Source organism: Triticum aestivum, chromosome 5B, assembly GCF_018294505.1.
Source record: "Triticum aestivum cultivar Chinese Spring chromosome 5B, IWGSC CS RefSeq v2.1, whole genome shotgun sequence".
Classification (NCBI taxonomy): Eukaryota; Viridiplantae; Streptophyta; class Magnoliopsida; order Poales; family Poaceae; genus Triticum; species Triticum aestivum.
In genome coordinates, this window is record NC_057807.1 from 551,584,335 (window position 1) to 551,656,423 (window position 72,089).

Here is a 72,089-nt window from a genome sequence, read left to right on the forward strand (position 1 = left end):
TGCTTTATTTTAATTTTGAAGGAGTTTCATATATTCTACGGTACTACATACATGCATATGAATGTACAATTTCAAATAAATTTGAAATTAGAACCAAAAAGAATTCAAGAGGAATATACAATATATATTCAATATCATCGGATGACCATATACAATTTTGAACAAGTTTCCATACATGATTTAATGCATATAAAGTTCTACGTCCTCGTAATAGTGTTCTCCTTTAGGATGGAGGACTTCCCTGCTGAACCATCCAGCTAGTTCCTCTTGAAGTGGTCGGAAGCGAGCTTCTGGACTAAGCATCCACCGGAGGTTATTCCTCTGAGCATTGGTATCACACGGAACCCGCTCAGAGGTGTATCTCCGGATCATCTCACAGACATAGTATCCACATAGATTGGTCTCCGGTGGCTGAATATCCCCAGCATTCTTAGCCTTTAACATTTTGAATTCTAGCTCTTTTTTGAATTCACCGACCTTTGTATCTACGAACCGTCTCCAAACCCTACGAGGCAAAGAAAATTAAATGAACAAGAGAGTTATTAATTAGTTACTTGATATTAGAAAATGAACGAAATAGGCCGATCGATATAGAGCGCAAATGAATAAAAATTATTCGTGTATTTCAAAAAATTGATTTTATTAGACACAAAAAAATTCATCAAAACAAAAAAATATTAATGAATTCCAAAACATATTCTTTCTTCTTTCTTTCTTCTTTCTTTTTTTCTTCTTCCTTTTTTTTCTTCTTTCTTTTTTTCTTCTGTTGTTTTCTTCCTTTTTCTTTTTTTCTTCCTTTTTCCTTTTTTCTTCCTTTTTCTTGTTTTTCTTCTGTTTTTCTTTTGTTTTCTTCTTCCTTCTTTCTTCTTCTTCCTTTTTCCTTTTTCTTTCTTCTTCTTCTTCCTTTTTCTTCTTCCTTCTTCTTCTTCTGCCGGCGCGCGGAGGACGGCAGGCAGGGCCAGCGGGCGGCGGGCGGCAGGGCGGCGGGCGGCGGGCGGCAGGGCGGCGGGCGGCGGGCGGCGGGCGGCGGGCGGCGGGCGGCGGGCGGCGGGCAAGGGCGCAAGGCACGGGCGGCGGGCAAGGGCAGGGCACGGGCGGAGGCGGCGCTCACTGGGGACGGGGGCGGCGGCGCGCAGGGCTTCGGCGTCGGCGTCGGCGTCGGGGCAGGGCTTCGGCGTCGGCGTCGGGGCAGCGCTTCGGCGTCGAGAGAGAGGAGAATGGGAAGTGGCAAAACTGCTAAGTGCAGTATTTATAGACGCACCTTTAGTCGCGGTTGGAGAGGCGGACCGCGACTAAAGGTACCCTTTAGTCGCGGTCCGCCTCCCCAACCGGGACTAAAGGGTTTTGGCGCCGCTTCCGTTCCCGCGCAGAAAGACCCTTTAGTCGCAGTTGGGGACAACAACCGTGACTAAAGGGTACCCTTTAGTCGCGGTCCGCCTCCCCAACCGGGACTAAAGGTCTGTGCTAGAACTGGCGCGGTGCGGTGGGATGTTTAGTCCCACCTCGCTAGCCGAGAGGCTTCGACAGTGGTTTATAAGCGCGGCTGCGCTCACCACTTCGAGCTCCTCTCAAATGCAGGCTTACGGGCCTATTCTGTCACTATGTGCCTGTGGGCCTACTCGGCCTTCTGCGGGCCTGAATCCTGGCCCTTTAATGGGTTTCTAGTCGTATTCAGGCCGTGGTGGCCCAGTAGGTGGCATATTTTCTTTTTTTCTTCCTTTTTTCCTTTTTCCTTTTTTCTTCTGTTTTTTCTTCTGTTTTTTCTTATGTTTTTCTTCTGTTTGTTTTTTTCTTATGTTTTTCCTTTTTCTTCTGTTTTTTTCTTCTGTTTTTTTCTTCCTTTTTCCTTCTTTCTTCTTCTTCCTTTTTCTTTTTAAAATCAGAAAAATAAAACTAATTCATTTTAAAATCTTAAAAATACAATTATATATCAAAAAAATCAGAAAAATAAAACTAATTCATTTTAAAATCTTTAAAATCTTCTTACAATTTGGCAAATGTACACTTTCAGTCTCATGTAAGCAGTGCGTGCATGCATTGTATCCCTTATTTGACAGTCCCGAAAGGTTACTAAGAGCAGGCCAATCGTTGATGGTTACGAAAAGCAACGCTCGTAGGTCAAATTCCTCTTGTTTGTGCTCATCCCACACATGGACACCACCCCACAGCTGTAAAAGTTCATCAACTAATGGCCTTAGGTACACATCGATGTCGTTGCCGGGTTGCTTCGGACCTTGGATGAGCACTGGCATCATAATGAACTTCCGCTTCATGCACAACCAAGGAGGAAGGTTGTAGATGCATAGAGTCACGGGCCAGGTGCTATGGCTGGAGCTCTGCTCGCCAAAAGGATTCATGCCATCCGTACTTAGAGCAAATCTTATGTTCCTTGCGTCAGCTGCAAAATCTTTGAACCATCTGTCGATCTTTCTCCATTGCGTTCCATCTGCGGTGTGTCTCAACTCCCCGTCCGACTTACGGTCCTCTTTGTGCCATCGCAACAACTTGGCATGCTCTTTGTTCCTGAACAGACGTTTCAACCGTGGTATTATAGGAGCATACCACATCACCTTGGCGGGAACCCTCTTCCTGGGTTTCTGGCCCTCAACATCGTCACCAGGGTCATCGCCTCTGATCTTATAACGCAATGCAGTGCATACCGGGCATTCATTCAAATTCTCGTATTCACCGCGGTAGAGGATGCAGTCGTTGATGCATGCATGTATCTTCAGAACCTCTAAACCTAGAGGGCAGACAACCTTCTTTGCTTCGTACGTACTGGCGGGCAACTCGTTATCCTTTGGAAACATATTCTTCAACATTTTCAGCAAGTTTTCAAATGCCGAGTCAGCTACACCTGCCTCTGCCTTCCATTTCAGCAAATCCAGTGTGCAGCCCAGCTTTTTCAGACCATCATCGCATCCGGGGTACAGCGCCTTTCTGTGATCCTCTAACATGCGATCCAAATTCTCCCTCTCCTTTTCAGTTTCGCAGCGTCTCCGTGCATCAGCAATGGTCCGACCAAGATCATCAACGGGATCATCACGTGCCTCTTCTTCACCTTCCCCTTCACCTTCAGCATCCTCCATGAAAGTATCACCGAAATGACCAAGATAGCTTTCATCGATGAAATCATCCCCTTCTTCATCTTCTTCCATTATAACCCCTCTTTCTCCATGCTTGGTCCAACAATTATAGCTTGGCATGAAACCGTGCCGAAGCAGATGCATGTGAACATCTCTTGAGGAAGAGTAACCCTTCTGATTCTTACAGATAACACATGGACAGATAACAAAACCCCCCTGCTTGTTCGCATTAGCCACTACGAGGAAATCTTTCAAACCCGTAGTGAACTCGCCGGAGAGTCGGTTACCGTACATCCATTGCCGATTCATCTGCATTATTATAATATAAAATATATAATTAACCATCATGCATTTGTTAAACTAACTAGCTACAAACAATATAAATTAAACAATGAACTGCACACATGCATATTTTATCAATGACACACATGCATGAAAGGTTCAAGTTGCTAACCGCGATCGAGGAGGAAAAAATAAATGAGGAACCTCAAGTGTGGCTCCAACACTTCATATCATGTTTGTTTCACCCTCTTAGGGCATTTCATCAAACACCTTGTGTGCATAAGAGGAACCAAAAGCAAACCTACACCCCCTTGTGAAGCTTGTGAAGAGAAGTGGCACCAAATGGCTAAGTGAGCGTGCTGAACTGGTATATATAGGAGAGGAGCTTTAGTCGCGGTTGGCCTGGCCAACCGCGACTAAAGGCCTTTGCGCACCTTTAGTCGCGGTTGGTCTGGCCAACCGCGACTAAAGCCCCTCACGTGCACCAGCTGGCCACCGAGCGCCCTGGGCCCAGGCCTTTGGTCGCGGTTCGTCTGCCGAACCGCGACTAAAGACTTCATTAGTCGCGATTCCTACAGTTTCGCGACTAATGGGGCTGGACGGAAGCCTCTTTTTCTACCAGTGATACTTTGTTTTGATGACCATACATAAATGTACATTGGTGCATCTCAAGATATTCATGAAATTGCAGATTTTGGGACTATGACATATAAATTGCTGCCTAAATTGCTGATCCATGTATTGTTCCCAAGGTGATAAGTTTATTTCCGTTCTCAAAGTCCCCATTTTTATTTAGTGCATTGATACGAGAATCAGTCATGGAGATGTTGGAGAGCCTCGAATGCAACTTTGCGCTGTACATAAAAAATGGCTACAACTTGGTTTTGTGACCAGCTGAAGGGAAGCCAGCAGGCGGGATGACACTCTTGTGCTCGTGGCGTTGGTGTTATGGCTTTTACACTCTAAACTTTTTTTTTGCGGCAATTTACACTCGGAACCTTTGGCATCACAATTCCTATATTGTGAGGGCTTGCCTGCCCACTGGATGCTCATTGCTCGTGGTTAGTTCTTCTGAGTACTATGACTCAACCGAAAGTACTCGGGAGAATGAGCTTAGCTACAATTTCACTATTCTGGTTTAAGGCATTGTGAAGTTGAATGTGGGTTCCTATTTATTAGTGTGTTTTCTCGTAAGGTGCATTGTTATTGTAGAACTAGATAATTGCATGTGCGTTGCAAGGGATATAAATATTCTAATATGTTAACACATGATTTACCTGCCATCTTATTATTAATGTGATTGCGTAAAAAATCAGATTTTATTGACAAACCAAAGTGACGTAATGTTATTTCGTAAGCCAGTAAGTGATGGGGTGATTGACGCGATTTCAGGAAAAATGGTGAAAAAACCATATATGGGAGGAAAAATCAAAACGGGGAAAGGGAGAAAGGAATTACCTACAAGAGGTTGGACGAACGAAGAGCGGGCAATAGAATCTTATGTCTTTTTAAGTGGGAGAGATTCTCGTGGTCTAAATATTCTTTACTAGTATTTTCCTGATGAATAGTTGCTTGTGCACCCTTTTGGATATTTCCTAACAAATGTGAATTGTGCGTAATTTAGTTGGTCATGTTCCTTATGGTGGAGCCTCCCATCCGAATTCAAGTTCTAGACTTGACATGGATGCTCTCATTTTTCTGGATTCATTCCGTGAGTTAACGGCCTTGTTATTTCAGTGGTAAGCAACTTATATAGCGATAATGTGGTGACTTCGTCGTTCAAGAGCTTGTATTGCACAAATATTTCATCAGGCGGCAACTCTATAGCAAGAAGCAAACATGTAAGATAGAAATGGGCAAAGAAATAAACTGAAATTAACCTCTTGAATATCAAGATATCAATATGAAACAAAGCTGATCAATGCGTCTACCGCAACAATGGTTTAGGAAAATGTACAAGGCATGCTTCTTTATTGATCTTTCTTGGTCTTAGTGTCACCTCATTTTCCTCCTAATGGAAGCATTCCATTCTTGCAAGGTCTTCCTAATCTCAGATAGGAGTACTGCCTTTATGAGAAGATAATTTTTTGCAATAAAGAATGAGCAAGAATGGTGGAAACCGATGTTCCATTGACCTTATCCATGTAACTTAATCCTATCATTGATTGAACTGCGTGCATTATTACCCGTAGTAATGCATGTACATTTAACTAATCTATTGAAAAAGAGGAATGTTGTTGAGTACTACATATCACTTGTGTATGTACTACCTCCGTCCTGGTTTATTACTCCCCTTTGTATTCCGTGGCAGAGTTGGACCTTAAATTTACTAACAAAATGTCAATGCATGTCATAAAAAATATAATTAGAAAATATGTTCAAATACAAATCCAACGATATAATTTTTGGTGACATGCATTAAACATTTTTGGTGATCAAATAAAAATCAATAGTCAAAATTTGGCACATAATACAAAAGGGACTTATAAACCAGGACGAAGGTCGTAGTAGATAAAAAATTATCTTTATCATCAAACATGCATATCAGATTGACTTTGAACACTTATTCCATCACCGCAATGTCACTGCACGATCAGTGTCACTAGGACACACGAACATGACCTAAACAAAAGTGATTACAAACTTAGGGGTAACTGATAATTTTTGCATGACTATGCAGTTACCGGATAAGAAGAATCCTCAACAATCCAATTGGGGTATACCAACAGTAGGTTGGTATAGTAGTGCTTCCTCTTTAGTTATAAGGCATATCAGCGCATACATGCAACCAAGAGCTCATACATGGTTGTCATTATGAATCTCCAACGAAACAATCTACACCGGTTTGTCTCTTTCAGCTCAAACCTGAAAACCCATTACCTCCCAATCCCATGACACGTTGGGTTTATGGTCTCCTTATAACTAACTATTCATGTAGATAGTTAGTTGCCTTCTTTGCTTTGAGTATATGTGCCCCGTCTCCCTCTTGTTTGGAAAAAGAGAAACCTTGTTGAGTTTGTGCATAAAACTTGTGTATGTTCTAGTAGATAAAAAAATCTCTTCATCTTCAAACCATGCACATGGATTGGAATAAGAACACCATCAGAATGAATTTGCCAGAGAGACTTACTCGATCCATGTGACGTCATCGCAACCTCAACATCCTTGCAGGACACACCAAAAAGATCACAAGACGAGAGTATACATCGGACAAAGAACTTAGTTCCCCGTTATCTCCCCGCCTAGTTGTGAACTAGAGATGGAGGGAAACCGCGACCTTGTTGGAGAAAGGGGGAACCTAACCGACTCCTTTGTGTGAGGAGCGTTGTGCAATGTTTCTCCCTTTGTGTCTACGGAGAAGATATTTTTTTAGTTTTTCATGTGTTGAAACATCATAGGGCTTTTTGTTGAGCTATTGTCTATGTCATTGTGTTTCAATGTCATGTTTAAAGAGTGAGTATCTTCATAAGGTAAACTAAATATTGCACTTGTTGCACGGAAATCATCATCATTCCCATCTATCAAGAAAAGACTAGATTTTTGAAAATTTACATTGGGCATATGTGCTACATACAAGATGAACATGTCTTCAGTAGTAACATGTGGTGTTTGGCATGATGGGGACAGACGATTGTTCTTATCCAGCTATTACAGTCGTAATATGTTGTGTCTGGCAGTATACATAGGTGAAAAAATTAAATGCTTTTTTGTGATATTTTATGTTTGTATGGCTCTTTTGACGGTAGAGGTGACTTGGTTAGAGTGGCTACTTCAGGACATGTACATGTACATGTATATATACGAGACTCTGGCCACATGAGAATACAAGTTGCATATTTCCTAACAATGTGGATGGTTCATGCAATTGATAGAAATCCTATTTCCTTCATAAATATGGGAGAAGATTGTTTGTTGATAATGGAAATTAATGTTTGATGCATGATTTATAGAAGATACTTCATACTCTTGATCGACTCCGCTATCGAGATGAGGATGCGTACATCTATTGTGCTTAATTGAGCTGCCGCAAATATGCCTTGTCTGCTAGCTATCTCCTAGCTCCGGAGTTTTGCTAATTTATCTAATGATTGCTCTTCAATAGTGCTTACCTTTGTGCTTGTGTTTTCCATAGGTCATAAATGGTGGTTGCAACTTAGGTCAATATCTTTAGACACTTGTGTCTTGTTATTTTACAACCCTCCAAAGTAAAATTCAAAACATTCGAATTGGTCATACAACGCCATCAAAAAAATTGAGGACATTTAAGGGATGTCGATAAACGAGGTACTCCTAAACGAACCCTTCTAGTCTACCCGAACAATCTATGTTGAACATAGTATTTTTTTCGGAAATCTCAAGACTAACCCCAACTTTTGCAAGCATGTGGTCATGCCCATGTTAGGCATCCATGCTAATTTGAACGATTTCTGACACCATACGCATGTTGCAACACGTCTGACCATGTATTTGCCTTTTTTTCACCGGAAAAACTCTAGAAAATGCAAAACATGTCAATTCAAACAACTTGGTATGGTGCCTTGAGTTAATCATACAAGCTAGTGGAAAAAAAATTGTGGCCATTTGATAGATTTTCAAACAATGTGCTTTTTTTAGGACATCCTTCAAATGACCCCAACTTTTGCAAGCAGGTGGCCATGCCCATGATAGGCATCCATGCTAGATTTGAACCACTTCAGGCACCATATGCATGTTGCGATACATCTAGCCATTTACTGGCATTTTTTAACCGAGAAAACTTTAGAAAATGCAAAACTTGTCGAAAATCCAAACAACTTGGCATGGTTTTTTGATTTTTTTTTCATACAAGTCCATGAGAATATTTGGAGACATTTCGAAGGATGTCAAAAAACAACGTGCTCTTAGACAGAGCCTTCTATCCACTCGGACATCGTTCGTTGAATATGGTATATTTTCTTGCCATTCTTGAAACAAAGCCATTTTTAGCACGCAAGTGGACATGCCCGTGATAGGGATTCATGACTGGTTTGCACGGTTTTCGACACCATATGCAAGTTACGAATATTTGTATCTAATGAACAAAATTAAAACACAAAGATTTTTTGAAACTTGGAACATATTTTTAAAAGCGTGATTTTTTAAAAGAAAAAAACAAAAAAGGAAAAATGAAAAAGAAACAAAAACATACAGAAAAAAGAAAATAAGAAATGGTGGGAAAAGATCGGTTTGCTACAGTAAACCGGTCGCTGAGGGACAACGCGCCGGCCCAGTCGGGCAGCCTCCTTTTTTTCCTTTTCCTTTTCTTCATGTTTAATAGTATATTTTTAAAATCTACATAAAATTTCAAAATGTTGCATTTTCAAGTATTTCGCCCAAATTTAAGAATTGTTCCAGTTTAAATTTTTCTTCGGATATGTTAAAATTGTTTGCTTATACAAAATATTCAGAAAAAATACTCACAAAATAAAATAAATGCTCAGATATTTCAAAAAATGTTCTCATTTTCCAACTTTATTCAGAAATTAAAAAAATATTAATGTTTAAAATTTGTTCGCAAATACCAAGAATGTTTGGTGGAGTTTGAAAATGTTTGGGAATTTCAAAAATATCATTGTTTTCAAAGTTTGTACACAAATTTTAAAAATGCATAATTGAATTTTTTTCGTAAATTTCATATAAACTCGGGGAATTAAAAAAAACCCGTTTTAGAAAAAAAATCACAAATTAAAAAATTATGCATGTTTTTCAAGTTTTCCATAAATTCAGAAAACGAGGAATTTTAAAGAATGTTCACATTTTCAAGAAAATTTTGGTTATATTGGAAAATGATCTAGCTTCCAAATTTTATTCCTGTTATTGAAAAATCTTGGAACTTTCCAATTATGTTCAGGTTTTTCAAAAAAGGTATAGAAATTCCAAACTTTATTCAGATTTTTTTCAAAAACCTGGTCATGTTTCCAAAATGTTTGTAAATAATTCAAAATTCTATACGGTGCAGGAAGGGATTCTGCGACATTGAATGTGCCGTTGTTGTTAATGCATTAACTCTTTGCGCCTAGAATTGTCATTAGCAGCCGTTGACTCTAGTGGCTAGCAAACTCGGTTATGACATGCAGGTCTCCAGTTCGATTCGTGCCAAGCGAAAAGTCCATCTTACCCTTTATACATTTTGTAGGGGTTGTACTGAAGCGGAACTCACTTTTACACGAGCATGTATGGCTAGCAAGAAATCAGATTGGTCAAACCTGATTGAACAAAGTAACTACTACTACGACCCGGATAACGACGAGAACTCAGACTCGGCAACGGTCGTGGCCATACATCGCCGGCGCGTCTTCACAGCCTCGCCTCGCCTCCGAGCCGCCGTTGGTCTTCAACCCATCTGCTCACCGCCGGTGTAGTCAACGGCCGCGCCCTGCGCCGACCGACCTTGAGCCGCTATTGCAAGCCGCCGCGGCAGTAACAATCAGGTGCTATTTTTCTAAAACTCTTTTTTAGTATAATTAAATATCGTCAAAAGATTTTTTCGAGGTATGTTATTGTATACACAGGTCAATTACCTCGTGATTAAAGTATGATTCAGTCCCCGCACGCTGTCATCGGAGGTCGTGTTTATATCCACACTATATCAAATGGCTTAACAGATGTGCGCAAGTCGCCGCCTCAGCGGTCCGATCTACATCAACTCACCGAGACCGCGTCTGTAGCCGGTTCATTCGACCATACCCGCGCCGGCTCAACCGTCCGCGCCCACAGCTGACCCGTCTGTCCGCGCGGCTTACAATGCCGCGGCCGACTCACACGTCCGTTCTGTTTTCTAAATGTCGTGGTTAAACTCCGACATATTGAACATATAAAGGATGAGCCCCTGCGCCTAACTAGCGGCCGTGGCCACGTCTCATTTTTGCTTTTTGCGCGTGAATTACTGTAGCAGCACGGAGATGGGCGCTCGGGACTCTCTCCCCTCCTCTCGCCTCCGACATTGCCTCCTCCCCTCTCCTCTCTCTCCCGTCTCCTCCCTCTCAACCCTAGCTGCCACCACCCACCCTCTACTGCTCCACCACGCACCCTCCTCCCCTCTGGATCAGGTGCAGGCAAGCCGGTGGCGCAGGCGGCGGCGCTCCACTCGAGGGCAAAGGGAGGCAACGGCGGCGGTGGCCGCCGTGGACACCCGCGACTATGGTGAGCCCCTGCGCCACCGCCCTCTCTCCTCTTCTCCCCTACTCCCTCACCCATCTCTCTCCCCCGCAGACGAACCCCGCCGCCAGGAGGCCGCCATGAAGGCCCGTCCCGAGCTCGCCTCGCCGCTCCTCCGGTGACCCTCGTTGCCCCTGGATCCGGGCGGATCCGACGATTCCCCGACATGCAGGCGGGCCAGCACGCGGCGCTAGGCGGAGGAGCCCTCCCATGGCGGTGTCAATGTACGTGTGTGTGGATAAATTTCGACAGGATATGCAACCAATCTGATTGTGGATATGTCGTATATGGAAATGATGCTGTAAATCTGCTTATAATAATTTTGTGATGCTCAAGTTTGTTCAGATAGGCTCATTTTTTTCAGTAAAAAGTTGCTTCCCCCATTTCATTGCAGAAATTTTGGGTTGCACAATAATAACCTTCAAAATAGTAATTTCTACTATAGTCTTCTCATGATGATTTCAGATTAATTATTAATAGCTGCTGTTTGGTCATTTCATAGAATGCTTCTGGTATTAATCATATTGTCACTCGGATTGATTCATTCATTTTTAGGCAATACTCAGCTGTTCATGGCAAGATACTTTTAGGAATAAATTCAGTCGTACTGCGCACTTTTTGTATTTCATGTCTATTGAGTAACACTATGACAATAAGCTAATCTGGCACGGAAGGAGCATTTTTTACTTTTGTTTTCGTTGCCCAGTTAATGTTTATGGATAAATCTTACCAAATTATTTTCTGAGATTGCCAAACGTAACAGAACCCCAATAATATGCATGTCTTTTCGCTGTGACATAATGTTCTGATTAGCCTGTAGTTACCTGTTGCATTCCCTTCTGTGATAGATATCCCATATTTGCAGTGGTACAACTCAAGGCATTATATAATCATGTGTTATTCTAGAATATAACCAAGGTGAACTTTTTCGGTTTTAGACCAAAGATCAACTTCATCTCTTCTAGAGAAACAAGCTATTTTGTTCATATATATATATATATATATATATATATATATATATATATATATATATATATGTTAGTGATCTGCATAAATGGATGTCTCTTTTTTTTTAAGTATTTTCATATTTTGATTCCTACCAATTTGATGTATCAACAAGTACTCTCAGCACAAATCAGTATACGCACCACATAAATAGGTTTTAAAAACTTTCAGACTGAATGAAGAATAAATGTGGAGCAACTCACCATGTTAACTCTGTAGGGTGGTGGGTTTGCCATAGGATATGCACTGGCCAGTGTGCGCATGCCGGTGTACGCGCACATGATGTACCTCAAGATCTCAGTTCTCACTATGACCATAGGTATGCTCAATGGTTTGGCCTGAACTTTAAATTAGTCATGTGCTGCATTTGTGGTCATGCAGGTGCAGCTAACAACAGAAATCCAATTGATGACTGTTGATTATGCTATTGCTTATGGGGCCTTTCTTAAGAGTTGAGAAGGTAGTTAAATTCCTTTTTTTACTGAACCTATGATAATTGGCTCTAGACATCACACAGACTGGTTCTGAAGTGCTATGTACAAAAGGCTAGAATAGTTGTATCCCAATCTGCTTGAGCTGTAACAATACCTAAACAAAAGAACTAGAAGTATGGTTGTACAAACAATTGTCCTATTTATTCTGTTATGTTCCGCCATGGTACAAGTGGTGAGCAAAATCTGAAGTTAAAGGAGGCATTGACGGCTGTTGTTACCATGTTCATTTTTGGTTTCAATGATTTCGATGATGAATTCACACGTCTCAATGTCTTCCTCTGGCTTAGCATGCAATTCCAATGTTAGATACTTATTTGTACAGAAGATAAGCATATAATCCTCTGTAGTGAATAGGCAGAGCAACAGCAAAGGCCTGCTGGTGTGAATTTCTCAGAATGGGAATTGCTACAGTGGCGGCGACGACACATCAGCAGCGGCGGTGCAGCAGTATGGTACCCTGCCTCCACCTTGCCACCAGCCTCCTCTACCTCGCGATGGCGGCGTCTCCGACCTCCAACTCTGGTAACCACATCCTCCTCTGCGACCCATGTGATATTTTTCTTGCTACGACCCACATTGTCTGCTACTTTTTACTCTTCAGTTATGTTCTGCGCTTTTGTGGCTACCTGACCACCAATTGTTAAATTAGTAATACTTGGAAACTGGTTCTTACAATGATATTTACTAGAGTAGATGAACAAGTTGTACCAGCATTGCCATTCTGTGTACACCGCATGAGTTTTGTTAGTTACATATTTTTTATGCTAACGTTAGGAAGTCCAATGATGACAATATTCCCCTTAACACGACCATCTTGACAGATATCTGAATAGAACAATATTTTTATCGGCACGGAAAAGAAAAGATTGATTTCTGCAGTCAGCTAGCTTCTTTCTGTGAAGTTCCTTACCCATGCTTCATACGGCTCACTATTTGCTTTCCGTTTTTGGATAGACCATCAACCAAGCTCAAATAAACAAAAACATGTGCAATGTGTTGATGAAACTGATATTCACCTTGTTGCTGTAGGCATTCAAGACCTGGCAGGGCTGGGTCAACCGGCCCTTCGTGTTCAAGACCCGGCTCTGATGAGCCTTGACAGCCCTGCTACCTGCTTGGCATATTCATCCTGAGCTGTGTCCGGAACCAGACCAGCAGGGGCACCCTGAGCGAGCACTCGAGGCATGCTGTCAAGTTGGACGAGTGCAACCAGGCCAGCTGCCGTGTGTACAAGAGGACCCCCCCCCCCCCCCCCCCCTACACACACATATTTTTCATTCCTTGATAGATGGTTACATTCTTGTATGTTGGTTAAAGACAATGTTTTTCTTCTCGAATTATGAAACCTCAAACAATACTAAGACATAACCGTTTTGTTCGTTTTGCAATCAAAGCTTCCATCGAATAATGTTTTAGAATTGTGCTCCGTCTTATTCATAAAGTGTGGCTATTTTGTAGATTCATACAAGATACGGCTTTGTGTGCATTGAAATAGCAACAAGTTGGCCTCTCGGTCTCATTTCTGTATACATTTGATTCATACACGCAGCCAGCGTGTCCATGTGATCTGGATGAATTTCTCTATCCTGTTTTATGTTGTGATGTCTTTGATTTTTGTCTCTTCCAGATTTACATATAGATGCCTCGATGAATAATTTTGTGTTCTTTTCTATTGACGGCCTTTAGGTTTTTTTATAATGATTCTAAAACGAGGTCACTCCTACTAATCTTGCTCTCCAGGCCTGGTGGCAGGATGCTTGGTCAAGAATGCAGGGTGAGCAAAAGAAAACTAGGAACACTTTTATCTCTCTGGTCATCTAGAGCATATGGAGGGAGCAAGATAGCGGGCTTTGATAGTGCCTTCACACCGCCCTAGAGGGGGTGCCACTAAGGGCTTTCTCATGGAACGCGGTGCAATGTGGTTTTATGCACGCCTATGAGCAGGCTACCCTGCACATAAACTGGATGCTTCCAAGGGTTCTCAGGCCTATTACTTCCCCCTGAGATGCTTCCAAGGGTTCTATTATGCTCCATTGTATTTATTTATTTTTTCCTTTTTTGATTGCTTTTCCTTCTCTGTTTCTTTTTTTATATGCAAGGCCATAAATTTTTACCATGCATCCTTGCTCACACAAAAAATTACTTCAAAATACACATGCTTCTAAAAATGCACATCCTTTTCAAGACTATGTATATCTTATTATCAAAGGTTATAAGGCAGAAGTAATACATTGTACTTTTTTCAAAGCACGCATGGAATTAGCGGGCTCCTTCAGGTATTTCAAGAGAAAAACAGAATATGTTTAACTAATTTTCTATATTGCTTATTTATGCATTTGTGACCATAGCTTTCCACTTTAGCTCATAAACTGGATGGCAAAATAGAGTTTGACCATTTCATATTTATGTTGTCTTATTAGGAAAATAAAGTTTGTTTTATAGCTGATGCTTCATATGTTTTATCGACCGGTGAATGCTCAACTTTAGCTCATAAACTTGCTGCCAAAGAATTAATCTCTCGCAAGTTCGAGTTCTCAGAAAGGTTAAAGGGTGCCAAAAAGAACTTGCTGCCATGATGCGCGGTTCAAACATAGGTATCCTGCCTTACGGTTAATTTTATTATGGTCACTTGGGGGCTTCATTCTCATCGGGCATAGCTATCAGTACCCTCTTGATAGGCGCAATGCCAAAATTTATATGGTCACTTGGGGGCTTCCTGTTCAAACATAGGTCGTATTCGAACCAAAGAGAACATAGCTGTCGATACCCTTTTGATTAGCAAACTGCTGAACCTACTTGGGGGCTTCTTGATCGTATCTGAATCATAGCTCAACCCCTTTGGGAATCGACGTGGATCGTATTCAAATCAGCGTCGTTAAACAACTTTTAAGGTCATTTGGGGGCTTCCTGTTCAAATATCGGTCGTATTCGAACCAAAGAGAACATAGCTGTCGATACCCACTTTGATCGGCAACGCCAACGCCACTGGAGGCTATCTGATCGTATTCGAATCTTAGCTTAACCCCTTTGGAACGGTTTACTGATCGTATTCAAATCAAAAGCCTCAAAAATTTTATCTGTTTTTATACAATCGCAAGTATTTGAGTTGTCACAAATATCATATGTGCCGGCTCTTACAGACTTGAGTTGTCAACTTCACTGTCCGGGTCACATAAGCCGGCAGTATCATTCAAAGGATCATAGGGATCTTGTGATCTACTTGTGTGTAGGATAAGACTATATTTGGGTGGTTACCCGCCCTGGCTTTTGACGTTAAGTCGCCAGGGTATATGTTGTTTAAACTCTTTGCAGGATTTGCAGAAATATGACATATAAATGATTAAGTTTAAAGCTCATTACCAAAGTTGATGCTTCAAAATGATTATTCGTTCTGGATCTTTCTGAAAGGCTATAAGCCGCCGGGTTATCAAAATTTCGACTTACAATGGAGGTGTATTAAATCGCCATCGGCCAAGAGCCGCCGGGTATTTAAACTCTAGATTTACTTATCAACAGATGAGGTATTTAAAGTCGCTTTAGCGCAATAGCTATTATTTTATTAATGGATATGATTTATTCTACAATCGGAGGAATAGTCCCGAGTCGCTGCAGGCTTACGACCCGGCACTTGGGGGCTACATTATTCAAATTGAGGTTACATCAAATATGCAAGTCTCATGTTGCTGCAAGCATGCACCATGACACTTGGGGGCTAATGTAAAGTCATTTTTTGCTCAACTTATTGAAGATCCGACTCATCACATTCTAAATGAGTTGGCCCTTGGGGGCTACCAATTTCTCCTGTCAAAAATTCAAGGTACACAAGCATTAATCCATTATATTGAACGACCCACTATTCAGTTGGTGGAGTACAAAGCTCTTAACCTTGTGGACGTGGGTTCAAGCCCCATGGTGGAGACTATATTATATGATGTTATTATCAATTATATACAAAGTCTCAGCTCAGTATTATCTTACTAAGCCGGCCCTTGGGGGCTACACATTGTTGTTCAAATTTACATGGATATATCTACAAAGTCCATGCTCATTATTGCATAATGACCTAGCCCTTGGGGGCTACACTGGTTAAAATTTTCATGAGCATAAAGCAATTAGAAGTCCCAGGTTGCTGCAAGCATGACAACCCGGCACTTGGGGGCTACATATGTGGAATATTCAGTTTTATGACTAATGATTGAGATGAATAACCCTGATTTCTTCAAGGTTGCAACACTTATATTGAAGCAAGTCTTAAGCTATCACTATGTTCTCCTCTGAAGACTTGGGGGCTACAGGTATTATGCATATAAAGAGGGAACATCTTCAAAATTCTCAGCTTTGAGTAAATCAGGAAGATCAATTACATGACCCGGTGTCAACAACAATTATGACTCGACATCATCAGTCTTTTATAACCTGGAGATTTTGGAAATTATAACTCGGCAAGATCTACATCTTTAAGCCGGTTGAAAATCAGATGAGTATTTCAAGACCTATATTTTTTAAGCCGGCGCTTTGGAAGCCGACTCAAATGGACTATTTGTTTACAATATTTCTTATACAAGCAAATTGATTGTGAAGCTGGTCTATTGACCCGGATTTTCTAGAAGAAGGAAATGACAAGGACTTAAGGATGTTCAGGTGTCGGTTTACAAGAATTCTTAACCCGGAGCACAACTTGTCAAATTTGTTCTTGTGTTTATTTTGCAGCATAAGTTTACCATGGATAAATCCAAGCTAAACTTGGGGGCTAATGTCGGGGATATACCCCGCGGTGTAACCCGGCCGGAAGTATAACCCGGCCGAACTTGGCGACTCACTAATGACCCGCCTTGACTGGACGATACACTAAGTAACCCGCCCGATCCTGGCGACTTATGGATGACCTGGCAAGCGGGTCAGATGAGCGACAAGACCCGGGGGCCCAGGAGGCTCAAGGCCCAGAAGGCCGGCTTACGTTATGGTAGGCCGACTTAAGAGGAAAGGCGTGAGAAATATCTCCCTTACAAGGAATCAAGACCCGGACTTGTATCCGGCTTGTAGTAGAAGATAGGCTAGTCCTAATCCTATTTGGACTCCACATGTAACCCGCCCCTCTAACTTATATAAGGAGGGGCAGGGCTCCCCAAAGAGGGGAAGCAAGAAACAATCTCTAGGGCTAGACACAACTAGAGGAGTACCGGTTTACGGCGACTCCCTCATGATGATAATGAGATCTAGCCTCAAACAGCATGTAGGGTTTTTACCAGATGATGTTTCCCGGGGCCCGAAGCTGTCTAAACCCTTGTCTTGTGTTGCGTCTTTCGATTCCGCTCAACACCTCTCAAGCTACCACATAGATGCGTTGGCCTCGTGACTAAGTCCTCACACTAAGGACATCTGACGTGTTAATTCCACGACATGACTTGCACGCCAAACACATACCACTACCCCAAATTGACTCCTGACGGCCAAATTCCGTCAAGAATGAGCTAGTATCGTCAGGAATCCCCAGTCAGCAATAGCTTGTCAGGAATGACCTGCATTCTTGAGGGTACCTATCATGAAAGATTTCCAAAACTCTGGCACATTGATAGGATAATCAACTAACTCTCCTTTTTGAAAGGGGCTAATGAGAACAAAGGTTGCCTTCTTCAACAGGATCAAATTCATAGTGGGGAACGAACATAGTAGTAGGTTTTGGGAAGATACCTAGCTGGGAGAGACACCACTAGCCTTACAGTATCCTTCCTTATACAACATTGCACAACAGAAAGAGGTTTTTGTTAGTATAGTGTTGGGTTTTGTTCCTCTTAACATTCAGTTCAGGCGATCACTAGTGGGAGAATGATAGGATGGATGGTTGCATCTTGTGCGTAGGTTAATGGAGGTTAACCTTTCTGATGCACTGGATACTTAACACTCGAAGTTGTCCGTGTCAGGTGTTTTCTCGGTTAAGTCAATGTACAGTGACTTCATAAACACCGGGCCTATCTCGAGGTCAATCCACATACCCAAAATCAAGGTGCCGTTGAAAATCAAGGTGTTTATGTGTTTTGTACATAAGGGGTTATTTTGACAAAGGACAGCTTAACAAAGTGTAATTGGGAAGGTAGTAAACGATGTTTCTTTTGTGACCAGGACGAAACAATAGAATATCCTTTTATCCAATGGCCACTTGCTAAGTTACTGTGGCGGGCCATCCACGCGTCCTTTACCGTAGGTCCGTCTTTCACGGTTTTACATTTATTTGGGACTTGGTTAAGTGGGACAGAGTCTAAGACCACGACCCCTGTTCGAGATTGTGTGTGTGTGCATTATTTTTGGCCATATGAAATTGTAAGAATGGGTGCCTTTAACAGACGAATCATAATAAATTTTTTGCAGGTTCTCTTCAGGGCATTTGCTTGGATCTGTATGTGGTCGTTACTCAGCCATGCAAAGCACAGGCAGCTTATGGATATTGGGTGCAACCGATGGGAGATGATTGCATGAGATACTTACAACCGGTTTGGATGGCGATCCAATAATAGGATAGGTATCTAGTCATCTTACCCTATTTTCGCCGGTTGTGGCAACTTTTTTTATGAGATTCGCACTATTGTTTGAGACCTTGTTCGGAACCTGGATTTTTTTAATAATATGTGTGTGTGCATCAAGAGATGCAGAGGCCGTGGGTATTCCTCCTTTAAAAAAGTATGTCATGAAAGATATTCCTGACGACTTATCCTGATGCCCCCCCTCGGCCGCCCAAACTATATTTCCTGATGGTATGGCTGTCGGGAATTACCGTCAAGAAATAAAACCGGCAGGAACATCCCTTGTTCCTCATAAGTAATGCCTGTCATGAGCGTACCTTCGGGAATTAGCTTAACATATCGGTGATAACTCGCTTCACCGGGAATGACAGAACAAAGTCGTCACGAATCAACTAAGAGAAGCTAAAAATATCATTCAAAATCAGTAGAAAAACAAATATTCAAATTCAGAGTCACATGTGTCAGATCCTCTCGTATCATGCACAAAACAAAGGTCACCCAACCAATTTTATATCACATCCAACTCATAGTTCAGGATATACAAATTATATTGAGATCTCAATGTTGAGAAGATCTAGATCCATATCCAATCATGATTCATATAAGCTCAACTTAACAGGAGTTGTCACCAAGTCCAAAGGAAACATACTAGTTGATTACTAAAAGGTAAATTCTAGCTCATGACAAACATGGTATTCACCACTAAGAAAGTGAAGAGATCTTATCTTAGTGCCAAGCGTAAGTCTTATCTTGGTCGGTTTTGTTTTATGTCTTTTTGTCACACTTGTGGGTTTGGTTGCGTGCATCCTAATTATGCAGAGGCCAGGTGTACTCATAATGATTTGTATCGCTTGATGCTACATCTTGAGATAATAAAATCGCCCTTTATCGAGAAGTGCCAAGCATAGGCTACAATCAAAAAATAACCAAGTCGGGAATGACTCGTTTTTCCCTTCGTTGCCCCATCCACGTCAGGAACCTGCTTCATTCCTTAAGGAGGCTTCGTCACCTTCACGAATGTCTTCTGCCGTCTGGAAAAAGTCAGTTTGGGGTACATACATGACATGGCTGCCGATAAGAACACGCAGATCTATCACTCCTAATGCAAAGGGTGCCATGACAAACCTATAGTTGTGCCACTCCCCTGGTGCACCACTACCACTAAGAACCTAGGGCTTTGGCAGTCACAGCACTCTGGGCTCCTGTTGCCTTCCAATCCCATGACACACTGCCAACTTAGGGATTATGGTCCATTTAAAAATAACTATTCATTTCTTGCAAAAGAAAAAACTAACTATTCATGTAAAAAATTTACGGGCTTGTTCGATTTGAGTATGTATGACTTCTATCCATGTTGCGAGCTGCCTTAGACCCTAGTTTGCTTTTATACATGAAGCACGACAGGCACATAGTGTGTCCTTGCACACATATTAACATGTTCGGCTTTAATACCAAAGCTTAAGTAATGTAGTAGAGGCACTGTAAATGCCATTAATGCATAGGGCGTCTCCATTGCATTTGCGGTTTCTCCCCATCTTGGGGTGTATGTATATTCGGATCGTTAGTGTAATTTTCTTTGCCAATCATGTTTTTTTCTTTTCTATTCTTGAGAAACATTGTTGAGTTGTACATACTACTTCTGTATTTCTTGGTCTGACTAAATTTTATCTCTTCATCTTCAAACCATTCATAGCAGATGGAATATGAAACCAAACATGATCAGGTCAGGGTGCCCCAACGTTCATGTGGTTCCATGTGTGTTATGAACTGTATTTCACATGAGGCTGGTAAAATCTAGTTAAAAATAGATAATGCGAACTAGTTTCTATAAAATGGTTGCCTTTTGTTTCTAGGAGCTTATCAGTTATCATAACATGGAGTTCAGCCTTTACAAACTCAAATGGCACATTGACATCAAATCACCGTCACAAACTTAGCAGTTGTCCGTGCCATCTCGGATGAGAAACTAGGCATTGACATGCATCTTCATTTCTTCCATACAGTAGGAGGATACACCTCTTTTGGTTGGTGTTCACGATGATGACCTAGCTAATCTGGCCACCTAACCGTTGATGGATGCATTCGAGCATATCCATGAACAGTGACCAATCACCCCTTAAATGTCCACAACCAGGTGCCTCGTTAGCAAATTCTTAAATCCATACAACCACATGCAAAGTGAATTTAACTAACGTAAAATACATCTTGATCCCACACATACTGCCCGGCTACTTCATCAAGATTGCCACCAGACTATCAAAGCTATGGAGGAAGTTCATCGTTGCCCTTGCCGTCTTGGTTGCAGAAGTAGTGGTTGAAGACGCAAAATAGATCGAGCCGGATACGCTCATTGCCAGAGTTGTGCGACCCGTCATTGGCTTCCTCCTTCTCCTCTTTGGGGGCAGTCCGGCCATGGCATGGACCACCCGGTTTTGCTCCCTTGCCAGGGCACACATCATTTTTCTCCTTTGTTGCTTCTCGATGATGCGGGCACAGAGAGCTTCCTCGTCCAAGGTGGTGTGTGACTTCACCTCCGCGGCCTCGGCCTTCAGGGGTGTTATTGCGTTCTAAGCCCTCTGCCTCGCACGGCGGGCACACCTCACGTCTGCACCGGACAGGCCGTGAGGCATGCCAGCGTTGACCTCCGACTCGGAGCTCGGCACCGTGGGGATGAGGCGCCACCAAAAGGTTTGCGGCCAGTGGTCACCGCGTCCGGCAAGATCGCGTTCACATGTCTCGAGCCATCAGCCCTGTCGGATCCAAGTGCCATTTGCACGGACGCAATGGATTCCCACCTCCTAGTACAAATCTGTGTCCCGTCGCCTTCCAATCCCATGATATGTCGGGTTTTGGTCCATCTACAAGAATATAAGTTACTATTCCCGTGGACAATTAGCCACCTTGTTCGGTTTGAGTATGTATGCCTTCAATCCATGTTGCGAGCCAGATAGATCCTAGTCTACTTTTATATATGCGGCCCCAGTATGTAAACGTAACCTATAGTGAGGGCAATAGAAGCTTCATTGATGCATGGGGCACGTCTATTAATTGCATCTGGTGATTCCTGCCAGTCTTTAGGTGTATGTATTTTCGGGTCTTCAATGCGGTTTTCTACACCAGTGATGTTTTAGTTTTCAACTTTTTCATTTTCAACTTTACATTCTTCTACAAACAAGATCAACCGTCTGAAGATGGTGCGCCTACAAAAACGATTATACTTGATCTACACGTTGTGAATCTGAATACAACAAAACAATGTGGCAATCCTTGGTTTGCAAACATTTAACGAGCTAAAAAAACATCAAGCCCGACGACTCCAACAAAGCTGAATCTAGCTTCTGTGGTAAAAACAGCAAAAATGTAAATGAAATCACCAACCGTAGACACGATTGATAGTGTTAGCAAGACTAGAACTGAACTTCGAGAGATGTGATTTGATAGTGATCCTACTACAGCAGCAGCTGGATAAGATGAATACTCACCATTCCAGTTGAGTTTACCAAGTGTAGCTAAAACTTGACCAGGTAAAATTGAAGAAGATTTAATTTGATAGTGATCCTATTCACTTACCTCGTCATTCCAACTAGTCCATGGATCCATCATCTTCCTAAGATTCCTAAGGTTTGTTCATTTGCTGGTATACAATTGCTTCATCTTCATTCCAGAACAGATATACATCATTCCTCCCTCCTGCTGATTCTACATTTTCTTCTCTCTTAAACCTTTTCTACCTCGTAACTTGTTCTATGATATGTACAGCCAGCCTCTCCCAAGAAGATGGCACAAGGTAAACTACATACTTTACAATACAAGCTTACAACAGCGTGGCCTGTTTAAGTCGGTCACGAAGCAGAGTCTGGTGAAAGAGGATCTACCGGTGTCCGTGGAATGACAAACTGGTCGACAACCCGAACAACGCTGGTCGGATCCGACCATCCGGACGCGGCTCGCCATTTGCTCGGGAACCTCCTGCTGTGGCTCATCTGCAATGGCTCCTTGGGCTCCATATCCCAGTCTGGATCCAGCATCCACTCCTTCGGCACCTGGTAATTGACAACACAGGTGAGACACGCCACAGGAAAAGCCAAGCTTGGAGAGCTAAATGCAAACCATATCAGACATTATAATTCGGTAGGAGTCGACACGATTGATAGTGAATGCAACCAGAATCATGCAGAATGATCGTGCTGTTAAGTCAAACTAGCAGAGACATTACCTTGTCCACTGCCAGGGTGAAGACCTCAAGATCTCCACTCTTTTTTATGTGGAACCGCGTGAACGCCTTGTAATTTGCTATGCGCAGGGAGGAGAAGGCCTCGTCAAAGTGGATATGGAACCAGTTTATGCACACGTATAAGTAGCTCCCAAACACCAGCGACACAACGGGCGTCGACAAGACCCAAAAGTAGAGGAAGACAGACACATAGTAGATGATGGCGCCTCCCCGAGGGAGAGACTCTATTCCTTTTCTGCAGATTGTGCTTCTAGTTACTGCCATAACCTGAAAGAGAAAAATGACAGTCAATAATGGTACAGCCCATCAGAAGAGGTGGTGTTTGTATGGTTCAAAGGATAGACCTCTGGGATGTCGAAGGCAGACATAAGGTACTTGATACACGCAGGATAAAGTCCGAAAGTCCACTGTTCCAGACGAGCACGAAGCCCCGTGGGATCAGGGAAATGTTCACTTTCCGCCTGACGGTACCATTCATAGAGGGTGTGGTAGCCTGTAAATGGGGAATCCAACATATTTTTACATGGGGGCATAGACGAGAGAAGTAGAAAAAGGAACACTCATGCAACAAATCTGTAAAACATGGAGAACAGCATCGAAAGTACATATTGTCTTGGAACAACGGTGTCAACAGACAATGCATCTGTCACTAACTAGTACATTATTCTTAACAAACACATGAGAGGTGATGCAAAACAACAAGCAAGTACTATCCTGTCATTCTTCTCCAAATCGCTATAAAGGAATCTGACTGCTACGAAAAGAAGTGGTGAAACTTGCAACCTTCTTAAACAAAAAGGGAATCTACGGTTATGATTCATAACTTTTAAGGATTCAAGATGACAACATAACATGGTAATCGAGCAATGATACACACAGAGGGAAATACGAAACACAAACCTGATGTCGCTAGTAGATGGTTGCGGATGCATATCTCAATACCCAGTTCCATAAGCAGCATCAGTAGTACTGCCGAAGTTATATGAGCAGCAGCATGAAGAAAGCCAAGCAAGGCACGTCTTCTACGTGATAGTTTTGTGGGTACAAAGAAAAATGATACCGTCAACAGAGTAAGAACACCAGCTAGGGATACATAAGAATGCTCGAGAATCTCAAAAATAGCATTCCACGTTGCATTGAAGAAACTATTCACACGGCCATCCCAAGAGTCTTCATGCAAGATACGAAACGAGTCACACTGAAGAAAAACATCATACTTACATCAGGCCACAAAAGATAGATATTAAGAAACATAAGAACTAACATATAACAAGTAAAACTAAATAATTGTGTCCCTCGCGTCTTTGGTTTTTTATGGTCCATGCATATTCATCATCTGGGGGAGCATAATTTACTTGTGCATAGAGCTACAGACAATTGTCATAAATGTACAAAACCCTACGGGAAAATACAGTTTCATTAAGTCTAAGAACATGTTAAGGTACCCAAGGAGTTAGGCTTAAAAACTAAAATGATCTGATCATATCAGTAAAACCATGATTTTATTAAATCTTAGAAAATCAACACTGAAAATTGATAGCCGTACAATGGGTAACAGCATCAGCGTTGCTTATAAATCCAAAAATATTTCAGGTCATGTTCAATATCAATGCTAAGTAAGACAGCATGATCATTGATGAACTCGTATACCAACAAGGAAGCTTCAATGTTATGCCAGTTATTCCATCGATGGACAATCATTTTGATGCAGTTCCTAACTTAACATTTGTGGACAAGAAAACCAGTAATCACTATTGAAGCTTTAAGGCCTCACCTCGACCAAATAATGGAACGATAATTTCCTAACTATACAGTTAAGAACTACAGTATAATCTAGTTTCTCACCTGTGGAAACATTGAGAAGACCAACACGAAATACACAAAACCACCAATGACATCAAATTGCCAATTTTTCCTTCGGAATTTTAAAATATTACCAAGTGCAATCTAGATGGACAAACAAAAGCAGCAGTCAGTTGGCAACAAGGCTGGCTATTCCAAGAACAACCCTGTTACATAATGAATCAAAGAAAGATAAACAAATGTAAGAGTCAACCTTACCTTGCTAGAATCTTCATAAGAAGGATATACAGCCTTTGTTTCATACTTGTTCCCATAGCATTCCTTGAAGTTCTCGAAGACATGTGTTGGATGCAAAAAGGCTCCACCACAACCATTTACAAGCAAGTGTTGCACATGTACTGGTTCTTTGGACTCAGTGCAAGAATGACGCATATAATGGTGCAGGTCGCCAGCCATCCGCAATTTACATCTTCCCTTGAGGTACTCACGTATTAAATATGTTACGTTTTTTCCAGTTTTATCACCCCAGTACCAGTCGAGAAGCCAATTTGGCTCATGGGTTATAAGAATTACAGAATCATGTTCTCCAACCTGCATAAATTCGACTAATACTAGTCACCACAAAAATGAACATGCAGCAATCTTAATGCACAATAACAAATATCTGCATTGCTTTCTGCTTAGATAACAAGATCTACTAGCAGTGATCCCAATTCTCATCTACTGGTTTATTATTACTGAATCATAAAATTAACAAAAGATAACCATATCCCCGGCAGGAAAAAAAAATGTCCTGATAGACTGCAGATAGCTAGCCGAGCCTAGGAGGATTCGCTTAGGTAGCTGGAACGTAGGGTCTCTGACAGGGAAGCTTCAGGAGCTAGTTGATGCAGCAGTGAGCACAGGTGTTGATATCCTTTGCGTCCAAGAAACCAAATGGAGAGGACAGAAGGCGAAGGAGGTGGAGGATACCGGCTTCAAGCTGTGGTACACGGGGACGGCTGCAAACAGAAATAGCGTAGGCATCTTGATCAACAAGAGCCTCAAGTATGGAGTGGTAGACGTCAGGAGACGTGGGGACCGGATTATCCTGGTCAAGCTGGTAGTTGAGGACTTGGTTCTCAATGTTATCAGCGCGTATGCCCCGCAAGTAGGCCACAATGAGAACACCAAGAGGGAGTTCTGCGAAGGCTTGGAAGACATGGTTAGGAGTGTACCGATTGGTGAGAAGCTCTTCATAGGAGGAGACCTCAATGGCCACGTGGGTACATCTAACACAGGTTTTGAAGGGGCGCATGGGGGCTTTGGCTATGGCATCAGGAATCAAGAAGGAGAAGATGTCTTAAGCTTTGCTCTAGCCTACAACATGATTGTAGCTAACACCCTCTTTAGAAAGAGAGAATCACATCTGGTGACTTTTAGTAGTGGCCAACACTCTAGCCAGATTGATTTCATCCTCTCGAGAAGAGAAGATAGGCGTGCGTGCCTAGACTGTAAGGTGATACCTGGGGAGAGTGTTGTACCCCAACATAAGCTGGTGGTTGTTGACTTCCGCTTTCGGATTCGTGTCCAGCGGGATAAGCGTGCCAAGGTCGCTAGAACGAAGTGGTGGAAGCTCAAGGGGGAGGTAGCTCAGGTGTTCAAGGAGAGGGTAATTAAGGAAGGCCCTTGGGAGGAAGGAGGGGATGCGGACAATGTGTGGATGAAGATGGCGACTTGCATTCGTAAGGTGGCCTCAGAGGAGCTTGGAGTGTCCAGGGGAAGGAGAAGCGAAGATAAGGATACCTGGTGGTGGAATGATGATGTCCAGAAGGCGATTAAAGAGAAGAAAGATTGCTTCAGACGCCTATACCTGGATAGGAGTGCAGACAACATAGAGAAGTACAAGATGGCGAAGAAGGCCGCAAAGCGAGCTGTTGGTGAAGCAAGGGGTCGGGCATATGAGGACCTCTACCAACGGTTAGGCACGAAGGAAGGTGAAAGGGACATCTATAAGATGGCTAAGATCCGGGAGAGGAAGACGAGGGATATTGGCCAAGTCAAATGCATCAAGGACGGAGCAGGCCAACTCTTGGTGAAGGACAAAGAGATTAAGCATAGATGGCGAGAGTACTTCGACAAGCTGTTCAATAAGGAGAATGAGAGTTCTACCATTGAACTGATTGAACTGGACGACTCCTTTGATGAGACCAGCATGCATTTTGTGCGGCGCATCCAGGAGTCTGAGGTGAAGGAGGCTTTAAAAAGGATGAAAGGAGGCAAAGCGATGGGCCCTGATTGTATCCCCATTGAGGTGTGGAAAGGCCTCGGGGACATAGCGATAGTATGGCTAACCAAGCTTTTCAACCTCATTTTTCGGGCAAACAAGATGCCAGAAGAATGGAGACGGAGTATATTAGTACCAATCTTCAAGAACAAGGGGGGTGTTCAAAGTTGTACTAATTACCGTGGAATTAAGCTGATGAGCCATACAATGAAGCTATGGGAGAGAGTCATTGAGCACCGCTTAAGAAGAATGACAAGCGTGACCAAAAATCAGTTTGGTTTCATGCCTGAGAGGTCGACCATGGAAGCCATTTTCTTGGTATGACAACTTATGGAGAGATATAGGGAGCAAAAGAAGGACTTGCATATGGTGTTCATTGACTTGGAGAAGGCCTATGATAAGATACCTCGGAATGTCATGTGGTGGGCCTTGGAGAAACACAAAGTCCCAGCAAAGTACATTACCCTCATCAAGGACATGTACAATAATGTTGTGACAAGTGTTCATACAAGTGATGTCGACACCGATGACTTCCCGATTAAGATAGGACTGCATCAGAGGTCAGCTTTGAGCCCTTATCTTTTTGCATTGGTGATGGATGAGGTCACAAGGGGTATACAAGGAGATATCCCATGGTGTATGCTCTTTGCGGATGATGTGGTGCTAGTTGACGATAGTCGGACGGGGGTAAATAGGAAGTAGTTATGGAGACAAACCTTGGAATCGAAAGGGTTTAGGCTTAGTAGAACTAAAACCGAGTACATGATGTGCGGTTTCAGTACTACTAGGTGTGAGGAGGAGGAGGTTAGCCTTGATGGCCAGGTGGTACCTCGGAAGGACACCTTTCGGTATTTGGGGTCAATGTTGCAGGAGGATGGGGGTATTGATGAAGATGTTAACCATCGAATCAAAGCCGGATGGATGAAGTGGCGCCAAGCTTCTGGCATTCTCTGTGACAAGAGAGTGCCACAAAAGCTAAAAGGCAAGTTCTACAGGACGGCGGTTCGACCCGCAATGTTGTATGGCGCGGAGTGTTGGCCGACTAAAAGGCAACATGTTCAACAGTTAGGTGTGGCGGAGATGCGTATGTTGAGATGGATGTGTGGCCACACGAGGAAGGATCGAGTCCGGAATGATGATATACGAGATAGAGTTGGGGTAGCACCAATTGAGGAGAAGCTTGTCCAACATCGTTTGAGATGGTTTGGGCATATTCAGCGCAGGCCTCCAGAAGCTCCAGTGCATAGCAGACGGCTAAAGCGTGCGGAGAATGTCAAGAGAGGGCGGGGTCGACCGAATTTGACATGGGAGGAGTCCGTTAAGAGAGACCTGAAGGATTGGAGTATCGACAAAGAGCTAGCTATGGACAGGGGTGCGTGGAAGCTTCCTATCCATGTGCCAGAGCCATGAGTTGGTTGCGAGATCTTATGGGTTTCACCTCTAGCCTACCCCAACTTGTTTGGGACTAAAGGCTTTGTTGTTGTTGTTGTTGTTGTTGTTGTTGTTGTTGTTGTTGATAGACTGCAGATGAAAGGATGTATTACCTTCTGTTGACATAATTCTGCAAAAAACTTGAACTGGTACACATCAATGTCGCCATGTAGAGCTTGGTCAAGACCAAAAACCCACCACCCATTGGGAAGCTTTAATGCAAAATAACTCCTCTTCTGGGGTAAAAACCACCCACCAAGCCAGCTCTTATGACAGACATACCTCATGAATGTGTTTAGTCCATCAAACCAATCTGCTCGAAAACAATGCAGCTTTTGTCACTCTTATTGGCATTCGTCCATTCACAATAATGTATCAGAAATATGCAGTGTAACTTCTCCCATGCCAAGACATCATTATTAGCAAATAAAAAATGTAACACTGATGGGAAGGAAGAAGACAGGTACATGAATGTCATAAATCATGAAGTACAGGGCAGATCACAGGTAGGTAATATTTACCATGGTTTCCAGGAATCATAAAACATTGTGGTCCACTATACTGTCTGAGCTCAGAAACTCCAAGAGGAAGTTCAGGTTTTTCCAATGCTATATGATCAGGCGTGTACCAAGCAGGAGGCTGGAGAGCATACTCAAAAGGACAGAAAAAACGCCGCTCATATGTAAATGAGCATGGATTTGGATATCTGCAAAAGAAAGGAAAAATCAGCATCTTTTTGAAGAGCTCATTCCAAGATCAACATGGAAAAATGAAAATCCAATATAACAAGCTGGCAAAAATAATTAATAGATAGCATCATCCATGTATGGAATGGAACTTGAGATAAACTAGCATATGACAAGCAAAACATTTACTCCCTCCATTCCTAAATATTCGTCTTTTTAGAGATCCACTACCACATACGGATGTATATAGACATATTTTAGAGTGTAAATTCACTCATTTTGCTCCATATGTAGTCACTTGTTGAAATCTCTAGAAAGACAAATATTTAGGAACGGAGGGAGTACTAGTCATAAATCAGCAAACATGAACTGAAAACTTCTAACAATGTAAAAGATCAAAGTATGCAGCATACGCGAGGTCTCCACCAATAAGTAGTAGTTCTCCACGGGGTAATATAAGCCTGGAATCATCAGATTTTACGACTAAAGAAGGTTGAGCAAGCAAGCGTGCTATAGCATATGTAGAGTTGCCACCATCGCCGGTATCTGCAATGAAGTCAAACCAAAGTTCGTCTTTCCCATCAAGATGGTTGTATAAAAGGTCGCTGCTCTTAGATTCATCTGGAGTTTTGTTCATAGCAGCCTGGTTGGGTTAGAAAAAGATTGTCAGTTATTTTAACAGAACAATAGGCTCAACTAGGAACTGTAATAATAACTGTGTGAAAGCAATTTAGAGAAGAACAAAATTCTAGGAAGGAGGGTATTCTTTTTTTTAGCTTAGGAAGGACAGTATTCTGAGACAAGATAAAACTGAAGGAAACGAAAAAGCTAAACCAAAATGAGGACTGAAGCTTGAAATCACAGGTCATGTACCTGCATCATACGCATGTCAAATCTACCAACAAAGAGTGTCACAGATATCATGAGGTCGAAAACGGTTTTGAACAAATCTGTTGAGGTCCTGCAGAACATACCAACAAATAGTCAGCCGTTTTACAACATAAGTGGATAATAAGAGCTTATGGATAGACCACTAACATACCCAGAGTACCAAGGAACCATGTCCTCAAAATCTGGTTTCAACAGTTTCTTCAGATTCTCATACTCCGAAATTGTTAAAGGATGAGTAAGAGCCCATCTATACAACAAGTCAAGGAAACAAGGAGAATAAATTAGTCCAACACTGAACGAACAACCAAGGATGTGCTGTTTATTCAGCCATTATACAGTTATACTGAGCACCTTTTTATGGTCTATTTTCATATCTGCTACTCCCTCCGTCCCATAATACAAGATCTTATATTATGGGACGGAGGGAGTAGATAATATCAGCATGCAAACACATGAAAAAAGACAAATAAAGTGGTCCTCATCATGTGCAACTCCTAAGTACCCAGTAAGTAATGACCTGAGGATATTTTACCCCATCACATCATGTTATTTTCACTAAAGTATATACATATAGGTAATATAAACTGAATGCAACCCCTTCAGATTTTTTTCAAGGCTCTCCGATAACCATGGCATTCCATTGAGGGGGGTGAAGGTTGGAATTCATATATGTATATTTCTGCTTAGATGAAACCATGACAAATATACTTCATTTTCCTTGTCATCATCATAAGTTCCCTTTATAAGATGATAGAATACAAACTTATCTGTTGAGTTGTTTATAATACATGATTAAAAATCTAACTACCAGATGGATGTGCTCAGACATTCAACATACCCAGTTGACCGCTCCACGACATAATTGGCCATGTAAAGACCAATGAATGTGGCCCACAAAGAGTAGACAGGTGAAATGATGTTGGAGTGTTCGGATCCATTGGAAGCTAACTGGAGCAAACATACAAGTTAAAAAAAAACAGTAAATAAATAGAAGAGATATCCAAGCATAAACAGAAGGTGAATTATACTAACTTCTCCATAAATGGCCCATTTCGAGAGAAGTGGGTAATCACTGGCAGAGCCAACCGGAGCAAACCAGGACGAGCAAATCTGGTCTTTAAACTTATGCATCCGCAATAGCTTTGAAATCAGTGTATTGTCCTCATTTTGCTTTCTCCACAGTGAAAATGCAACCCAGCTAGCAGTTCTACGATCAATAGATTTATCCCTTGAAAGAGTCCTGTTACCACAGTGACTGTAGAACACGCAGCAAGCTATACTTATCACCTGTGATGTGACACAAAGTGCGAATCTTAGATAAATCACAGTATCTAAAGAAGATAATCGAAACACAATACACTTGAATCATTGTATGCCAAGAAACTTACTGCACAATTTTGGATTATAGTAAGCATCTCTGGCTTTTTCTCTGCCATGCGAGAAACAAGACCCAAATACCAGAGTCCAAGAAATATGACGTGGAAGACGATCAAGAAAACTAGAGAGGAAATATAAATAGTGAGGAAGAGGGAAAGATTCATCCTCAAATCCAACCCCATTGACTGAAAACTAGGGAGATGGTACAATGCTGCCAAGAATATCCAAGCAACGTACCTGCATTCAGAAACAGCATCAGGGAACTTATACATCTTGTTTTGCTTCAAATTATAATTTCAAAGACTCCCAAGATTGCTTACCAGCGACTAAAGTTTGAATAGTTTGGCTTGATAGTCTTCCTAATAAACGGCGATGAGAAGAAATAGAAGAAACCAATCAAACAGGCATACATCGACCACCATTTAAAATTCTTGTCCAGTTTCATTATAAGGGTTTGTAAGTTATCCGATGAAAGGAGGAAAAGCCAGCCAACAATCACAGCAATCATGAAATGTCTTGAGTGCTCATGTGGGTATGGGTATCTATGAGTCAGAATGGTCCTAACCCTCTCCATTTTAAGGGATTCAATCAGACGACCAGAGGGCTGCTTATGGAGCTTTTCTCTTCCCATAAAAATACTGCTCCCCAAGTCAGTGATAGTTCATACTCCTGTTCAAAGCAACCACAGAGGGCCCTTTGTCACTGGTGAAAATTCCAGAACCGTGGCCAGATCTGCATAAAGAAACAATTGTTACAATCTGACAAAATAGCGATAGGCATGCAGAACAGCAATATCAAGATTAACTGAAAGAAGTCACAAACTACAAAGTGGACATAAGGGGGAAAACAACTGACAAAATAGCGATAGGCATGCAGAACAGCAATATCAAAATTAACTGAAAGAAGTCACAAACTACAAAGTGGACATAAGGGGGAAAACAACTGACAAAATAGCGATAGGCATGCAGAACAGCAATATCAAAATTAACTTCTGAAAGAAGTCACAAACTACAAAGTGGACATAAGGGGGAAAACAACTAGTACAGAAACTAAATTTACCTCTTTTGCAGTTTACCATAAAGATCAAGCTAATTTATTGTGGAGCTTGAGTGAATCCTAAAAGTAATGCAGAGTATTCTCTGTATACTACAACAGCCACAAAATACCGCATAGTACCCTGACCATATTGGCATGATATCCTACAAATCATCTCTCAGCTTTTCACTAAATCATGTAAATACTTTGTCAGTTTACAGAACCTACCGTGACCCTCAATGGTTGCTCACTTATTCAATTCTGTTTCGAAATGGTGTGGCCCTATAGTAACATAAGACTGTTTTCCTGCACAGAACACAAGATTGCATGGCCCTGTTGCAAATGGTGATATCCTTTTGCAAATGGTGACATCATCAGAAGTGAATCTTTGTATCATTTCATGAATATCACACTAAAGATGCTAATCCGCCATGGAGCACACGAAGGTCGAAAGCAAAACTGCCAAGCTAGTGATGGACATTGTGAAGCAGCAGCAGTGCAAGCATATATAAATAGGTCGACTATGCTGCTGTAAAGAAAAGAAATAGATTGTGGTGCAAGGAGGGACTCAGAGCAGAGTAGTTGTCAACCACCTGCCGCTGTGATGTTTATCATGTGGATGTGCTAGTGAAGAGAGATGATCTACAGTGAATGTAAAGGTACTTCCTTTCTGCGTTCAAAGCTAAAAGTAGAGCACTTGGCGAAACGGAAGAATTGAATCCTAGAAGTTATGCAGAGTATCCTCTGTATTCTGCCACAGCCACTGAGTAAACCCGTAGTACCCTGACCATGTTGACGTGATATCCTATAAATTATCTCAGTAAGCCCTGCATAGGATGGTTTTGACTTTTGCAGCAGGAATTTGCAAATGCAGACATCGAAAAGGGTGGGTGAATCGTTAAAATCATGTGGCAAATTGGGCAATGGCATTAATCTAACAAGCATCCCTCCATCCCATACGCAATATATAAACGAATCCCTAGAGGGAAAATTGGATAGAGAGACAAGAGAACCAAGAAAAAGAAAGCATAAGTGGACAAACTGCAGGAGCCCATTAAGCACATGGATTCCTTGGGATAGGGACAGCAGGCAATCATTACTCGAGACTAAAAAACAGCTCCTAATCAGACATTATTTCGGAGCAAATCTAGTTCTAACATGAAGAAACTAGTTTCCCTAGTAACAGTACCATTCTCCCATGAAACCATGATAGGACCACAGCTGCATAGAACTCAGAGAAGTGAAAGCCTGAAATCCAATGAATAAAATGTACTAGTACTACATGGCCAGGGCCAATAAACCTGAGAACAAAGGACAAATCTGGTTGGCCCAAAAAGACAGGTAAAGGAAGTAGTAGTACTAGCAAGTTTCTCTATATGTGCATATGTAGTACGCAGAGCATTAGGCGCAGAGGAACAAACATGATATTCCGGAGGCGACGAACACGAGAAAGCACCAGTGCGTGCGACTAAAGAACGCGGGCATCCAGGAGGGAAACTGCCTGCCAGTACAACTAAACTGAACCGGTGGGGAGGGTGTAGAGAGCAGAGGAAGCAGAGCTGAATTGCGTGCTCCGGCCCCAAGATCCGCTCCCAAACCAATCCCGCCGAGCAGCACCAGAGGAAGGAAGAGATGAGGGGAGAGTGGAGGGGCTTACCGAGTAACAGTCCGGGAAGGGGGCGGACGCCCGCGCCGCGCCGCGCCGCCGCTGGCCGGCGGCGAAATTCGGGAGGGTGGGGGAAAAAGGCGGGATCTTTGGCGGCGGAATCTGCCGTCGCTGCGCCGCTCTGCTCGTCTAGCTTGCCGCTGCTGGCTGGTGGTGGACTGGTGGTGGTGGTGGTTAAATCGGTGGTGGGGGAGGTGGGGAAGGAGGGATGGGGGATTAGTTAATAATTAAAGAAAGAATTGGAGGGAGGGAGGGAGGGAGGGAGAAGGAAGGAAATGCTTGCGGTTTTGGTGTTCCCTGCCCTGCCGGTGCAGGTGCAGGTGGCGGCGTGGTCCGACTCTGACCCGAAGATTTTTCCTTGCTTTCCTCCATTGCCGCTGAAAGGAAAAGGAAAGGAAAGGAAAAGGAACCACATCGATCGATGGCCGGCCGGACGCGCATCCTTGGAGCGGAAGGTGCTGAATTTGGGCCATTGCGTCCTCAAATTGGTCCTATCCTATGCGGTCGGTCGCCGTTCCGGCATGTGTGACCAGGCACACGTCATCTTCCACTGTTCCACCTATCTTTCTTGACACAAAGAATTTGGGGTGGGTTGATTCGGCCATGGCCGGTGGTGCTACACAAGCCTCTTTGCCCTCTTCTCTCTCTTTTTCAGGGCTACACATGCCATTTTAAAAAAATAAGACCAACCCAAAACTAACCCTTGTTGGCTCTTTTTTATAGGGGAAAACTCTCCGAGCAACACGTGCTAGAGCCGAGGCTCTAACCCGGGCGGGCTGGCGGCTACCCCAGCTACCGAGCCAATGGGTCAACACCCCGTTCTCACACACGCCATTTGAGCAGTGAAAAAATCAACAAAGTTCGCCGCTAATTCTTTTTTTCTATTAATTAGGCAAAAGGGAATGATTCAACTAATTACCACATGGTATATGTGGTAAGCTATTTAAAAACTCAGCATATCGAAAAGAATTGTTCGACTAATCAGAGAAAACCAAAAGGTGGAAGGCACGGTTGCATCATGTTGTGTGGATCGACCCAGTAACCAATCATTAGCAAAGGCACGATTAGCCGAAAGCGTGATTGATCAAGGCTTCATTGATGGGTTATTATATGCGAGTACTGCATTTCTAACACTTCTTTGAGCAGACACTTCATCCGCAAGTGCAACCTTTTCTGCCTTGATCACTCGTGGATTTTTTTTCTTCCAAACGGGATCTCACCCCTTTTCATTAATTTCTTAAAGGAAATACTCAGTACAAGTGTGCCATAATGTCATAACTAGCGACTGTTTACATATGGGAAAGGAGACGGGAAAGAGGAGAGGCAAGGTGGGACATTAACAGGAAGCCCACCCCACAGGTGCCCAAAATGCAAGCAACTGTCGTGGGGCGAAAACCTGTTAACGTCATCAACCACCAACAAAAGATACACCGGATACAGTAACATAGTCTAAGGCATGATCTAAGCAGCAAACTCAATGGGCATCAAACCACAATGAGCAAATAGGAGACCCCTACCGAGTAGATGCAACAGACTAAGAGAAGGCACTGATCCACTCATCCACTCCGAGCAACAACAGCATCAACGATCTGTGGCCTTCCCCTAGTAGCAACATGATCAACCAAAGATGCGGCAACTTCGACATCTTTCTTCACACCAGCTTGGAAGTCGATATTGTCACTTGGCAACGCCTGTGCTTACGAAATGGTTAAGGACATGGTCTATGCGGGCAAGAATGGGGATCCCTCCTTTGAACAAAGGATGTTGCAGACCGCTAGGGAATATTTCAACGAAAAGGCCATTGAGCTCGAGGAATTAGCACCGACAATGAAGAAGTCGGATTACGAGTATTTCAACCACTGCTCTTCCAGCGAGGATAAGTAACGCTCTTTAATAATGTTCATAGTCTAGGTCATTATGCAGCAAAATATGCAATATAATGTTTAGTTACTTGTGTAATGGATGTTTATTGTTTGATTATGCAACGAGGTGTGCAATGGTGTTTTTAGTATAGGCAAATATGTAGTTGTTCTGAACTGAGCATGTTGTTCTTGCAGACAAAGCAAGTCACATTGATGAAACCGTGAAAGATGATTGTCAGCATCGCACACACTTCCATTAACTCAACTGTGTGCCGAAAAAGTACACAATTCTCAGCAATCAAATGTATGCATTGGCACAAGTTATCACACACGATTTGCACTTACAGAACTGTGCGCGGAACTTCGCACACAGTGTGATCTTACCCAATGTAAACAACTCGTTTGCCAAAGAACAAACACAATTCTAGACGACTTGTGTGTGTTAAGATTAGTTATCACACACAGGTTTTTTCTGGACTATGTGCCATTCTTATCACACGGTTTGCACATCAAAATCGTGCCCCAATGGATGGACCCTTGCACACGATTTTTTTTTACGTTTGTGATGTCTGCATATGTCTGCATTGCATCGCACACAAATGTGCGATAGGTATGTCTTTTTAGCACCATTCTCGGGTGTGTGTGTGCGCGCGCGTCCACTATGGGCCACATAGATCGGAGCCATTTGTGAGGCAAATACTATGGAGACGCGTAGATCAAACTGTAAGATATATTTTATCATCAAGTGTACTATAGGTCTTTTAATACTTGTAAGTTGTCTTTCCACATTAATTGCCAGTAGATGGAGGATAAACACTAATAATACATTTGCCAAAATCTATGGGAACCGGCAGTAGAGCTGTACTATTGCTTGATGGTGAAGTAGTATAGATTTTTCGGTTAGCAATATAAAAATTCCAGTTAGCAACTTTTGCACGCCTATATTTTCAATTTCAATATGATATCATATGCATAATAAATTTGTCTTGACTGGGTGATAGACAAAACTTGATTGGCATATACAGTATGTTGTATTTTTATAAATACACTCATCGATTCATATGTGGAAACCTTAGTATTTTCTTCAGTAGCAATTAATAAAGTAACTGTTAGCGCAGAAACACGGAAGTTTCCATGTGATTAATTAATGTATGGACCAAAATAAGATCGTCCTCGAGCAAGACACCGACATGTTATTATATGCAAATATTTTCTTAGCGTTGGTTGGATCAAAGTCATGGAATGAGTCACGATAGTTCTACTAAAAGGCACCGATGGATTTAATTTAAGATAGATGGAGTGGCCGTTGTGCTTTGGTATTTGGGCCATTTACATTTGTGCCCCTAACTTGATCCCACTACTCAGATTTGCCCATAATTTCAAAGGGTGCTCAAATTTATCCCTCTGCCGCCAGGTGTCCTCATAGAAATGCCCTTCTGCGCCGTTACCATCCGGTCAAAGGGCTTTGACCGTCTCAAAAAAATAGCAAAAAAAATCTGAAATTTTGTGGGATCAAAGATACTCAGGTGCGCAAGGTGCGTGCAAATTTTCGTGATGTTTGGACACTCTACGAGCTCATGGCAAAGAAAAAACAGTAAAGTTGTACTCCTGTGAATGTAAATTCAAAATAAATAGCAAGAAAATTCAAAAAAATATGAATATTTTTGGCATCTAAGATGATTGGTTGCACAACATGTGTGCAAAATGTTGTTATGAAATGACATGCGAGGAGCTGTAGCAAAAAAACAAGATATTGTATTTTTTTTTCAAAGTTTTTTTAGCCATATTTTGGCTTTTTTACCACGAGCTCCTACAATGTTTAAACACAACAAAAATTTGCAAATATCTTGGGCACCCGAGCATCTTGGATCCCAAAAAAATTCATATTTTTTTGAATTTTCGAGCTATTTTTTGAATTCACTATTCATGGGCGTACAAATTTACTATTTTTTCTTTGCCATGAGCTCGTAGGAGCTTTGCTACAACTACAAATGTTTTACACGACTTTTACAGGCAAGGTTGAGGTGGGTTGTTTTAATTGGTGATTAGATGAGGCGGGCCCCGCACTGAAAATCAGGGGGGAGAGATTAGTGAGGGGAGAAGGGTTGGTGTGTAACTTCCTGTAAACCCAATCTGTACGTCTAGCATTTTTGAGCTCGTAGAGTGTCCAAACATCACGATAATTTGCACGCACCTTGCGCACCTAAGTATCTTTGATCCCACAAAATTTCAGATTTTTTTGATTTTTTTGCTATTTTTTTGAGCCGTTTAACGCCCTTTGACCGGACGGTAACGACGCATAAGGGCATTTTTGTAAGGGCTACTATGGTAGAGGGGCAAATTTGAGCACCCTTCGAAATTAGGGGCAAATCTGAGTAGTGGAATCAAGTAGGAGCACAAATGTAAATGTCCCTTCGTATTTTTTTTTCATGCACATTTTCCATTCCCACATACGTACACGTTACAGTTAGTCTTATTGGCGTTACTAAAATCCAATTAATTAGATATTCCTGGGAGCCTGGAGTATTTGCCAGGTAGTGGAGCAGTAGCATTAGGAAAGCATCAAGCATCTAAATAACCTCATCCGGACATGCTAGTAGTATATTCGTTTTTCTTTGGCTGGTCTAGCTGGCTCACACGTCGACCCTGATCTGGTCAATAGCTCACATGTTGTCCTCCATCAGTCCACGTGTTGACGGCGAGACAGGTGGCTGTAGATGGACCTCTCTCTAAACAAAACATTTTTCTTGCATGTAGTGCCCACGTGGGTATCGAAGCCACGATCGAGGTTCCAGCATGACCGAAACCCAGTTAGAGACTTGGCCCCACAGTTGCATGCTGATGTTAAGGCTGGTCACAATGGGGAGGAACTTAGGAGTAACATCACACACTTCAATACAACTTTGTTTATGTGGCACATATTTAATGAAGAGAGAGGTGCTTGTGGTAACTAGCTAAGTTACCGAAACATCACACACTCTAAGAAACAATGAGTCTATAACCTAATAAATACATCGTTGCATGACACTACATAGATGTTCCTACCCACTATGGAGGTAGTAACATATGTTAGATAAATCCTTAACATTACTTGATATTGATCTCGTGATTAGGACACCTACATGAGCGGAAGCGTGAGAACTTACAGGAACTGGGTGAAGTCCCCGTGCCTGCTAGATGGCGTGTAGCCAGTGGCTGCACCTTGATCCTCCAGCACCGATGAGATGGTCGGGGAAGAAGTACAACATCAATCCAGTAGCGCCGCTGGCTTGATCATCGTGGCATCCGTTGCAGACGCAACAGCTGGTCGGAGTAGACACGCCGCCGGCACTACCCTGGTGGTGGCCGGTGGTGGTAGTCGGTCTTCGTCTCCTTGAGCACCTCTTTAGGATCGGTTGTTGAAGAGAGGACGTGGCCTACCCCCATGTGTGATTGTTAGTTTTTTCCACGGGAGGGGTCCTTTTCTTTTTGGTATTAGGTGCCAGGAGGCGGGACCGAGACCAAGTCGTTGGTTTGATGCCCCCGATCAGGGCATGTACATGGGAGGTTTAGCTCCCCCTTATCTCTCAGTTTGTTACAACTGAAGATTAATTCCAACATTCTCCCCCTTAATCGTAAGGTTAACAAACATCATAAGCCCACACTCGATAGAAATAACACATCAAAATAAAGTGTTACAATGGCCAATGAGATGCCACTGAACCGCATTACCTATAGTACATCATTCTATCTCAAAATGGAAAACATAATACTTTACGGGAGTTGGTTTATAAGATGGTCCTAATTTTCAGGATCAAAAAGCTTCCCTAACCCATGCCGGCAACATAATCATAAATATGGGTGGTGAGCCTTTGGTAAACGGATCCGTAATACATACAAATCATTTTTATATGCTTAACATCATTAGCTTGATCCTGGATTCTATCTTTCACAACATGAAAACATATTGTCAATGGTCTTGGCAACACCATTTGACTTGTTGTTACTCGCATAGAAAACTATGTGTTCATAATGCAGTAGGTGGTTTTTATGAATGTTGTCTACCACCTTAATTTCGGGAATATAACTTCTTTGACATACAACCTGCCCAATAGCCTCTTAACATGCCACATCATAAATTGCATTATTTCTAATGCCATCAATGTCATTATGGAGCTTTTCCACGATATAGCTTCATATGCAAGAGTGAGGATGTAACATAACGTGGAAACTTTAATATCCACACACCTCGCAGAAACAATGTATGAATAACCGAGGATATCAAGGTTATCATACTTCTTATTAGTGAGCATGTAAACATTTATTGCCTCACATATCTACAAGACTTTTCGCGGCTTCTCCAGTGGTCCATTTCTGGACTTGTATATTTGCCAATTATCCCGATCATAGATAGCGCAAGTTCATATTTGAATACTTACATTGCTTCTGACAGCTGAAGCATAAGGAACTAACATTACCTGATCAGTTCATAATGGTTCCTTGGACACTAAACTGTCCATATTTATTGCCCTTGACTTTAGTAGCAGGTGTGATAGAGTACTACCACGTAATATTTTCTTCCGTACTCTATCAACGTATGTCATCATAATAAAACTTATACTCCTTTTGGACCTATATCTTGGCAAAACTCAATACAAGCAAAGTATGAGGCATCACCAAGATCCTTCATGTTACAAATAGAAGATAGAAATTACTTGGCTCGCCAAAATATTCTATCTCCACAAGGTAGTGATCTTACTCCCCCTTGTCTTATAGTATGAGTGTTCCCAACGCTTGTATTATCTCATAATTGTATTTCTTTAGATAACATGCCTTATGTCAACTTCAGCCATGAAAAAACCATACAGTTGAGTCATACATACATTATCAACTAAGTCAGCACAAGAGCATGTCATAGTAATAACACAAAACGTCACAACAACTCACTGAGGAAATTCTATGGAGTTCCATACATCATTAGAGCTCATAATCTTCATCCTATATGGCAACAAGCCACTAAGATAATCATTTAGACACATTATTGATCATAGGGAAATTGTTGAGTCTCAACAATAAGTGTTGCTTTAGAGAAAAATAAATTCCCCTCAATTTACCTGATGCATATGAAAAAAGATCTAATGGAGTTATCCTTAAGATTAATGTTCATACGCTCCAGGTTCCCTGATGATCACTTTATTTAGAAGATGGAAAATATATCCAAAAATCTTGATAACAATCATCTCAGCTCTAAACCACAACACCGTTGGGCTGAAGATGGAAAAGAACTTAATGAACTGTGACAAATGATTATAAACGATGTTAGTCAGAAATATAACCACAAGCCACATGATACTGACAAACTTGCCACTTGAGTGAAGTGTCACATATGATTATAAACGACGTTGGTCATATATAATCAACATGTTACATCATGATGGTCATTAGACTAGCAACCTTGCCACTTTAGCATTCATGTGTGCTTTGTAATGTTCATAAGGGACTAAGTACACACTAACATGATAAAGGAGTCATTTTTCCTTCATTCTTCTAAATAAGACTTGTTGCATCTTAATTAGAGAACCAACATTAGAATGTGCTTTTCATACATTCTCCAACCAAGACTTCTCGTTGGTTCCATCTTAATTAGAGAATTGAGATACATAGTTTGCTTAATTGTACATGCTATGATCTAAGTAGGAGAAGTGAACGCGATATCTCATATTAAATGAGACTTCCATTCCCCCCCTCGAAATGTGGTCTAAAACCACAATTTTGATGAGGTCTCATTAATCACACTTCTCTTACATCTTCAATGGTAACATAGTATATAATCTTTACAAACGATTCATTTAGTGAAAACATAACTCGTCTCACCATAGGTGGGACTAACATTACATAATTTGAGTTGACTTAATAACATATAAAATCACGTCATCTCGAGAGACGAAATTAAGGTTGTCCAATAACTAGGAGCATGAACAAAACATCATTAATAGGATGAAGAATTAAGTCATCTTCAAAAGCTAGTGGAATAAATCCAATAGCTTTGACTTTAATCTCCTTTGCATTAGTGATGTGCATGATGGCACATGCGTCCTCTCCCAATGTCTGCCTTATCATCATTATTAACATCCTTTAACCTTAGTGGCAGAAAAACGTTGGGAGATTCCTTACATGAGACAATGATCTCTACTCTCCATGTGGGAAAGTTATTTACATAACGTTCTTCTATGCCAAACAAAAGTTTGACATCATTATTATTGCTGGAAAGAGGAGACAACTTTATGATCATCATAACAAAAAAAAACATGAACCAACCATGCAATGCCATGAAAAGGTGCTTAATGTTTATTCTAATCTGTATCATCATTGGACAGATAACAAAAAAGAACCTTACTCATTCGTAAATGACACATGAAAAACATAATCAATGTTGGCCAAAATATCATCATATGCCATTAGAACATTTGCTCATTAATTTCTCTAATCAAAACTTCTCGTTGGTTCCATTTTGACCGGAGAGACGTAAAATCTCGTAATGACCAACAAGAACTATGACTAAATTAACTACCATCATTAACATAAAGCAACATCATAATATAATTATGTGTGTCATGAGGCACAGTGATGCCTTTTGACACTAAATCTCACAACGATAATATAAATATTGAACTTAAGTGTCAAAATTATCATTAGAATTCTCAATGACATACAATGAAAATGACATTGGAATTAACATATAAAAAATAAAAGTCACTCCCACCGAGTAAACATTAAAGAGGACATTCAGAGTAAAAATGTCATTAATATTATCGTCAAGTTATCATAACATTTTCCAAAAAATAAAATCTGGAAATAAATTTTTCGTAAGGACTCACAACATAACACTATTTGGCAAATAAGGGTTGTCAAACAAATGACAACATGTACTTTCGAAAGCAAATTTCGTTTAGGGGATTGAACATAACCCCATAAACATTATTTTGAGTCTTTATGCATATTTCAATGGTGTATATCATAATAAAATGACATGAAATGCACCAACCAAAAACTTTATTTTGCCCAATAGACATAATGCCCAAATATTATTATGACACATAGTGCGATGCGGAAGACCGAACAATGCAATCATCGCATTCTCCTTGAAGTGGCCTCAACCCATTAGAAATGATCACATCATTAAGAAATGCCATTAGGATGGCATCACCATAAACCTCAAACTCAAATAAAGTTTTCGTATAAAATATTTGAAACATTAGGGAATGAAACATTATAGATTATGATCAGAATAAATATCATTTCACCACATTGATATTTAAACTTTAAAAAGGATACAAATAAAATATCATCACTAAAATGCCATAAATGGCATTTACATTATACCACATTAATACTTTCCAAATAAAATTTCTCATCTGTCCATTTTATTCAGAAAATTCAAACATTATCCTTAGCATAATTTTAGGCAATCAAGACATATTAATAGTGCATAAACGTTATCACCAATATTAACAACATGAATCAAATGCACCCAAAAAAATACCAATTGCCTAAAAATACATAATTTGGCCGATAGGAATCCACAACAGCCCATAAAAAAATTATTGACATTACCTCTTATACACATTTTTTTATTGGGCATATTGTTTCTTAATAAAACAGTGCATAAAACATTATCAAAAAACTTGAAACACCCCTTCTCCTCTTATTTTCAGTCTACTTGGAACACATGAAAAGCACTGAAAATAAACAGAAGCGACTCAATACTTATTTTTGCCTAAAACCAAAAACAAACCATAAAAGGAACCATCCAGCAGCTAAAATCGTTAAAATAAAAAACAAAACTTTATACTGAGCCAACACAACCTGTGCCTCAACCCACGGCTGAAATTGGCCCGTTAGTCGCCCGAAAGCCCAGTAGCCGTCGCAGGCTGATTTCAGCCGTTCGATTGAACTGACGGTCGGGATCGTCCGCAGCCGGAACAAAACTGCCGCTGGTCAAACCCTAGGGTCATTTGCCCCCTTCCCTCCCCGATTCTCCCGGAACGGCGGCTCGAGGTCGAGGCTCACCGGCCCACGGCGGCGCGGTGGCTGCCCTCGCCGGAAGAGCATGCAGTGGACCAAGTCCGGCGCGCTCCTCCGTCGAGAGCTGCTGCCGGCGACGCGCACATGGCTCAAGGCAGCGACTTTGAGAGGCGAGCGCGGACGGCGGGCGAGCGCCGGCGGCGGTGCATGAGGGCGCTGACAGCGACGTGCGCGGCACGCAGGCCTTGCTTGTGCACGTCCGTAAGCGCGCCGTCGGCGACTTCTTTCATTCCGCGCGTCGTCCCGAGGGACGGCGGCGTAGATCGACTCCATCGCACAATCGATCCCGGAGGGAAGAAGGCGCCAACGCGGTCGTAAGGTGAGCCCGGAAGCAAACATTTGGGGATTTCATTTTTATTGCTCGGATTAGGGAATTTTGGCAAACATAAGTGCTTTCTTCAATGTGATTTCCTCAATTTGCAATTCCCCTCCTAAATTCTGTCCGAGCACATTATAGCCATAATAAACTGAGAATTATGGTAACGTAAACTGCATAGGGCCTTCACGGAATCTTAATTATGCAGATTAGTTCGGGAAGTATTAAGCAGAAACAGCATAAGCCTTGACGGCAAAAAATATCATCTGAACATGAATAAATTAGACCTTACAGAAGGCCAATACCATACCAAGGCAAATTATGGTTCTAACAGAGATCAATCTTGCTCATGATACCAATGTTAGATAAATCCTTAACATTACTTGATACTGATCTCGTGATTAGGACACCTACATGAGCGGAAGCGTGAGAACTTACAGGAACTGGGCGAAGTCCCCGTGCCTGCTAGATGGCGTGTAGCCCGTGGCTGCACCTTGATCCTCCAGCACCGATGAGATGGTCGGGGAAGAAGTACAACATCAATCCAGTAGCGCCGCTGGCTTGATCATCGTGGCATCCGTTGCAGACGCAACAACTGGTCGGGACGAGACCAAGTCGTTGGTTTGATGCCCCGATCAGGGCATGTACGTGGGAGGTTTAGCTCCCCCTTATCTCTCAGTTTGTTACAACTGAAGATTAATTTCAACAACATAGTCTAGCAAAGTGTGTAAGTTACTAGCTTATGTTCTTGTCCATTATGACCAGCCTAACGTTTATGACGAATGCATGTGTTGTTTCCTTGGCCATCTTGGTCAGACAACCTCACAAGCTAACTACTCAGTGGAGTCAACGGTCAACTGTCTATTGATTCGTCACTGTGCAGACGTGCGGTGCAATAGAGGGCACTGTGCATGCACACACGCACCAACTTACGTGGAGCTGTATCATTGGTCGGGTTCATGCACAATGTGCTGGCAGCCCAATACATTACTAGCGTGTACATTGCTTGGACACGAAGTATACGGGTCTGATGGATAGTATGTTTTTCGCTATAGCGTTGACCAATTATGCACGCATTCCAATTACTCAACAACCGGCCTTGACAATTTTTTTCCCATACGACCCTTATCTACAGGCCTTGGCATAGCAGTGGATATAAGGAGATTTGATTCTTTTTTAAAGTAGAATTGACATTGCATAATTTGATTCTTTTTAAAGTACAATTGACATTGCATAATTTGATATAGCTAGGCAATCATTTGGCGAAGGCGTGAAGCCAGTAGCTACAACATATTGGACTAATCTTCGTCGTTTCCGACAAAGCAGTACGTAGTACATATATACAGACAGAAGGGCGTACTTGTACGGGTACGAATTATATACGGACAGAGTTTAAAGGGTGCCGGCGTGAACTTGCCGTGGGTATCCAGGCGTCCGAAAGCTGCCGGCCGGTCCGTGAGACGCATGCGTCCGTGGAGAAGCATGTGCTCTCGGTCCACGCGTCCATGACGGGCACAGGTGGCCGCCTGTGGAGGCATCTTTGTGGCAACGTCTACAAGGAACCCACGGCAACGCGTGGACTTCTTCTTACTCGAGCCGCTCACCACGTGGGCCCCAGCCCCCACATGCAAACAGTACCTGAAAAATGCTGCTGCTGCTGCTGTAAGATTTTTAACGTGGAATTTTCGTTCTTTTCTAGTATGCTGTATGGCAAAATACCCCCCTTATTATCTTAGAGAGAGAAGCATATTTTCTAGCTGAGCTCGACAAAGCTCGCTTAATTAGATGAATACTGATCTATGTCTTTTTTTTATGATTTTGCTGAGAAGTTTGGGCATATTCGAACTATACTGGTCTAATTTGTTGTATGAGTGAAGAATGATTTTCTGTACGACTTAGCAACTCTATCGAGCCTAGCTGAAGCCTACACAAGTATACAATGTGATTTATGAAATAAAATAATTTAGACACAGAGCTTGCAGCAAGTGCAAGGATAGTACCAGTGATTTGTGAAATTGCGCTTGGTTCCAATTTCCAAACCAAACAGGCACATGAGCCCACTAGGTTCTAAATGTGAGAGGACTAGCAGTAAAACAGACACACGCCATGAGGTCAGGCTACAATTATTGCAAAATGGAGGGTTTGCGTCCTCCGGGCCGGCGGCCCCTAGGTGTTTAAGGTTTCCCGCCTCCTGCATGCACTCCTGCCAATCTGCCTCCTCTCTTGTGGCCTTAGAGGCATGGAGGAGCGATGGATCCCATAGCACACACCATGAGTGTCATGAAACAACTAACACAAATGGATAAGTGAGGGGTTCGCTATGCCAACATAGATGAACAACTTTATATTTCACACCAAACACTTATGAATAAGTCGTACGTCCTGTACAACATATGCTTGAATTCTTGTTCTAGATGCATCTCAGTCCTAAACCATCAGTACGAACTCTCACCATGGACGCAGTTCAAATTTCTCTTACAATTGTGTGGGTGTGTCTTATCCCAAAATAAAGTCACGTGAAGATGGAAGCCAAGCCATGGCAAGACAAATACTAAGGAGATGCGAAGGTCGACCTCATAAAATAGACGTCACAGTCAAGTCTACTATAGGTTTATTTTATAGCACTTGCATGTGTTGTCCTCATATATCAATTTGCAGGGTAATGGTTTGTTGCCAAATTTATGGAGAAACAACCGACGGTGCAGCTGTACTATTGCTTGGTCATGAAGTGGTAGATTAGCAACATTTGCACGTCTATGCCTTTCCATTTTAATAATACCACATACATAATCAACCAGCTTGACTTAGTGACCGAGGAGATTTTATTGGTATATATCTACATTCATACATACGTTCAAATCTTATTTTATAGGTGAAGTAGTTAATCAAGTAATCATTGTGAGGAAACAAGAGTTCTCGTATAATTGATACTCCCCGTGCTCCAAAACACAACGTGTATGGATCTTTGTTGAAGTCAAAATTAAACCAAATTTATAGAGAAAAACATCAACATCCATAATATCAAGTAGTAAATACAATATAAAGTTATACTACTTGGATGTTGATTTTTGCTGCTACTAGTTGCGTCGTCAAATTGGTCCTATACATTCAGTCGGTCTTCACTTGGGGGACTGACACACATCTCCTACTGTTTTACTTATCTTTCTATTGAACAAAAAAAATCGAGTTGGGGTTGAATTGGTCATGGTCGATGCTACACAAGCAAAGAGCCGTAAAACAAGTGGAATCATCGCCGGGAAGCTTTGTATAGTTTTTTTTTCTTCAATGAGATGAAAATGTTTGCCATTTCATTATTTAGGCAGAAAATAATTGGTCGATAAATTGGAGGATAAAATGGGTGAAAGCTCCCAAAACACTTGGCTAGTTGTGATTAGCTAAGACACGATGAGTTGAAATCATGTTCGGACAAGACATTGACGGGTTATTAAATAGGCAAGTGGTTTTCTTATGTATTCGCAAAAAAGTGTTTTTTTAATGTCCTATCAATCCATTGGTTACACGATGATAAAATGAACCGACATTGCTAGAAGAAACAAGATGCTTATGGTCCCGTGATCGCTCAAACCAGCTGACCTGGTGTTATGATTTGCTTCTTTAACCCGTGATCTTTAAGAAGAAGAAAAGTCCGGCGGTTATGTGAGGAAATAGCGCAAAGTTTCTACCAACGGTGCGAAAAAATAATAAATGAGCTCCTTTAGTCCCGGTTCGTAAGCCAACCTGGACTAAAAGTTGTGGACATTAGTCCTGATCGCTTTGTCCCGGTTGCAGAACCGGGACTAAAGGCCCTCTGAAACCTGGACTGATGCCCTGATTTCTACTAGTGAGGATTACATCATGCTATGTTGTAATCAACCCGCTAACTAATCATTAGCAAAAGCACGATGAGTTGAAAGTGTGCTTGATCAAGGCATCATCGATGGGTTATTATATGTGAGTACTACATTTTTTATGGTTCTTTAAGCATACACTTTATACGGCAAGTGCAACCTTTTCTAGCCTTGGTCATTTGTGGGGCCTTTTTTCAATCGGGCCCTCGTTCCTTTCCATTAATTTCTTAACGGAAATATTCTATACAAATGTTCCAGAACGTCATAACTAGCGACCATTTACAGGGAAAGGAGACATGAAAAGGGAGATGCGAGGTGGAGCATTAACAAGAAAGCCACCTCACATATGCCCGAAATGCAAGGAGCTGCCGAAGGGTGAAAACTTGTTAACACCATCAACCACCAACAAAAGATAGACCGTGACATAGTAACATACACTAGTAGAAAACCACCCATTAGTCCCGGTTCGTAAGGGCCTTTAGTCCCGGTTCATGAACCGGGACTAATGGGTCGTTACTAATACCTCCATCCATTAGTCCCGGTTCAAACCAGAACCGGGACCAATGTGCCTCCACGTGGCCCTGTGCGCCCACCCCAGTCAGGGGGCCTTTGGTTCTGGTTGGTGGCTCCAACCGGGACCAAAAGTCAATTTTTTTTTAAAAAAGTGGCTGCTTTACGGGTTATTTTTAGGTTGTTATTGTAGCTAGCTAATAGAGAGAAGTGTCCTCTCTTATATCTTCGTTCTTGGTTTATCAACGCTGCTGCTATGTTCATTGCACCCGCAGATATAAAATGCTCATGCATGCTTGCATCATACATCATCATATATATATAATAACAAGTCCTACTAATCATGCATCATCATATACAACTTCTACTCGTTATTAATAATAAGTCATACGATCATCATCCTCATAGTCATCGAACCCAACCCTACATAATTGTTCTTAGCACATGATCATCAGTATCAGGTAGGACCTAAACACCCTTAAGGTAAAATAGCATAAAACAATATAGACCCTGACTCTCCATTATGAAGAATGGCGATCATCCTGTCTCCAATTTTTGCCCTTCGCTGAATGTTGCTTCCAAGAAGCTCCTTACGACTGTCCATACATTTTTTCCATTCTTTGATTATCATGTCTCCACTTCTTTTAGAAACCCGGTATGGACAGTTGAGATTCGTAGGACGACCTGGGTGTATGTTCAAAACATGAAGGCTACCCCGTGTATACATCAGATGAGGCACACAATCATTTGGGATTATCTGTTGAAAAACATAGTAATAACTTCGTAGTTAGCAATGATATGATGTACTAGTTTTAGAAGTGTGCAAAAAGATGCACGAATGTTGTAATAGTAAAAAATCATACCAGGGTATCTCCATGGTAGTTACCGTAGTTCAACACGTGCACTAGTGGCACGTATTGACCATAATGTTGAGGAGTTCGATTGTAGACATTGTAATTCTCAAGATCAGTACAAAATCCGACCAGATGATTTTTCTCCTGATAAGTTAGTTCGGAGCCTTCGGTGTAGTAGGTTCTGTCTACCATCTTCCGCACATTCTTTGAAGAATGAAAATAAGCTGTCAATGGAGAATAAGTTGTCAACTATTTTCAAATAAACAATATAAATTACTTAATAACTATGTTAAGCTCACATGGGGGAAGAATTGGAGGTGTATCCACAAGGACGAAAATCGTAGGTCTCTCTTGCTCGATTGTAGGATCACCAAGATCCATGGTAACAAGCATACCCTCATCAAAACCATACATCTTGCAAAGTGCTTCCCAATTTTTGCAACCAAAATGGGTTACACTCTGAGCATTGTACAGCTTTACTTGAAAATCCACACCATGATGGGTACTTAGGATAATTTTTTTGGTTTCGAAACTTTCATGGTCTTCAAAACCCATCCTCTCCAAGACATAGCGTCTTGCAAAGCATGGGATAAGCTAGTCGAATTGGAAAAGATGAAAAATATTGTCATGATTAAAATAGTTGAAGTCATGAGTAATTACGAAAAAAACTATTATCGTCGGTTGCGTACCGTATGAACATCGAAGGTCTCCTCGAGCTTAATGCTGAAGCGCCGATCTTCGTCCAGCACAATGAACCTGTCGCAGATACCTCGGTCGTCGTGGCACCAGTCGCACTCCCCCGGGCGGTTTTCGTCGTCCGATGAGTACGACATTTCCGGCCTATACGTTCATAATTCAAATATTAAACTAGATCATTATTATTAATCACGGGTTGAGTATCGATGATCGATGTACGTAGCTCCTCCTTTCATTCCCGAATGCATTATTAATTATATCAAATTGTCTAGCACACGGGAATGAAGGAGAAATTATCCAATATGAGCATTCAATAAGCAAAACCAAATCATAAAATAAGCAAAACCAAATCATAAAATAAAGTATAGTATTCAAATTAGCATGCATTCAATAATTATAAGCAAAAGTACATCATCTCTTGGTGTCCGTACATCGTCGAATATTATCACTAATACAACTAGAACCGTAGCTCCCGACGGGTATCGACGCGGGCGGTGGACACCCAAAGATAAGGAACCATCACAGGATCATAGCTCCAGTGAGATCCCTGAAGAACCTGCCAGGTATTGTCGAACCTCCCCTCCAATGCAACCATGTAGCGACGGACGTGCTCGTCCTCCTCGCTGACACGGTGACGTACCACCTCCGCGGTGTCCGGATGCCTCACCACCGTCACTGGCCCACGCGACCGCCACCAAACAAGGATCGGGTCAACAACGGGCTGCCTCCTCACCAACCTACGTCCCCCGGAAGGTAGCACCTCCCAATACCAACCCGGCGGAGCCCAGTCCCGAACATGGCCCTGATCAAGCAGGCCTCCACCGCCGAGTCGACGACGACGAGGATGCGGGATAGGCATCGCCGACGTCGACGCGGGAACTACTTCTATATATAGTTAAATAAAAGTAGTTTTATTAATTAAATCAACTATGTAGTTCAACTACTAAGCACTTACTATAAATAAATAAGTAGTACTTACTAAAAACAAACTACTTCTATATATAGTAAAATAAATTAGTTTATTAAATCAACTAGCTAGTTCAACTATATATAAACTACTTCTTATTTTTTTCCTTTTTCTAAATACTATGAACAAAAAAATCATTAAAATTCTATGAACAAAATTAATTACACAATCTAAATATCACCAAAAAAATCTATTAACAATAATATCACCAAACATGCATATTCAATAATAATATCACCAAAAAAATCTATTAACAGAAAAAAAATCTAACATAATATGAACAAATTAATTACTACACATATCTAGTCTAACAAAAAAAATCTAATTAATCTAACAAAAATATCTAACATAATATGAACAAATTAATTACTACACATGTAATCTAACAAAAAAAATCTAATCTAACAAAAAAATCTAATTAAATCAACTATCTAATTCAACTACTAAGCACTTACTATAAATAAATAAGTAGTACTTACTAAAAACAAACTACTTCATTATATAGTAAAATAAATTATTTTATTAAATCAACTAGCTAGTACAACTATATATAAACTACTTCTTATTTTTTTCCTTTTTCTAAATACTATGAACAAAAAAATCATTAAAATTCTATGAACAAAATTAATTACACAATCTAAATATCACCAAAAAAATCTATTAACAATAATATCACCAAACATGCATATTCAATAATAATATCACCAAAAAAATCTATTAACAGAAAAAAAATCTAACATAATATGAACAAAATAATTACTACACATATCTAGTCTAACAAAAAAAATCTAATTAATCTAACAAAAAAATCTAACATAATATGAACAAATTAATTACTACACATGTAATCTAACAAAAAAATCTAATCTAACAAAAAAATCTATGAACTACATATCTAAATTACTACACATCTAACCTAACAAAAAAATCTATGAACTACAAAAAGAATCTAAAAAAATCTAACAAAAATAAAAAAACGCTCACGTCGGCGTCGAGGCGGCGCGGTGCAGGGGCGACGACGGGCTCGGGGCGGCGCGGGGCAAGGGCGACGAGGACAGCGGGCTCGGGGGCGGCGGCAGGGACGACGGGCTCGGGGCAGGGGCGACGGTTGGCGACGTCGGGGCGCGGCGGCGCGGGACACGGGCGGCGATGACGGGGCGGCGCGGGACGCGGGCGGCGATGGGGGCGGCGACGACGGCGGGCTCGGGGCGGGGACGGGGACGGCGGGCTCGGGGCGGGGCTCGGCGGCGACGGCGACGAGGAGCAGAGGCTCGGGGCAGGGGCGAGAAAGAGATGTGATTTGGCGAAAACTGCTAAGTCCAGTATATATAGCAAAAGCATTGGTCCCGGTTGGAGGCTCCAACCGGGACTAATGCCCCCTTTAGTCCCGGTTGGAGCCACCAACCGGGACCAAAGGCCTCTTTTCAGCAGCCCAAAGGGCGGGAAACGAAGACCTTTGGTCTCGGTTGGTGGCTCCAACCGGGACTAAAGATGAGCATTCGTCCCGGTTGGTCCAACGAACCGGGACCAAAGAGCGGCATTGGTATCGGTTGGTTCCATGAACCGGTACCAATGGACCCGTGTAACTACTTTTTTATTTTCTGCAGCTATTTTTTTGTTGATTCTTCCTGCAGCTGTTTTTTTAGTCCCACCTCGCCAAGCGAGAGGCAGTCGCAGTTGTTTATAAGCCCTGAGTGCAGAGACGATGACGAAGAGGCTCAATGCTCCTGCACGTTGGTTAGCTTCAAGCCTTGAGGAATACGGTAGACTGCACAGAGCTATGTGCAGTGCAGTTGACACTATTCCGAAAGGCTTGAAGCAAATTAAAGAGCATTGCGCCTCTTTTTTATTTTTAATGACTTATTACAATTCAGAAATAAATAGAAGAAAAATAATTTTGATTAACTTTACTAAAAAATAATTCTGACCGTTGCAGCCGGCGATGGTGGTCATCTCTTCAGTCAGAGGTGGTCGGCCTGAGGCTGGGTGTTCGGATCTCGGGATCCGTCATCTGGCACCAGCTGCGAGTCGGGGAGACGTAGTTGCCGGTGAAAACCGAGCTGACGGCGGGCGATGGCGGCGTTCCATGTCGTTACCATGATGAAGGCATCGTCGTGTGACTACCGTTGACCCACTCGTATTGCTCCGGGGGAGCGGCTTCGTCTTAACGAGCATTGCGCCTCTTTTTTATTTTTAATGACTTATTACAACTCAGAAATAAAAAGAAAAAAATAAATGTAGCAGAAAAGAAAAAAACTATATAAAAAACCACTCAGAAATAAATAGAATAAAAAATAATTTTGATTAACTTTACTAAAAAATAGCATAGATGCTTATTTCTAATGACTTATTACAACTCAGAAATAAAAACAAAAGAATAAATATAACAGAAAAGAAAAAAGAAACTATATAGAAAACTACTCAGAAATGAATAGAAGCAAAAAATAGTTGTGATTAACTGTACTAAAAAAGGAGCATATATCCTTATTTTTAATGGCTTATTACAACTCAGAAATAAAAAGAAAAAAATAAATATAGCAGAAAAGAAAAAAATATATAAAAAACTACTCAGAAATGAGCATAGATGCGCTTATAGAGGAAAATCAACTTAAATTCATAACGAATTTCAATCGAAATCCGTATGAATTTAGGCTAATTTCCCTATATAAGGGCATCTATTTTCATTTTCAGAGGAGCTCAATATGGCAGAGAGGGAGAGGCTTATAAACCGGTCCGATTCCCCTTCGGTTGACGAGGTGGGACTAAACTCTGACCGCAACGAGGACCAACCCTTTGGTCCCGGTTCGTCTCACCAACCGGGACCAATGGTGTTGGGCCAAGAGCGAGGCCCATTGGTCCCGGTTCGTCCCACCAACCGGGACCAATAGGTCCAGCCGAACCGGGACCAATGGCCCACGTGCCCCGGCCGGCCCCCGGGGCTCAAGAACCGGGTCCAATGCCCCCATTGGTCCCGGTTCTGGATTGAACCGGGACTAATGGGCTGGACCGGCCTGGACCATTGCCCCCTTTTCTACTAGTGATAGTCTAGGCATGAGCTAAAGCGGCGAACTCAGCAGGCATCAAACTCCAGTGAGCAAAAAAGGAGACCCCAACAAGTAGATGCAACAGACTAAGAGAAGGCACCGGTCCACTCATCCACTCCGGGCACCAACAGCATCAACGATCCACAACCTTCCCCTAGCAGCAACATGATCAGCCAAAGATGCAGCAACTTGGACATCTCTCTTCACACCAGCTTGTAAGTCGATCTTGACACTTGGCAACGCCTGTGCTTATGAAATGGTCAAGGACATGGTTTATGCGGGCAAGAACAGGGATCCCTCCTTTGAACAAAGGATGTTACATGCGGCTAGGGAATATTTCAACGAAAAGGCCATTGAGCTCAAGGAAGCACCGACAATGAAGAAGTCAGGTTACGAGTATTTCAATCAGTGCTCCTCCAGCGAGGATGAGTAACGCTTGTTAATAATGTTCATATTTTAGGTCATTATACAGCAAAATATGCAATATAATGTTCAGTTACTTGTGTAATGGATGTTTATTAGTTTGATTATGCAACGAGATGTGCAATGATGTTTTTAATATAAGCAAATATGTTGTTGCTCTGAACAGAGCACGTTGTTCTTGCAGACAAAGCAAGTCACATCGACGAAAGCGTGAAAGATGATTGTCAGCATCGCACACACTTCCATTAACTCAACGGTGTGCCGAAAAAGTACACAATTCTCACGAAATATTGTTACACATGATTTGCACTTACAAAACAGTGTGCGAACTTCACACACAGTGTGACCTTATCCAATAAAAACAACTCGTTTGTCAAACAGAGTGTGATCTTATCCAATATAAACAACTTGTTTGCCAAAGAACGGACACAATTCTAGATGACTCGTGTGTGTGTGTGTGTTAAGATTAGTTATCACACGCGCGTTTTTTCTGACAATGTGCCCTTTTTATCACACGTTTTGCACATCAAAATCGTGCCCCGATGGATGGGCTTTTGCACACGTTTCATTTTATTGGCACACGATTTTATTTTTTTGACGTTTCTGATGTCTTCATTGCGTCGCACATAGATGTGTGATAGATATGTCTTTCTAGCACCATTCTTGCGCGTGTGCGTGTCTCTCTCTCTCTGTGTGTGTGTGTGTGTGTGTTAGCCCACTATGGAGCCACATAGAGGAGGCGTAGCGCCATTTGTGAGGCAAACCCTATGGAGATGCGTAGATCAAACTCACAAGATATAGTTTATGATCAAGTGTACTATAGGTCTTTCAATACTTGTAAGTTAGTCTTTTCACATTAATTGTTAATAGATGAAAGATAGACACCAATAATACATTTGTCAAATTGAACATATAAAGGATAAGCTAGTACGCCCAACTAGCGGTACCAGCCACGTCTCCTCCCTCTCAATCCTAGCCGCCACCACCCACCCTCTACTGCTCCACCACGCACCCACCTCCCCCCCTGGATTAGGTGCAGGCCGGCCGGTGCGCGCAGGCGGCGGCGCTCCACTCGAGGGCAAAGGGAGGCAACGGCGGTGGTGGTCGCCGTGGACACCCATCTCTCTCCCCCGCAGACGAACCCCGCCGCAGGAGGCCGCCATGGAGGCCCGTCCCGAGCTCGCCTCGCCGCTCCTCCAGTGACCTTCGTTGCGCCTGGATCCGGGCCGATCCGACGATTCCCCGACGCGCAGGCGGGCCGGCACGCGGCGCTAGGCGGAGGAGCCCTCCCATGGCGCCGGCGGCTCTGGAGACGAGCGCTGCACAGAGGAAGAGGAGCAACATCAGCTCGAGGTCGTTAAGGGTTTGCCTCTACCTCCTCCTCCTGCGGCAGTTTTGACACATGTTTTTCATGCTAAATCCAGCAAGCAGTTTGAGCCCATTTGGTCTTCCATTAGTTGGCTTCTTACAGACCTTGTTTCCCTCTGCTCCTGCTACCTTTCCCTGCCCTTATATGCAAGATTGTACTCTGCAGCTGCTGGAATTGGCAACATCAGCAAAGATTTCAGCGGCAAGGAGTGCTTGCCGTAGTGGAAACGAAGCAAGAATTGGATGGAGCTCAGGATTTTTCCACTACCTTGTTAATAGCTTTGTGAGGTAATTTGGCAACCTATTTGTGTGTTTCTTTTCTGCTGTACCGATGTCTATTTAAATTTAGAAATTAGAAACATGAAGTGTGATTTAAGCATCTCAATAGCAAATGTTGTTAGGATGAACATAATGTATACCGTACCTACTGACAAATAGTAGTCTAATTCTTCCAAAGTAGTGGCTGTCGATGGAGACCCGGTTTTACTTCACGAAACCATTTGCTGAATTTTTTTAAGTTGGTTGCACACCATGTCGGCAGGAGGGAGGGAGGGAGGGAGGGTTCACACACCAAATCCAATTTTTTCTATAATTATTATGCGCATGTCGATTTCTGTTATGAACATGGCAAATTTGTTCACACACCAAGGTTCGCACACCAAATTTGTTCCCTAATGTGGTGTTGATCACTTTGTGCTTCTTTTCCTATTGGTGTGAAAAATTATTTCTTGGGTGATATCGACATAGCCATTTGTGATCTTGTCGACCGCTCCACACACTATCATCAAGATGAGTTCATGGTGTGGGCTTTAGAGTTTTGAGGGCGTGAAATGGCATGGAAGACAGATGGCAGTTGCCTGCATCCTCGAGTAATGCTTGCTAAAGGTGTGCTATATTTCATTTCACGCCCTCTTGGTGGTAGCAGATTGTTGAAATGAGGGTGCACAATACTATGTTTGACATGCTTTTTGAAAGTTCTCTACTCTGTTAATGGCTCAAAAAGTTCAAATATGGAGACATATAAAATTATGTTGTTTATCATGAAATGAGGGGGTGGCGGGCTACCGTGTACATAAAAATAATGTACTTGAGATTTTGTTAGTTTGTACAGGCTGCAAGTTTGCATTCAAATTGTTCTGTATAGAGTCAATTTTCATTCGTTTCCCAGTGAATGGTGCATGATCTTCTTGAGATAAAGGCAATTAGAAGCTAGCCATATTTTAATTTAATATTTGGTCAAGCATCCCCACCCCCAAGAGATTGGTTAACACATATAATTCTGGTTAAAATGAACTGGTTATTACTCGTAATACTGGATATTCTCTACCCAGTATCGATCATCTCAGATATCCTTCGTCTGTACAGTTTTGGCTTAATCATTCACAGGACTCTGCTGCAGTGCAATAAATTGCCTAAATGTCGGCCTATTTTAAAACTTTAATTTTATCTTTTGCTTCGTTTCTTGTAATTCTCCAGGGTGTAGGCCAAAACGCTGGAGTTCGTGATATTCCTGCAACTAACAAGCCATATATGCTCTGGATCAGGTTTCAGAAAGAACTGTTACTTTGTTGTTCCTTCAATATACATTTTATAAAGATTACCTTAGAACTATCTGAACAGTTTGGTACATAACATATATTCATAATTATATCAGGCTGTGTGGCAGCTGTTTGACACGCGCATCCACGTTCGTTTTCGTGACCTGGAAGCGAGGCTGCGCGCGTTCGAGCTACTTAAAAAATATGTGTACAGTGGGTGATTATACAGATTCTGTTGTCATGTTCCTTTGTTTAAAATCTGGGAACCTGGATCCATTCAGGCCTATCTAGGTGAAGCGCCGCACGAGTTAAGCAGAGGCGACTTTGAGGATTTCACCCGACAGACTAAAGGGTTTTCATATGGGGATATCGCTGTGTGCGTAAGTATCTCGCGTGCGGTCAACTTAAAATGTGTGCGTGTGTGCCGGCCTGGCCTGTACAATGTATCATGGGATGATGATCTGGTTGTCAGCAAGTGGATACCATGCCGCTCCGAGGAACCAGGCGCTCTAAGATGGACAATGCATGAGCTTGCGATGGGAGGCTTTTCCTCACAGGTAAGAATAAGATGGATAAACATAAATGCAGGCGCCATTTTCTCCAGCCCATGGTAGTGTAGTTGTTCAGAGATTGCCTTCATGTTCTCAGAGTTACTAATGAAGCGTGTGTGTTTTCTGACTGGCTGTAGATCGTCGCACCTGCAGTACTCATGATGGATGTCCGGGACGTGATCGCAAGGCACAAGCCAAGTGTTAGCATGGAGGACCTGAGCAGTACGGAAGGTTCAATGAGGAGTTTGGCAAGCAGGGCTGGTCATGAAGATACACAGAGAGAGTACTCCATTGGTACTGAAGAAATACTGCACGAATATGGTTGGTTGTTGTTCCTTGGAAGAAGTAGGATTCGCGCGTCCAAACTCGAGAGGTACCCGCTGCTGATATACCCGTAAACAAATAAATCCACCGGCGAGAAATGCTTCATATGCTGCTTCTTTTTTTGTTCTGTCGATTCAGACTTCCTGTATCTTGAGTGGCTTTCACCATTGGGCAATTCAAGCGATGGAAGGTATTTTTCAGTTATATTGAAGCTATTTTGAAATAGTGAACGACTGCATGATTTGTGTTCTTTTATGAAGGGGTGTATGTGCTTTTGCATAAATGTATAACCGTATAAGTGCAATATAAAGGCTACTTAGAAGTATATACAGTAAGTTATCTACTCCCTGCTTCATGACCTGGATAAAGAATATATAATTAGCTTTTGGCTTTAGGAACACTTCATCAGTTAGTACCTCTGCGAAAGATGAATTAGCCAGAAAGAAGATTCAAATCCACTAAGTTAGAGGTCGATTTATCGCCTTGCCCAGTCCTTCTGTTTTTCTATGTTGCAGAATAGGAATGCCATATATGTTCATTTATTTCCTCCGCCATTTTAAATTCTACACCTTATTTTTTATTATGATGAATCATCAATATCATACATTTGTTACTCTTCCTGATTATACATATTGTTTTCGGGCATAGATTTAGAATGATTTTTTCATGTTCTTGCAAAGCAGATGTGTTAGAAAACTATTGCTATTTTACTACTTTCAAATGCTACAACTGTCGATACTAAATTTCGAAGATATATTCAGGAAACTAAACAAGATGATGAGGAAACTGTTGCTGCAGCTGTTGAAGATTCAAATAATGTTTTGTGTGACCAAGCTAAACGCAAAAGGTATATACTCATACTCTGTTACATTTAACCAGTTTCATATAAGATGTGTGTCAGTGTATGTGCTACTGAACTAGGTGCGACAACTATTGTTTGTACATCGGAAAGAATGCTTCTTCTTATCCTTCACTAATGCATGCTATTTGACCAGTCTTTCTTTTTTGATCACTGAAGTGTGCAAGTTGATTAACTATCTAATAAAATGAACTTCTACTTTTAGGGTCCAGTGGGTGTTCTGTTTGACGTTCATTAATTCTCTGGTTTGTTTGCTGTAACATGTACAAGCAATGCTTACTGCTCCTCACTGATCATACAAGATAAATAGCCTTTTCTATTTTTCACTGATACGCACAAGCTAATTAACCATCGAATAAAATGAGCTGTGTTTTCAGATTCGGTAGTTCTTCTGTTTGTTTATGTTATCCGCTGTTTGTTGTTGCAAACCGTCCTTGTTCTTTTTATTCCATCGTATGCATCTAGGTTATTTGCACTGAAAATCAAAGTACTCACATGACTGTTACTTTTGCTAATGAATGCATCTTAGGACTAATACTGGTGCTAGCTCTGCAAAGAAAGCAAGGCGGTAGCTTTTCCATGCCGTAGGTTGGGTGTGTACATACGGTATGGCCATCACTACATGAGTTCTATTCTTCGTACAATCACAATAGATCTGGTGTCAAAACAAATTGATTATAGTCCATCTTCTTCATCGGGGTATTTTTGTGTGTTCCGCTTGCTTCTCAAGCTCGGTCTGCCACTAGGAGGTTGTGTTGCTGAAGGGAGCTTCTTCACTGTATCGCATCGCAGCAATGGTCTGGCCATCGGGTCTCAAGATTGTACCTTGGCACACTTTTAGGCATGCACCTGATGTATTTTGTGCATGTTTGCAAAGCAAGACTTTGACACTCGAAGAACTATGTCAAGCCACTGTCAATACAATCCCCTTATTTAGGTCCTTGAACAAGTGGACTCTTATGAGATGTAAATATCATCGTTGGCCCAGCGGGCGTTGACTCTACTTGATATTCATCGCTGCGTACCTTAGTCATGTAAGCTAAATGACCAAAGCTTTCTATACGATGGACCTCTGCCTATGTAGCTTGCCTTATAAAAGCAATGTAAATAAGCTATCACGAACTAATCTTATACCTTTCCTATAACGCTATGTATCAACTTCATATCTAAATATCTATTTTCTTATTAGTTCAATCGGTGTCTAAATATTCTTACATGCATGGTTTGATCTCGCCCTTTGCGCCATTGGCGCAATGGGTCATCTAGTATATGGGAACTGGCAGTAGACCTGTACTATTGCTTGGTGATGAAGTAGTATATACTTTTTAGTTAGCAATATAAAAATTCCAGTTAGCAACTTTTGCACATCTATACATTTTCAATTTCAATATGATATCATCACATAATAAATCTGCCTTAACTGGGTGACAGACGAAACTTGATTGGTATATATGTCATAGTAATAGTATTTTATAAATATATTCATTTATTCATATGTGGAAACCTTATTTTCTTTCGTAGCAATTAATAAAGTAACCGTTAGCGCAGAAACACACAATTTTCCATGTAACTAATTAATATATGGACCCAAACGAGATCTTCCTCGAGCAAGACATCAACATGTTATTATATACAAATATTTTCTTAACGTTGGTTGGATAAAAGTCATGGAACGAGTCGACGTCGGTTCTAAGAAAATGCACCGATGGGATTTAATTTAAGATAGATCGAGTGACTGTTGTGCTTTGGTTTTTTGCATGCACATTTTCCATCCCCACATACGTACACGTTACAGTTAGCCTTATTGGCGTTACTAAAATCCAATTAATTAGCTTTTTTTCTGGAAGCCTGGGGCATTTGCTAGGTAGTATGAGTAGTAAGAGCATCTACAATTAGACATGGCAAATCTGGCCCCTCAAACATCTACGGGTACTGACCGGGCATGCCTCAAGTTAGACACTTTGCATTCACTTTTCTCATATTTCATTCCTCTAAATCCATACAAAGTATGCAAAAGAAATTCCACGTACTACACCTACATCCACGTACTACCCTATCTACTCTTCGTCGTCGGTGAATGGATGGTAGGGTTTCGCTGCCGCCGGGTGCCTCCATATCCGTTCCATATTTCGGCTGGATATGGAAGTGCTGGTCAACCGAATGTTTTAGGCGTCTGTCTGGGCCGAAAAAACGTGCCGGTCAGTGACTAGACGACCCGTCCAGTCGTATGAGACGGGTTGAGACGCCCGGATGCTCTAATCATTAAGGAAGCATTAAGCATCTAACCTCATCCGGACATGCTAGTAGTATATTCGTTTTCCTTTGGCTGGTCTAGCTGGCTCACACGTCGATCCTCCGGTCAATAGCTCACATGTTGTGCTCCATCAGTCCACGTGTTGATGACGATACAGATGGCTGTAGATGGACCTCTCTGTAAACAAAACATTTTTCTTGCACGTGGCGCCCTCGCGGGTCTCCAAGCCACGAGCTTCTAGTGCGACCGAAACAAAGGTGAATTCGTGGCCCCACAGTTGCATACTTATGTTGAGTTGTTGACGGTAAGGCCAACTCCACCGCACGACTTCATCTTGTCCGGATGCGTCTGTTTGAGGTAAAATGGACGAATAGCGCGGCCCAGCGCGTGGCCTCAAACGGACAAATGTCCGAAATCCGTCCGTTTTCGATTCATCCCCGGCCCAAAGTTGCGCTCGGTTTGGGGTGAAACGGACGCGCGCGGACGGCCGCGACGCACGCCCTTGTCCCCCCATGGCCCGCCTGTCGGGGACACTAGCAGTCCCTCCCTCCCAACGCTTTAACCCTCCCTCTCCCGCCCCACCCCGCCGTCGGCGCCGCCGCTATTCTCCGGCCGCCTACGCACCGCGCAGCCCCCGGCTGTCCATACCAAACCACGTGTAGACATGGCCGCCACCACGCCTGCGCTTTTGCCGTAGTTTTGGCCGTCGATCGAAGGAGGTTTGGCCGTCGCCATCTTTGCCGGTGGCAGAGGAGACACGACCGCCGACGACGTACCACGGCGGCCGCGGCAGCTTCCGACGACTCCAGAGCGGCCAGTAGCCGGCCGGCAACCATCCCTGCCGGGTCCAGGTGATCATCGCGGCCTCTTCGCCACCACGACCGCAAGGTATTCGACATTTTGCCCACAAAGGTATGGACAGTGGAGACGAGTTCTTCTTCCACCACTTCCTTTGTTCATCAGACGATTTGTCGTCGGATGATGAAGATCTTGTGGTGGCTGCACTTGTCGTTCACGACCACATTCAACGGCAGCTTCCTCGGTACAGGGGGTCAGTCCCTGGCCGTGCTCCCAACCTGAACGGCAACAGGGAGAGAGGCCACGCCCTGCTCTATGCCGATTACTTTTCCAACAAACCGCTCTTCAAGCCGGATAAATTCCGTCGCCATTTTCGAATGGCAAGGCATGTGTTCAATCGTATTTGAGAGGGAGTGGTTGCTCATGACCCATACTTCGAGTGCAAGACGGATGCCCTTGGCAAGCTTGGTTTCTCCTCTTACCAGAAATGCACCGCGGCCGTCCACATGCTTGCCTATGGAGTTCCAGGCGATCTGGTGGATGAGTACGTGCATATGAGCGAGACAACATGTCTGATGTCAATGTACAAGTTCTGCCAAGCTGTGATCGAGGTGTTTGGCCCAGAGTACTTGAGGCAGCCAACTGCCGCTGATACAGAGAGATTGCTGGCGACCAACGCAGCTAGAGGCTTTCCAGGCATGCTTGGCAGCATAGATTGTATGCACTGGGAGTGGAAGAACTGTCCATTTGCTTGGTAGGGCCAGTACAAGGGGCATGTTAGCGAGTGCACTATCATATTAGAAGCTGTGGCATCGCAGGATCTCTGGATATGGCATTCTTTCTTCGGTATGGCAGGTTCTCACAATGATATCAACGTGCTGCAACGTTCTCCAGTCTTCGCGAGGCTTGCAGAAGGCCGCTCCTCACCTGTCAACTTTGAGGTCAACGGCCACCAGTACAACAAAGGATACTATCTATCTGATGGTATATATCCTCAGTGGTCAACTTTTGTGAAGACAATCTCGAAGCCCGAAGGTGAGAAGAGAAAGAGATTTGCCAAATGCAAGAGAGTGCTAGAAAGGATGTGGAACGTGCTTTTGGTGTGCTTCAATCCCGATAGGGCATCGTTCGATACCCTGCACTGTCATGGGATGAAAGGAAGCTTTGAGAGATGATGACCGCTTGTGTGATCATGCGCAACATGATCGTCGAGGACGAGCGTGATGACAGTATCTTCGACCAAGGATTTGACTATCAAGGTGACAATGTTGAGCCCCTGCATCAAGAACCGGCCACGTTTGATCAGTTCTGCCAGTTCCATCGTGAGCTGCGTGATTGGCACACTCATAAGGCTCTTCAAAATGACTTGGTTGAGCATGTCTGGGAGCATATTGGCAACCGATAGATTTTTTTTGAACCGGGCATAACCCCTTTCCATTACTTGCATAACGGAAATACAACAGTTCGACGGACCAACCAGGAAACAAAGAAAGGGGAAAGTGGGTTCAACGCATCCCTGGGAAACCCACAATAAACACCTGTCAACAGGCAGCTTATTGCGGGGGAAAACCCAGCGACACCAAAATATCCAAGGTAAACTACTAGTACCATCAGGCTAATCAAAGTCATGCTCACGCAGGAGCCTCCCATCGCTCGACACATCAAACTAGCGACACCAAAAGGGCCAGGAGCTACAGACAGCAAAGCCCGGACGGAGAGAAGTTGGGGAAGCAGCCCTTTGATCTTCAGTTGATCCTCCCCGGGGCCGCGCAAATGCGCATCATGTTCCCAGCATTGCCTCTCAGCATCTTGGCTCCCCTCTCCATTGCTTCGTGGTCTTCTCCCTTCAGCATACCTGCCCAATAAGTAATAAAGCCACAAGCAATGTAGATCACATCAAAAGGAGATCTCATCTTTTTGAACTCAAAAGTAGATCTGTTACGACAGTTCCACATGGCCCAACAAAGAGCGGCTAGCCCAAATGTATAGAATCTCTCCCCATCGGTAAGGAAGCAATAACACCAGGAAAAGTATTGCCAAATGTTGTTCGGGCAAAGGTTCGTTCCCAGTACACACCCAACCGTCCTCCACATAACTCTAGCCACCGGACAGGTGAAAAACAGGTGCTTTGAAGTCTCTCTATACTCACAGAAGGAACAAGAAGGGTTACCCAACCAATTCCGTCTCCTCATCACATCCCTAGTAAGAATGGAGTCTTGGAAAAGTTTCCACAAGAAAATTTGAATCTTAAGTGGAATTTTGGCACGCCAAATCCACTTATAGTTACACCCCGCCAGGTTTCTTTCCTGGCACTTGTAAACTGACTTGGTGGTGAACTTGCCTTTCTTACCCCCCAAAGCCCACACAACCTGATCAGGTTCATTATTGGTTGGCCACGAGGCTACCACATTTTTCATATCCCTCCACTGCTCACTTAAAGGGGGGTGGAGACGTCTCCGAATTTTTTTATCACCCACACCATTCTTAGAACTATCCACAGTGATCCCCATCATTACACACACTATACAGCGCCTGGTATTGATCACACAAGGGAGTATCACTATTGATACAATCATCCCACACTCTAGCAAGGTTACCAGAATTAAGTAATACTCTCCTCCCCACCAGGTAGAATTCTTTGACTTTCATAATGGCCTTCCAAATGGGAGAGTCACCAAATTTAGATTTGACCGAGACAACTGTGTCTTTTTTGAAGTATTTAGCACGAATAATATCTTGCCAAAGCCCTTGTTGCGTTTCCAACTTCCACCACTACTTAGTGAGGAGACTAATATTTTGTTTATGCAAGTCTTTCACCCCCAGGCCTCCCTTTTCCTTAGAACGACAAATTCTGGACCATTTAACCAAATGATACCTTTTACGACCCTCATGTTCTTGCCAAAAGAAACGTTTACGGTGCTTGTCCAGCTTCCCAATCACTTTTTTCGATAGCAAGAACATCGACATATAATAAAATAAAATACTGGTTAAAGATGAGTTAAGAAGGATCAAACGACCCCCCGAGGACGCTGCATTGCTGATCTAGGACTCACAACACTTGAGGAACCTCTTTTCCATGAAATCCCAGTCAACACTGCGCAAGGTAGAAAAGCTGACCGGTACTCCCAAGTACCTCATAGGGGAATGTCCGATGCTGCAGTTAAACAGCTCAGAATAAAAAGCAATCGTTTCCTCATCACCTCCAATACAAAGGATCTCACTCTTCATGAAATTGATTTTAAGGCCTGACATAAGCTCGAACATGTACAAGAGGAGCTTAAGGTTAACAGCCGCATCCTTGTCGTGTTCAAAATAGATAACCGTGTCATCCGCATATTGTAAAATGGCCACGCCCCCTCGATCAAGTCAGGTGCAAGCCCTACAAGCAACTTCTGCTTTTGAGCATTGTGAACCATTTTAGAGAGAGTTTCTACAGCAATATTGAACAAGAAGGGAGAATGAGGATCTCCTTGGCGAACCCCCTTGTGACTTTGGAAGTATGGGCCATTTTCATTATTAAGCTTAATGCTCAAAGTGCCATTTTTAGGATCTTCTCAACCCAGCCACACCAGGTTGATCCAAAGCCACGGTTGCGATGACATTCAATAAGGAAATCCCAATTGATCTTGTCATAGGCCTTCTCAAAGTCTAATTTTAAAACCACACCCACTCTCCTCCTATGATGTGTTTGATGCAGCACCTCATGCAGAGTAAGGATACCATCCATGATGTTTCTATGCTTGATGAAGGCATTTTGATGCTTACTAATCAGTTTGTCTGCAAAGATAGCAACCCTATTGTCCAACACCTTAGTAATAATTTTATAGGGGCATCTAAGCAAGCAAATAGGACGGTATTGTTGGATGCGTTTAGCCCCATTGAGCTTTGGAATCAAGGTGATAATCTCGTAGTTCAGGCGTTCAACATCCAGGGTATTATTATGGAATGCTTCAAAAAGTCTCATAATATCGTTTTTGATGAAGCCCCAGCAGTGTTTATAAAACTCAGGTGGTATATTATCAGGCCCAGGGGCCCTATTACTGTTCATGCTGAATAAAGCTTTTTTAACTTCCTCTTCAGTGAAAGCACTAGTCAAGATGAGATTGTCATCTTCCGTAAGTTTCTCCTCATCAGACCAGGTTTCAGGAGAGAGGTGAAAAATATTTCCATTGGCCGGGCCAAAGAGTCCCTTATAATAGGAAGTGGCATGTTCCAGGAGATGTTTTGTGCCCTCTATAACCCTATCCCCATCAGCAAGGGAATGAATGGTGTTCTTTCTCTTCTTACCATTAGCTATACGGTGGAAAGAGGCTGTGTTACAGTCCCCTTTTAACAACCATCGCTCATTCGAGTGCTGTAGCCAAAATAGATCTTCATCAGCAAGGATATCATTCAGCTCAGCACTCAAGGTGGTTCTTTTCTCGTAAGTCTCAGGGTCCAAGAGGCCAACCTCTTCCATTTTCTCTATTTCTTCCAGCTCCTTCTTAGTCCACTTCTTTCTTTTATTGGCATGGCCGAAGAGGTGAGAGCCCCATCCTTTAAACTATTTTTTATATGTTTGAGCTTAATATTCAAGATATCTATGGGATCTTCGGAATGCACAGGTTTCTCCCAAACCATCTTGGCTTTACCATAGAAATCCTCATTCTTCAACCAGCTAAGTTCAAATCTGAACTCACGCTGGTGCATGGGACCATTTTTCCCAGGGTTTGTTGTCAACAGCAAAGGATTATGGTCTGAGACATCTCTCACTAATTTACGAACAACAACAAGAGGAAAAAGATCTTCCCAATCAGGACTCATGAGAGCTCTGTCGAGCTTCTTGAGCGTTGGGTGCCTTTGTTTATTGGTCCAAGTGAACCTGCCCCCTCCCATATGAATCTCTCTAAGATTCAGAGAGTGGATGGTATTGTTAAACCTGTCCATATACTGCGATCTATGTAAGGGCTTGTTTTTATCACTACTGTCCCGAAGGATGTTGAAGTCTCCCCCGATAACATAAGGAGTTTTGATGTTGTTGCAACAAGAGGTCAATTCATCAAGGAATTCATCCCTCAACTCATCATGTGCTGCTCCATAGACTACGACTAGGGTCCAAATACTTTTGAGCTTAGCATCATAGATGGACACCTGTAGTAGGTACTTACCCACCATCCAAGACACAACATCCAAGGCTTCTTTCCTGACACCACAAAGGATGCCACTAGATTTACCAATGGAAGGGGTCCAATTCCATGTAAATCTCTCAAAGGGATCAACTTTTCTCAGGTATTTATGTGCAAACTTCTCCTTCTTTGTTTCAAGAATTCCTAAAAAGTCAAGGGAGTGATCTCTAATAATGTCAGAGAAGCAGGTAGCTCTCCCTCTCTTACCTGCTCCTCTACAATTCCAGAAGAGACCGTTCATTTTTTCTTCTTTCTCCCCCCTTTCCCGAAAGCTCTATTAGGAGGCTGGGTAGAGCTTTCAGTTTCATTCTTCGAGGATACCCCATTTTTTTGACTTCTGGTGGTCGGCCTAGCTATCACCACGTGTGGTTTTCTTTCTTTTTTCTTCCTAGACCGTACCACAGTATAATCTTCCTCATTTGCCATATTAACTTCCCCCCACTCCATATTCAAAGGTGTCTGATCCCCTTTTTCATTAGTAAGAATCATGGCTCTATTATTTTTATCATGTTCATCAGCATTAGATGCCATTTTCCATGTTTCTACACTTCTCTAATTCTCTAAGGATGTCCACACAAGTAAAATCAGCGTCAGGAATATTTACTCCCATTTTCACAGCCCTAATGATAAGCTCAGGGTCGGATAAAGCATCAAAAGAATTTGGGTTATGGGGAGTACCTTCCAGATCACGTTTCTTTGCTGCAGCCAGAGCTTTGTCTTCAATTTTCTCCATCTTGTTCTGAACATTGCGAAGGCTGAAACATAAATTTTCCTCAGTCACCAACGGAGGGGCAGCCGGCCTCTCGATCTCCATCTCACCCTCAGGCATCTCGACCACATAACCCTTTGTGTTTTCAACATCAGCAACACAGTGGCCAGTAACATCTACCACCTGATGATATTTTTTAACGATGCCAGAGTACGTTTTTCTTGGCAAGCTCATGCAGGAATCTGTATGAGTATTAACAGGGGGCCTTACTTTTTCCTGAGACATTTCTAGCGCCATAGTTTCAATAAGGAGAGTATTGTGGAGTGATTCATCTGAATCAGTGCTCTCTTGCGACTCCCGGACAGGGTCCAGTTTACCACGAAGACAGGAAGAAATCCCTCCAGGGCCACGTGGTAAGTCAGCCATGTTAGCTCCAGGAGTCGAAGCGGAAGCCATTTTTTATCAATGTTGCTTTTATCAGAGTTAGGAGGTACTTGCATCCTCTCCTTTTCTCTTTCAGGATCTCTCACCAAAACCTGTTCCACCTCATAGTAGAAGTTACAAAAATGATCTCCCAGTACAGCCTCTGCGGCCCCAGGGATCTCATCCACATTTCTGCATCCTACCCTGACCCGGGCAGAGGCCGGGAGGTGTAGAGTAGCAGTGTCAATTTCCAGAGGAACTCCCACTAGAGATGCCACATATGCCAAATTCCTTTCACTCCTTTTGTCTAATGGAACATTGCTAATCTTAACCCAGGCCACTTCCATCACACTTTTCGATCCCACCGATGAAGACCAGCGCGTGGCATGGATCACAGCCCCGCTAGTTTTCAGAGTAACTCTCCCAACATAGCATATCTGTGCAACCACACGAGGGTTAGGAAACCGAACAACAAAAACCCCCGGCTCTATCATATGAGCAGAGCACCTCCAACCAGTGGCAAGGTAGGCAGTTAGATCTAGCTCCATCTGACGAGTGGATGTTTCTCCTTCCACTATCAAAACAACAATGTTGTTGGCCCTCTCCTTAACCCGACTAGCAGTGCAAGAATCATGAATGTAATAAAATCCCCGGCCCTAGCTTGAAAAGCGCACATAGGAGCCATGCATTCCCAGGGAAGGAATTCAACACACACAGAGGCCATATGACCTAGCTTGCTACAACATTCACAGTAAGCCTGAGGGCAACGAGTAGGAGGATGCTCATGAGCCTTGCAGATGGGACATGCATCAGGTTTTTTGGAAGGGCGCACCTGAGCAGGGTTTTTCTTCCCCTGGATCTGACGAGGAGAGGATGCATCTTGGCGCCCGCCGGTGGTGTCGCCCGAGCCCGACGAGGCCTGATTCTTCTGTACCCAGACCCCGCCGTCCTGGATCTCGCGGTGGTTGACCCCTGCCGCCTCGTCCCAGCGCGAGTCACCTCCCGACCCCTATTGGCAACCGATAGATGTATTGGTTCGTTTTATGTTCATTCAAAACAATTTCGATTTGGTTGTAAAACTATCTTTATTAGAGACAATTTTGATTGAGTTGTAAAACTATTTTAATTTTCAAACAATTAATATTTGGACGTGCAAACTTGTTTTCATATGAAAATATGGGCATTTTTAGGCCCTGGCGGACGAGATGGGGCAAAAGAATGCGGCCGCGCGCTGGGCGCACGGCCACCGCATCCCAGGACAGGCCCGGACACGACCCCATCCCCCTACCCAAACGGACAGAATCCGGACAAAACGGACGTCCGTTTGAGGTCACGCGGTGGAGTTGGCCTAAGAACATCAACACCTGGCCTTCTCAAATCCTCATCAAATCAAATGTTACCGGAGCAGCTAGTCAGTGATCGGGGTTCCTCTTTCAGGGCATCTCCAACAGTCGTAAGATAGTTGTTGGTTAATTTGCCACCTAGGACATAGTGATGATGTGACGTGTAATAAATGTGGAGGGAGAGCAAAGTTGTATGTAGATTAACCAACAACCTTTGCACAAGCTCCAAGGTGAAATAGAGAGCAATCACATTTATTTATTTTACCATCTATTAGATAGTTTACATACAATCTATTGGAATAGTTGTATGATAGCTTGTTGATTAATGACATGGACATTTTACCAAGAAGAATAACATACAATCTATTGGAGATGCCCTCATGCGTTTTGTTCGCCATTTTGGTCAGACAACCTCACAAGCTAACTACTACCAGAGTCAACAGTCAACTGGCTATTAATTCATCACTGTGCAGTGCAATAGAGGGCACTGTGCAGATACACACCAACTTACGTGGAGCTGCATCATTGGTCGGATTCATGCACAATGTGCTGGTAGCCCAATACATTACTAGCGTCCTGGTTCAATTGCTTGGACATGAAGTATACAGGTCTGATGGATATGTTTTTCACTCTCGCATTGTCCAATTACGCACGCATTCCAACTACTAGGTAGTACTCCCTCCGTTCTCAAATATAAGTTTTTCTAGAGATTCCAACAAATGACTACATATGAAGTAAATTGAGTGAATCTACATTTTAAAATATATCTACATACATTCGTATTTATAGTCCATTTAAAATGTTCAAAAAGACTCATATTTAGGAACGGAGGGAGTACTTCATAGTATCGCATATGTACATGGTCAACCGGCCTTGACAAACTTTTTTCCAATACAGTCCTCAACTACCGGCCTTGACATAGACATAGCAATGGATAAGGAGATTTGGTTCTTTTTAAAGTAGATTGATATTGTTGCGACATTGCCTAATTTGATATAGCGAGGCAATCATTTGGCGCACGCGTGAAGCCAGTAGCTAGCTATAGCTACAAGCATCTTGGACTAATCTTCATCGTTTCCAACAAAGTAGTACTCCCTTCGTTTCAAAATTTAAGATATTTTCTAGACTTAATGTAAGCCTAAAAAACTTCTTTCTCCCTTCGTCTATAATATAAAAGTATTTTTGACACTAGTATAGTGTAGGAAACGCTTTCGTATATGGGACTGAGGGAGCATATTTTAGGGCAGAGAAAGTACATATATACAGACAGAAGCACGTACTACTACGGTTAAGAATTATATACGGGCAGAGTTTAAAGTGCCGGCGTGAACTCGCTGTGGGTGTCCAGGCGTCCACGCCGAAAGCTGCCGGTCCGTGAGGCCCATGCGTACGTGGACAAGCATGTGCTCGGTCCACGCGTCCATGACGAGCACAGGTGGCCGCCGGCGGAGGCTTCTTTCCGGCAACGTCTAGAAGGAACCCACGGCAACGCGTGGACGTTCTTCTTACTCGAGCCGCTTGTAAGCAGTGGCTCACAGGTGATCGGCGAGGAAGCGGATCAGAAGGCAAACAGCGCGCGCAAGAGAGGCAAGGAGATTTGAGTGAAGTGGTACATGGGCCTAGGAGAGTTGGGCTCGAGAGGGTGGGCCCGCGGGCCGTGTAATACTTGCATTATATAAGCAAGCGTGTACAACCGTGATGGGTATGAAGTTTGAAATAGAGTCATTCTGTCCTCTCGTTCTCCCCCTTATCCTCTCTACTCTGTCTCTCTCGCTCTCTCCCGACTCCGTGTCTCCTTCCTCCTCCTCCTGTCACTCCGGCTCGCCGCCGTCGAACTCCGGCCGACCCTAGGTCGTGACAGTCTGGTATCAGAGCCGTCTCTCCGCTGCGCCGCGAATCGCCCGAGAATTTTTTCTCGACTCGTGCCCAGCAAATCCAAGGCGACGGTAGCGGATCACCCTCGGGTTCGATCTGCGTAATCCCTGACCTGAGGTGGGCTGTTTCGGGGGAATTCGGCGACCACGACGACATTCAAGCCGAACCCGCAGTCGCGCTTTATCGCGGACGAGATGGAGGCGTTTCAGGAAAGGATGCTGAAGGAATTCGCGGAAATCCGGGCCGTGCAGAGCAAATTGGCCACTGTCGACGGCCTCAACGCGCAACTAGCGGCCCTCGACGCCAAGCTGATCGAGCAATCGGCGCGCCTCGACCAGGTCCAAGTCA

The 72,089-nt window shown here is 42.7% G+C and overlaps 3 protein-coding genes across 15 annotated transcripts; 2 read left to right on the forward strand and 1 right to left on the reverse strand.

Moving 5' to 3' along the window:
* Positions 1-10,218: 10,218 nt before the first annotated feature.
* Positions 10,219-13,555, forward strand: LOC123113131 (uncharacterized). 5 transcript variants are annotated; one of them, XR_006455920.1, is made up of 5 exons: positions 10,219-10,529; positions 10,599-10,768; positions 11,769-12,009; positions 12,398-12,565; positions 13,073-13,555. XR_006455920.1 is itself a non-coding variant. In XM_044534281.1 (5 exons), the coding sequence occupies exons 3-5, from the start codon at positions 11,811-11,813 to the stop codon at positions 13,174-13,176; spliced, it is 330 nt and encodes a 109-aa protein (XP_044390216.1). In that variant the 5' UTR covers positions 10,221-10,529; positions 10,599-10,768; positions 11,769-11,810; the 3' UTR covers positions 13,177-13,555. The 5 variants fall into 5 exon arrangements, 2 of the variants coding, with proteins under 2 accessions (XP_044390216.1, XP_044390217.1); XR_006455919.1 differs by having other exon boundaries at positions 10,220-10,529; positions 12,391-12,565; XR_006455918.1 differs by having other exon boundaries at positions 10,221-10,529; positions 11,769-11,868; positions 12,391-12,565.
* Positions 13,556-22,091: 8,536 nt separating this feature from the next.
* LOC123113132 (uncharacterized) lies at positions 22,092-34,355 on the reverse strand. Of its 2 annotated transcripts, none has more exons than XM_044534284.1 (16): positions 33,942-34,355; positions 31,570-31,981; positions 31,261-31,486; positions 30,905-31,159; positions 30,711-30,820; positions 30,024-30,119; positions 29,855-29,942; positions 29,395-29,624; positions 28,817-29,001; positions 28,409-28,608; positions 24,857-25,189; positions 24,641-24,742; positions 23,696-23,993; positions 23,140-23,288; positions 22,778-23,062; positions 22,092-22,604 (listed from the first exon to the last, which is right to left on the reverse strand). In XM_044534284.1, the coding sequence occupies exons 2-16, from the start codon at positions 31,878-31,880 to the stop codon at positions 22,404-22,406; spliced, it is 3,069 nt and encodes a 1,022-aa protein (XP_044390219.1). In that variant the 5' UTR covers positions 31,881-31,981; positions 33,942-34,355; the 3' UTR covers positions 22,092-22,403. The 2 variants fall into 2 exon arrangements, with proteins under 2 accessions (XP_044390219.1, XP_044390220.1); XM_044534285.1 differs by lacking the exon at positions 33,942-34,355 and adding an exon at positions 32,513-32,716.
* Positions 34,356-55,485: 21,130 nt separating this feature from the next.
* On the forward strand, positions 55,486-60,319 carry LOC123113133 (uncharacterized). 8 transcript variants are annotated; one of them, XR_006455922.1, is made up of 9 exons: positions 55,486-55,887; positions 56,069-56,190; positions 57,379-57,446; positions 57,557-57,997; positions 58,129-58,364; positions 58,454-58,505; positions 59,077-59,162; positions 59,704-59,780; positions 59,905-60,319. XR_006455922.1 is itself a non-coding variant. In XM_044534286.1 (8 exons), the coding sequence occupies exons 4-8, from the start codon at positions 57,801-57,803 to the stop codon at positions 59,760-59,762; spliced, it is 486 nt and encodes a 161-aa protein (XP_044390221.1). In that variant the 5' UTR covers positions 55,486-55,887; positions 56,069-56,190; positions 57,379-57,446; positions 57,557-57,800; the 3' UTR covers positions 59,763-60,319. The 8 variants fall into 8 exon arrangements, 1 of the variants encoding a protein (XP_044390221.1); XR_006455923.1 differs by having other exon boundaries at positions 55,486-55,897; positions 59,704-60,319; XR_006455924.1 differs by having other exon boundaries at positions 57,379-57,820; positions 57,913-57,997; positions 59,704-60,319.
* Positions 60,320-72,089: the final 11,770 nt, after the last annotated feature.

Coding starts and splice junctions, on each gene's coding strand:
- LOC123113131 (XM_044534281.1), top strand. CDS start 11,811: ATGCCGGTGTACGCGCACATGATGTACCTCAAGATCTCAGTTCTCACT. Junction 11,869..12,397: donor AGTTCTCACTATGACCATAG/GTATGCTCAATG, acceptor TGTAGTGAATAG/GCAGAGCAACAGCAAAGGCC. Junction 12,566..13,072: donor GTCTCCGACCTCCAACTCTG/GTAACCACATCC, acceptor TTGTTGCTGTAG/GCATTCAAGACCTGGCAGGG.
- LOC123113132 (XM_044534284.1), bottom strand. CDS start 31,880: ATGGGAAGAGAAAAGCTCCATAAGCAGCCCTCTGGTCGTCTGATTGAA. Junction 31,487..31,569: donor TATTCAAACTTTAGTCGCTG/GTAAGCAATCTT, acceptor TTCTGAATGCAG/GTACGTTGCTTGGATATTCT. Junction 30,821..30,904: donor AATGGGCCATTTATGGAGAA/GTTAGTATAATT, acceptor TGTTTGCTCCAG/TTAGCTTCCAATGGATCCGA.
- LOC123113133 (XM_044534286.1), top strand. CDS start 57,801: ATGGGGATATCGCTGTGTGC. Junction 57,821..57,912: donor ATGGGGATATCGCTGTGTGC/GTAAGTATCTCG, acceptor TCTGGTTGTCAG/CAAGTGGATACCATGCCGCT. Junction 59,163..59,703: donor GACCAAGCTAAACGCAAAAG/GTATATACTCAT, acceptor AATGCATCTTAG/GACTAATACTGGTGCTAGCT.